Source organism: Callospermophilus lateralis, chromosome 4 (assembly GCF_048772815.1).
Source record: "Callospermophilus lateralis isolate mCalLat2 chromosome 4, mCalLat2.hap1, whole genome shotgun sequence".
Taxonomy (NCBI): Eukaryota; Metazoa; Chordata; class Mammalia; order Rodentia; family Sciuridae; genus Callospermophilus; species Callospermophilus lateralis.
Window position 1 is genome coordinate 27,025,012 of NC_135308.1, and position 72,089 is coordinate 27,097,100.

The window sequence follows — 72,089 nt, forward strand, 5'->3', positions numbered from 1 at the left end:
AACATTGATTTGAAAACTTCCCTACCTAATGACAAGCTTATTTAGAAAGATATACGGATTATTTTTAAGAGTTTTATTAGAACAACAAATATTAAATGATTTGATCTTGTATTGAACATTAAATTTTTGAAGCCTATAATCACATGTATAGTTCTAAGGTATTGAGAAATTAGTAGTAATTAGAAAAGCAAGCAGAGACAGAAGATACTAAAGCTTTTACTTAATTACAATTATATGGGTTCTATCTCTCAAGTTGCATTGTAATTTTGACTTGTTAGAGGTTCTTTTGATTTTATCTGTTATACTAAGTTGTATAGCATGGGGGAAATCAGTTTAAAAAGTCGTGATGTTGAGTCCTGATTTTCCTTATGAGCTAAGTTCTCTTCTTAAGTTTTACCAATTGATTTTTGATACCCCAAACTATTTTGTTTGTGTAATCCTTGTTTAGGAGCATGCTTTGAATATGTGGATCTTCTGTACATAAGTGAGGGACTTTGTATTTCCATCCAACAGAATACCTAAGGGTAGTGTAAACAAATATTTATGCTTTTTATCACCTATAACAAGGAATAATGTGAGAGTGCTTCTGGTATCATTCTGTAGGAAGATAGATGCCTCTATCGTTTAGCAGGAAAATAATATTTTTCCTTATACCTGGATGGGTAACATGTTTATAACTTTTTTCAAGAGTTTGGGAAACCTTATCTTCCAACATTTAAAGGAAATAGTAAGAAGAGTGTTAGAATTGCTTTTTAGCATCTTTCTTACTTTCCCACTTTGATGTTGCAATGTTAATAAAATCCTAGAAACAAATTCCATGATATGATCACATTGCTCTCATTTCAAAGCAAACATTACCTTTCAGTTACATTCAGAATTTAGCCAGGGAACAAAATATATACTTGGTTTCACATCTCTGAAGGCCTTAGTGTAAAGAAAAAAAATCACTATTTTGTTTCTCTCCTTCAGTGTGTTTGTTGTTCATTTGAAATGCTGTTAGATTATTTTATTTCTATATTCTTCAGATATTCCCAGAGGCTACTCTGTGTGTATGTGCGTGTGTGTAATCTCTGTCCCAAATTACAATTCTTGTATGTTTTAATTCCCAAGTAAATCTTTTGATTTCAAACTCATCTCTCTGTATACAATAGTCATGTTGATGCCACCCTCTATTTATAAATAAAATAATCTCATTGGTTTCTGATTTATGCTCATGTGTTTGTTATACCAATGCTAAATACATGTACCTTTGTTTTTTTGTTTGGTTGTTTCTCATTTTCTGCATGGCTTTTGATCTTATTCTCACCACATTAGAGTCTTTTGTTTGGAATCTTAGCTCTTTATCCCTGATAGATATTTCAAATATTGTCTCCCATATATCATCCCAATATTATCTCTTATCAGTAATCTGTTGGTGCTGCTTAAAACTTTTTGTTCACATATGAATTATTTTTTCTTGTTTAAACAGAATATGAAGGGAAATTTTTATTAGACTTTTTTTGTTACATATGGTTTTTAAATCATAGCTAGAAAACATTTGTTTATACACAGGTAATAAAGAAATGCATACTGACTTGAATTATTTCCTTTTTACATTTAAGTCCATGATATTGAAATTATTTTTTAAGTCAAAGATTGAGTGTCAGAAATTTGAAATTTATGCTCTGAATATCTAATTCTTGTTATTTAATTATCCATTAATTGATATACATTTAAATAACATTCATTAATAGACATACATATAAATATATTTTCTAATATTGGCATCCTGGTCCAGTTTGCAAATAGATAGGCTACATATAAGTTAAAACATAGGTGTTAGCTTTTTTTCTTTTGTATCTAAAATTTTCAAGTATAAAGACATATCCACAAAATGGTCATACTACCCAAAGTGCTATACTGATTCAATGCAATTTCAATTAAAATCCCATCATCAGTTTTTATAGAAATAGAAAAAACAATCATGAAATTTATTTGGAAAAATAAGATACCCAGAATATCCAAAGCAATCTTTAGTAAAAAGCATGAAGCAGGAGGCATCACAATACCAGACCTTAAACTATACTACAAAGCTATAGTGACAAAAATGGCATGGTATTGCCACCAAAATAGACTTGTAGACCAATGGTACAGAAAAGAAGACACAGACAAAACAAACAAACAAACAAACAAAAAAAACCACATAAATATAGCTATCTCATACTAGACAAAGGCACCAAAAACATACACTGGATAAAAGCTAGTCTCTTACATAAATGGAGCTGGGAGAACTGGAAATCCATATGCAGCAAAATGAAACTAAACCCCTATCTCTCACCATGCACAAAACTCAATTCAATGTGGATCAAGGACCTAGGAATTAGACCAGAGACCCTGTGCCTAATAGGAGAAAAAGTATACCCAAATCTTCATCATGTCTGATTAGGCCCTGACTTCCTTAACAAGACTCCTAAAGCACAAGAAATAAAATCATGATAATAAGTGGGATGGACTCAAACTAAGAAGCTTCTTTTCAGCAAAAGACACTATCAATAAGGTGAGTAGAGAGACTACATTTTGGGAACTAATTTTTGCTACACACAAATCAGAGCACCAATCTCCAGGATATATAAAGAATTAAAAAAAATAAAACCAAAAAAAAAAACAAATAATTAATACATAGCCTAAGAAACCGAACAGACACTTCTCAGAAGAAAATATACATTTGATCAACAAATATATAAAAATAATGTTCGACATCTCTAGTAATTAGAGAAATGCAAGTCAAAACTACTCTAAGATTTCATCTCTCACCAGTCAGAATAGCAGTTATCAAAAATAAAGACAACAATAAATATTGGCAAGGATGTGGGAGAAAAGGCACACTCATACATTGCTGGTGCAACCAATCTGGAAAGCAGTATGGAGATTCCTTAGAAAACTCAGAATAGAACCATCATTTGATGCAGCTATCCCACTCCTTGGTCTATACCCGAAGGACTTAAAATTATCATACTATAGTAATGCAACCATTTCAATGTTTATTGCAGCTCAGTTCGCAATAGCTAACTGTGGAAGCAACCTAGATGTCCTTCAATAGATGAGTAGATAAAGAACTGGGGTATATATACACAATGGATTATTACCCAGTATTAAAAGAGAATAAAATTATGGCATTTACTAGTAAATAGATAGAGTTAGAAAATATCATGCTAAGCAAAGTAAGTCAATTCTGAAAAATTAAAAGTAGAATGTTCTCTCTGATAAGTGGATGCTGATCCATAATTGGGAGGACGTGGGAAAAATGGAGGAACTTTGATAGGGCAAAGGGGAGGGAGGGGTGAAGAGGGAGTAAAGGGGCAGACAAGATGGTGGATGAGATGGACATCATTACCCTGCATGACTGCACATATGGTCCAGTGCTATGCTGTGTACAACCACAGAAATGAAAAGTTGGGCTATAATTGTGTACAGTGACTCAAAATGCATTCTGCTATCATATAGGCCTAATTAAAATAAATTAATTTTAAAAAGACATATAAAAAATTATTTTAAAATATTTTCCAGTTTATGATTTTTCAATCCTTATGTCTCAAGATATTTTGAAATAATACTTTGCATAGTAAAAAATTACTTCAAGAATAAGATTGCAGCTCTTCCTGTGACATTGTAGTCTGATTTCATTAAGTTAATTATCTATTTCAGTGAACTTTAAAACATAATCATTGAATATAGCACATCATGCTAATTCAAAGTAATTCAGGCTAAGAATTTTTCATCTTGAAGTTAACTTTGATTTTAAAATGCAATGAGAATGCACAATACACAAATTTTTTAAAACTGTATATATAAAAGCAAAGGAAAAATGTGGTCTTGTTTTTATTGGATATTCCTATAAGAAATGAAGAGAACAATAGTGACACAAATGATCACTTTGACACATAAAAAAAACATATAAGTCTGTAGAAATTTGCATTTCATAATAGGAAAGTGTCATAAACAAGTTATTTTAAAATGTGATAGTTGTATCTGTTTATGGTTTAGGAATTGGAGTTAAAAAATTAAAATAATCACATTAAACAGAAAATCATTTCAGATAATGACTACTCTTTTTTCAGATGAAATAATGAGATGAACTCTAAAACATCTCAATTTTGTTCATCTGTAAACTGTTTCTCTTCACACGCTATTTATTCCACTACTTTCTGAACACCTTATCTCAACCTGAGGAATAAAACTTAAAAAAAATGGAAATGCCTTGAGGAAAAGCATTTCATAAATTGTTTAGAAAATTAAGAAGAAAATGTTTGTATAGCTTCTTTTTTTATTTTAACAGATATACAATATTTGAATACTATCCCTAAGCTATTTCTCTTTTAACATAGCTCAAGAATATCACTTTTAAGATGAGCTGTGATGAATAAGTTTTGGTGTTGGAAAAGCAGCAAAGATTATGGTGCACTTTTTATATTTTAGTTCTGTAAATTCCCCAACTCAATTTTCCTGTGAAGGCACTCAGTATAATAAATAGTCAGCCTTTCTATCACTTTAAAATGTGTTAATGATAGCCTTTGACAATTTTTACTCTGGAATTACATTTTTTTATTTATTCCTACTTGCCCAATAACTGTGGGGAGGGAGTTGAAACATAAAATACATTTATAAGAATTTGAGCAACTTGGCAGGGATATTCTGGAATAGATAAGTAGTGTCATTAATATTATTGTGTGTGTGTGTGTGTGTGTGTGTGGTTTAGAACCATAAGTGATTTTCCACTTGGGAAAATCTGATATCAATGACCTTACTGTTAGGGCTTTACTTTCTCACAAAAATACTATGATTAAATCAAATTTGCATTGAAATTTTGATTCAATAAATTGTCCCCTCCTTACCCTAAAGCTCTTTTTAAAAAATTAAATGACAAAGGAAATTGGGTGAGAAATGCTTTTTTTTTTTTTTTCATTTCAGTAATCTCCTTTTGAGAAGTTTTATTTACATGTTCATTTACTCATTTAGGAAATGTTTATTGAATGCCTATTAAGTGCCAATCACTGGGCTCGAACATTGGAGATATGATACTGACATAAGTCCCTGTTTTGTGGAAGTTGATATGTTAATAGAAAAGGATTATTAAACCAAAAATTTGATATACTATTTTAAATGATGACTGCATTCTAAGAAGAGAAATAAATTACCAAAAAATTAAGATGCAAAATTTAGATTAATTATTCAGGGAAAGCATCACATACACACACACACATACATACATTTATATATGAAGCACTAAAAACAGAATTTATGTATATGAATATATAGTTTATAGACAATATTTATAATAATATTCCATTTAATATAGGCATTATGGTTACTAGGTTTCATTACTATAAAGTTTTAATGAATGCATATTATATATGTATATATATATGTATATATTTATTTATATTCATTCATTTATATATATTTATATATATCTATATATATTTACTTTTTATAACTCATAACTAAGTAATATTAAAATTTTAAAGTAATGAAACCTAGTAACCATAATGCCTATATTTACTTGACAGCCATCTAGGTTGGTTCCATAGCTTGGATATTGTGAATTGTGTTGTTTTAAACATTGATGTGGGTAATAGAAACAACAATAAATTCAAAACCAAAAGAGAGAATGGATAAAAAATATGGTATATGCATGTAATATTGTTCAGCCTTAAAAAGGAAGAAAATTCTGACATATACTGCCACATGGATGACATTTTAGCACATTATGCTAAATAAAATAAGCCAATCAAAAACAGGCAAACTCACTGTGACATGATTCTGTTAATTAAAATCATAGAAACAGTAAAATGGAAATTTCAGGGACTAATGATGGGGTCACTGGGGAGTTATATTTTAGCAGGTACAAAATTTTAGTTTTATAAGATAGAAATAGTGTGGATATGGATGGTAATAATAGTTACAAAACATTACAAGTGTGTATACCATCTCTTAAAATGATTAAAATGATAAGTTCAAGATTATGTGCTATGCATCATAATAAAAATAAATTAAAAATAAAACAACATTAAAAGCTATTAAAACTAAATGTGCTAAGTGAAAAAAAGATGTGGACTCTCTCTTAGGAATTGATACAGATTTAATTTTATACATTCTAGAAACCAACATTCAGATTGTATCCTACTATTAGAGAAAGTTAATATAAAGTTACATGATGGAAAATGGATTAAGAAAATGAAGACTAACTTGAAAATTCGGATAATGTTAAAATTTTGTCTACTACAAAAGGAAGAAACACATTTTATTGAAATAAATACATTTCATTTGTATTACATTTAATAAATGACAGGCATTATGAAAATTTTCTAACAAAGTTCTCCTCTTTATGAAAAGAAAAGGCGAAAAAGACTTTTTTTTTTTTTACATTCGATTAGGAAAAAAAGGTTAATCTTTTAGAGCACACACACACACACACACATAGACATGTAAGCACTATTTTAAATGTTTTCCCTTTTTGGTTAAAAAGGTAATGAGTAAATAAGTATATTGATCAAGACACCAAGGCAATAATCAATTGGGATCTTAGAATTTTTCATTCTCAATTAAGTATTTGTAGTCTATGCAGAATAAGGAAGAAATGCACAAATCAAAACAATGTTATTTCTCATAAGAATTTTGAGGAAAAATGATGGTGGAAAAATGAAAATAATAACAAAATGAAAGAGAAGTTGGAAGGAAAAAAGGAAAAGTAATTAGCATAAAGGAAGTACTGGAGGAAGGGTTGGAAATGGAGGGAAAGAGGGAAACAGGAAGAAGGAAGGAATAAGGAAGAGGGAATGGGGGAGTGAGGGGAGATAAAAGACAGGGAGGAAGTAGAGGAGGAAGGAAGGAAGGAAAAGAGAAAGGAATGGTAGAGACAGGAAGGGAGGGAAGAAGGAAAGGAAGGAAATCTTTCTTCAAATTTTTTTAAGGTACAATGATTTCAAAATATTTTTTAAGATACAGGTTTACAATCTTGCTTTTTTCTAGTAGTAGTAATTTTCATCTGTATCATAGGAAATGTGTTCCTTTTTAGATGGAAACAGGTTCTGGGGGGAAAGAGAAATACCAGGCAGTCCAGAGAACTCTTGACCCTTGGCAATGACTGTCTCCTATCTTCTGAAGTCTTGTGTACTTTGGAGTCTTGTGTACACTCAGAAGTCGCCTGGAGCTCACTACTTTATCATTACACCTACCACTTCTCCCTTGTCTAGAGAAGGGAGAGCCTCTGAGACTACAAGGAATGCTAGAGTGAGCCGTGCCATCCCAGATGATTTCAGAATAACCTGGGTCCTTAGAGGTTTGTTCCCTGTAGTGAAACACTATGGAAAGTGGCATGAGTCAATCTGTAGAATTAAACTTCAAGTACTTTGTATCTTAATCCATCCTTTTCTTAAAACAGCATCCACCCAACCCTTTGAATATTCATAATCTTTTTATATTCCTCATTGCAGAATCTATCAGTTAATTATGTGCATATTGACATATTATAGATATTGTGGCATACAATCACTTCTCCTGGTGTATCCAGTCCCTCCTGCCAAGTAATTTGTACCCTAAGTCACATGTAGCACTAAAACCAGAATTTATGTATATGAACATATAGCTTATAGACTATATTTATAATAATATTCCATTTAATATAGGCATTATGGTTTCTAGGATTCATTACTATAAAATTTTAATAAGTACAATAACTGAGTCATGAATTATAAAAGATAAAAATGGAGCCGAATATTATTTTCCTGGATACTTAAATATGTTGTCTTCATATTGAAGCTCCAGTTTTTCATATGTCAAATGTCATATTTTAAACATTTTGTCCCAATTCTTGATTTTTTGGAGAATTGTAGTTCTGCCACTCCACTACTTCTACTGTTCCCTCAGTGTCTCATCCCCTATAGTGAAGTTTGCACCTATTGTGTATGACAGGGCCCCATAAGCTCCAGCTAAAGATGAAACCTTCTAATTTTTCTTTGGCTGGCTTCTTCTTTATGATTTATTATCTCAAACTTCTTTCTCCCATTTCAATGTTCAAGAGTAAAATGAGGATGTTCATGAGAGACAAGGAACATAGACTATAAAGAAAACTATTGTTATATCTGAGTCCCTTATGGCTGGTAAAAGAGCCAGAACATAGTAACCATTGGAAAGCTAACTTTTGTGAAGAAAAACTGGGTAGGAAAAATCCAGCCCAATGATGTAGATGAAATGTTCCTTTTTATGTTTCTTCTACATTCATTATCTTCTGGAACTTTACAGTAGTATCCAATGACTTAGGTTAGTTGAAAAGGGCTGTGGACACCAACAGGAATGGGGGGGTCTTAACAGTCTTCTAAGATTCCTGAAGATAAAACTGGCTTTAGAATTAATTTCCCTCATGAATAACAGCCAAAAGTTTATAGTCAGAGCCTGTTTGTACCTGTGGCAAAATCTATAATGTGTGGAAAGAGCAACTTATGTTGACTGAAAATTGACAATGACCAAATTCACGGAGAGAGCCAGAAAAGAATCTAAGGATATCTGTCTCCACATTCTGTTTTAAAATTGAAAGTTCTAATGAGATTAAATGAAAAGCCCAAAGACACAAACCAAGTTGATTACAAGTTGAGACTAATCCAATTAAAGAGCCTCTTACTGTATCACCATTCTAAACCTAATGATCTTTTCAATGCATCATCATTAATTAAAGCATTTCAGAACAGACTACTATAATTTATCATTATTGGTGTGTTAAGAATTGAGAAAAGTATTAAAGAAAATATTTGTTAATTGCCTAATTGTTGACAGGTGCTGGTCAGGATTTTGGAGGTAGGATGAATGGGAAGAACATTTAAAATTATTAAATAGCAGTTTCTACCATTAGGAGAGGAGAACTTGACAGTGAGAGGGTTTACAAAAAGTCAAGGAAATTGAGGGACATCCTAAGCAAATATTTTCTGTAATTTCTGCCACTGAAATTCAGACAGGACTAAACTTATTTGGTTGAAATTCTCTCAAAAGACTTCACGCACCCCTTAAGATGTCTCTGAAGTCTGGATTAGCAATGACATTTAGTTAAAGATGGCTTTATGATGAAGGAATAGTACAGGCACTTTATTAAGCCTTTAAAATACTAACAGGTGGGTCTGTTCAGGAATGCAAAATGACAGCACATAAGCACAACTCCTTTAATGTCATAGTTCTTTTTTTTTTTAAAGAGAGAGAGAGAGAGAGAGAGAGAATTTTTTAATATTTATTTTTCAGTTCTCGGCGGACACAACATCTTTGTTTGTATGTGGTGCTGAGGATCGAACCCGGGCCGCACGCATGCCAGGCGAGCGCGCTACCACTTGAGCCACATCCCCAGCCCCAATGTCAGTTCTTATCTAGGCAAAATGTTTTACAAAACAACAGGAGAGTACAAAAGGCATTTCTGAACACTTCTTTCTCTTTTTCATACCCCTTATATTGTTTGCTTTTCCCCTTTTTTTGTTCTATGTCTTTCACTTTTCTTGCTCATTCAATAATTATAGAATGTCCATTAACCTTCAGGCAGATTTCAGGAAAGAAGTCTGTGCACCTTGCCTTATGAACATTCTCTGCTGCTGAAGACCTCTTCTGCACTGTTTTTCATAGGAAGCTATGATCCTCAGAAGGAAATGAGACTAATAACCTGAGTTTTATCCAAATCTTTTCCCCTAACTTCACTTGTTTATAAGATATACCAATAAAGGGCAGGAATTTGTCAACTTAGAAGACACTGAAGGTCATCTGGATTATGTTCTGGACACACATCTACCTAAATGATTTATGAAAATAGAAATCCACATGTGTTGTTCAAATGACTGAAATTGTGAACAGAATCATTACAGTTCAATGAGAGTATTTTATTCATTTGATAATCAATATTTTTCTCAAAGTAGAGGAATGTACACTAGCAGTAATTATTTATGTGTTAAGTACTAGCTTTCATTTTTACTTTAGTATCTTCAGATTTACCAGGAACTGACTGACCTAAGCAGGTGGCCACAGGAACTTACCCTCTTCTCTTGGTTCTTGCTGCCCTCTGCATCTTTACTCCTCAGTGAGCTGATCATATACTGTTCCTTATTCCTCGAGGGTTCAGGATCAGTCCAGAGTGGGGTAGAGTGGGGAAGGGGGAGGTAGACTAGTAAATGGCAGAGCTGCTGCTTTTCCAGTTTCCTATACCTGGTTTATTTCTCCAGGCATCTCAAAATATCCAACCCATAGACCATTATCTGATATTAACCTCAAAATCATCACCTCAAGCTCATAAAATGAATGAGTCTGACCATGAAGACTGTGAGTCACAATTCCTTCTAAATATGCTAAAACCTTATTTGAACAATTTTTCCTACTCCTTGAGAGCATTTATCAATGTATTTACCAACATCTTAGGCCCTAAACTAAAAGTGATTAAGAATTGTTATGAGGGTTTTATTTTATTTTGTTTTTATTACTATTATGTTTTAATTAAAAATTATTTTTAATTAAATATTGCAGATTCTGTTTTTCACAGATCCTCCTTTAAAAGTTCTTTTGATTATAAGGCTATTTATTAAAATAAAATTAAATCTGATGCACACCTGAGAGATCTGGAAAATAACAATGCAGTTATAATAATTCCTAGAGATCAGAAGCAATGGAAGCTGAGAAGACAGTGAGTCAAAGGTGGCCAACTGGGCTAATAGAGAAGATTGTAAATAGCTATACTCTGCTTGCCTAATGCCGCATTCCCAGCAGATGACTGGCTTCTTCTCTAAGATAAGAATCAGGAGATTCATCTTAAATGGGGTTTCAGTAGTAAGAAATGTCTGAGCCAGACTTGGTGGAGAGAAATGATTCAAAAGCTCAAAAAACCTATGAAGACAATAAACAATGCAAAGATATATGCAGCCCAAAGCAAAGGCTTACTCTTCTCCCTGGCAACTCTCCAATCAATCAAAAAAAGGACTTATGCTCAATTATAGCAGAGGGGTGAAGGATATAAAGAAGAGCTTTAACAAAAAAAGTAGTCTATAAGAATAATACAGCTTAGTCCAACAGTGAAATAGTGATATAAAACTATTACTACTAATATTTAGTTTAGATTGACACATCATTGTGCCTCATAAAATATTAAGCATGTTCTAGCATGAATTCATTTGATTATCATTACATCTTAGGAATTATTATGCCCTTTTTACAGATAAAATAAATGAGATTTTAAAAATTATAGTACCAGCACTAACTTCTTACAGCAAATTAGTGAAAGAACCTTAGACAGAACCAAGAATTAGCTTAATTCCAGCATACTTATTTTAACGACTAAGGTCTAGCTTTAAATTTCCTAATTGAACATTAATATTATTATGAAATGATTGGTAATAGTTAAATGATAATATTAATGTTGGTTGGTGGGATTATAATTTTATTAAAGATTTTTAGTTGATATTGTCAATAATTTGATACAAATAATTGTGCATCAAAAAAGGAAAAATTAAGTAAATTATTGGTTAATATACATAGTGGAATTATATATGATCTTTAAAACTTTGAGGCCCATTTCTAATTATTAACCTGAGATATATGCATATCATAATGTGACCTGTAAAAGTATATTGTTATATGTAGTAAGATCATATTTTATTATTTGTATATGTGACAATATTCTCTGGAATTTCCATAATCATATGTAAAATAGTCTAAAATTTGGTCATGGTGATATAATCACTTCTTAGATAACCTATTGTTTTCTGTTTTCTTAGGAGGTAACATATTATGAGTGATTTTAATAGCAGTTAACCTAGGCCATAATAAATAGTACTTTATAGCCATTTATTTTGCTGATCTACTAAAATATCTTACCATTACACTGTTTAGATGAGATTATAAATTTGAAATGTGGCTAATACTTGATCTAGCTGCAATAAAATAAGCTCTGTCATGTGCAAGAAAGAATGTGCAACCTATACCCAAATTTTCATTAGTGTTTCAGCCCAAGGTGTTGAATTAGTCTGCTCTGGCTGCCATAACACAAAATGCCACAAACTGGGTGGTTCGACCAGCAGAGACTTATTTCCCATAGTTATGGAGGCTGTAAGTCTGAGATCAAGGTGTCAGGGGGTTGGTTTCTCCTGAAATTCCTCTTCCAAACTTGCAAAAAGCTGACTTTGTACTAGGGTCTCACACATCCTTTACTCTGTGCATATAAAAAGAGATTTCTTAACTGTCTCTTCCTCTTCTTGAAAGGACACCAGCCCTATGGGATCAAGGCTCCACCTGCTGATTGCATGTAATCTTATTAAATCCTTACAAACCTTATCTTCAAATACAAACACATTTGGGGTTAGGAATTCAACATACAAATTTTGAGGGACATAAGCACTTATCCTGCAACATAGGCTCCACACAAATTAGAAGATACAATCAGAATATCTCAATGATAGAGTCACAGTGTCTAAGCTCTAACCTAGGTTTAGAAGAAGAGAGTTTGAAGAAGCATAACCATAAAGGGCACTATCTTTACCATGGCTCTGCTTCACATTTGACTCTTCCTCGTGGGACCTAATCAGAAGAAGTAGGTCCCTGGGAACGTGCCCGGGAAAGATGACCCAGCTCTTCTATTTCTTGAAAGCCACAAGATGAACAATCTTCCTTTACCACACCCTTCCACCATGATGTTTCTAGCTTGCTACAAGCCTAAAAGCAATGGAACCAGCAAGACATGGAAATATTTGAAACTGTTATCCAGAATAAATCATTCCTCCTTTGTGGTATTTTTCTCAGGCATTTTGTCAGTGATGAAAGGCTAACACATACTCCAATTGAAAATAGGATAAAGATTAAAAATACTTCAAGATACACTAAAAAGTTTCATTTATTTTGGAGACAGTGGAATTCCTTTGTTTTTCTTCTTTCTGAAACATTTTAATTAAATTTAAATTGTTGGATCCAAAAATCATTGATTTTGGATAATTTTTGAGTGATCTGGAATCTTTTTAATTTTTAAATGGTGATCTAATGAACAAAATCATTTTTCATTCAAAGAAATGAGCCTAAAAATTTGCCCAAAGATTAAATTTAAAGGATCAATGTGTACTTTTTTTTTATCCTTGAACTTACTTGCTTTCAAAATAATGAGCCATTTATCTAAATTCCACTAGTTCTGTTTTCTTCATTTTGTAATTCAATGTGCTTGCTTGTATGGTCAGCCACTATGCATATGCAGACATGAAAGACAGAAAAAAAATTGAAAAGGAAAGAAAAAAAAAAAAACATTTACGCATGCTGGACTCTTTCCAGACACTCTAAAAGATTTGAGTATAGGAAAGGGAAATTGTATTTGTATTCATATGGCTTGGAAGTTGAAAATCAAAGCAAAATAAGCCATTCTCTGTCTCTTATGTGAACATGAAAGAAATGAATATTACAAAAAGATATCTCAAGGAGAAGAGTCTGTTCTCTTCTTCTCATTATTTTGGCAAGAGATACCATTTTCTGGATGGTGACTATGGGAACATGACCATGGATTTAGCTTCCACTGCTCATTATATTTTAACCTAATAGGAGCATGGATAATTTTAGCCTTGCTACTACGTGATTGTAAATATGATTATTATTTGTGTCTCCTTTGAATTTATAAGAGTACAGTATGCTTCATTCCTTATTTTGTCAGCAGGAAAAAGAGATATTTGTGGGTTACACACACACACACACACACACACACACACACACATATGGGGGAGGGGGGATGCAGTGTATGCAATATTTTAATGGAATAAGGATACCAGATTTTATTAACAAAAAACTGATTATACCAAAACTTAGACAATGTATCCTCCAAATTAATATTCATGAAACATCCATGAACTTAGCCCATGTTAAGCACATCAACATTTTTCTTCAACATCCAAATTATGAAGGTATGTGGATAGCAAATATGCTTTTACTTTTCATGCATTTGCCTAGCAAGCAACTTCTCTACAGAATGATGAATTTAACATTTCTTAGGTTTTTGAAGACTAATAACCTTTTAGAATTAGCATCATTTGATATTTTTCAAAGCAAAAGGTGTATTTAGTACTAAGGTGTTTTGGAACTGTGACATATGTGACTCCCTTTAGACATTTCCTTACTTAGACTGTAGAGAAGGCAGTATCTTTACTGATCATTATTTGTTTTAAACTAAGAATATAAATCCAAAGTCTTAACCACATCCACACCTTTTGAGGCTTTCTAGTGAATTTCACACTCAACAATAACAGTGCTGCTGTTGGTTACAATCACTGATTTGTTTTTAAATTTTGATTTTATTTTATTTACTTTTTTATTAAATTATTTATTTTAAAAAGGTATATATGACAAAATAATTTGATTCATTGTGCACAATTGCAGCACAACTTTGAATTTCTCTGGTTGTACACAATGTAGCATCGCACCATATGTGCAGTCATACATGTACCTAGGGTAATGATGCACATCTCATTCCACCATCTTTCCTGCCCCTATGCACCCTCCCTACCTTCCCTACCCTTTACCCAATAAAAGTTCTTCCATTTTCCCCATGCCTTCACACTACCCATTATGGATCAGCATCCAATTATCTGAAAGAACATTTGGCCTTTGGTTTTTTGGGATTGGCTTACTCGGCTTAGCATGATATTCTTCAACTCTATCCATTTAACTGCAAATGCCATATTTTATTCTCTTTTAATGCTGAGTAATATTCCATTGTGTGTATATATACCAAAGTTTCTTTATCCATTCATCTATTGAAGGGCATCTAGGTTGCTTCCACAGTTTATCTACTATGAATTGAGCTGCTATGAAAATTGTTGTGGCTGTGTCACTATAGTATGATGGGAATGTCCTATGTCCTTTCTCCTCCTCATTTATTCTATGTCAACCAATACTAATATAAAACACTAGAGATATTTTAAGTGGAATATAATAATCCAGTGGTCACCAAAGGCTAAAGAATAAAATAGAGTAAGGTAGGGTCAAGAAAAACCCCAAAGAAAATAAATACAAAGGGATTTATCTCCAGGAAACTCAGCCACACAGATATTAAAAGCATGCAAACTTTAAAAAGAAATTATATACTTCAATCATTGTGCTTTTAAATAACTATGCACTTGCATAAGTAAAAAGTCACAATTTTTGCTTCAGGATGAAACAGTATTTCTAAATTTTTAAAGAAAGTATTTTTCTTACTCTCTACCTCTCTTTCATCCAAAGATATATATTTTTTCCCTCTTTGAAACCTCTTGGCACACACAGTGTTCATTCAGGAAAAGTGTCAGCTCTTCTCGTGTGTTAGTCTCTGAATTGCATTGTCAAGTTCTCTTTAATCTACCTGGATGATCCACACACAGTGGTAGAGGAATGGGGAGGAGGGAGGCTGTACAGAATAAAACCCTGTCACATGGGACCACACTTCAGCTTTCTCCACAAACAACAGTCATTTCAGTGCCTTGGACCTAGACTCATTCATTTGTTTTCTACACTCATTTTTGGTTTGCTGCTTTGTTCGTTAGTTCATTCATCACCCAGTCACTTGTTTTATGTCTCAAAGCCTCAATTTATATGAGTGATTTGAAGTCTCACAAATCCAAAGAGTTTTGAACCTAATTACCTCCTCCAGCTCCTGGTTGGGTAAATTGAAATATTATAGTCCTTCAAGGCATACACCTTACATTTAAAATGGAAAGCAGTTATGTGCTCTAGTAGCTGAGAAAGTGAAAAGTAGATTGTCAAAATTTATCCCAACATTTGTTTTTATCGTGTCTTTTGTAAGATTTCTGGAATTCAGCATTCCAAGTTTCCTAATAGCAAAGTAATTTGAGTTGCTTTCCTTTATATGCATCTTTTTTTTTTTTTTTCATTAAGGAAACTGGAGAAATGCAGCATCTCAAAACACCTATTCTTCCATGATGGGGAAGGAGAGCTTGGAGGAGGGAGGGGACACAGCACCCTTCAAGCCCACAGACATTGCAAGGAGTGTCAGAACAGAACAACACTGGCTACTCAAGCTCTCTCCCCATCTTCAGAGGCACACAGCGTACTGGCTTAAATTCTGTGAGGACGACTCCCAGCTCACTCAAAGCTTCCTCTGAAGCTGTGTGATGACAATATATGAGTTGCTGGGGTTCTGGTTGGTGGTAAGAAGAAAGACAGCCTTAGCTTAATGTAGGGACTAGCTACCACCTGACTGTCTCAGGCCTCTGGCCAGCAAGGGCCACCCACAGGGTCTCAATGCCAGAGGCTATGGTAGTCCCCTCATTAGCTGCTATAAGAGAGTGTCCTCATTGTCATTGATACTGAGAGTAGTGAGCTGGTGACAGGCAGGCAGAGGTTATTGCTGGGATAAATTTGAAGCAATGAGACAATTTCAACAAACCAAATGGCATTTGGTTTATAGCATGAGAACCATGCTGTAAACTCCTCTGACAAAATGTCATTTTACTGCAAATTGGAGGCAGTGACATAAAGTCAATTATTAACTTTCTTCCAATGAAGAGATGGGTTTAGAAAAGTTAACTCATTACTCTTGCTATCCCTGAGCTTACAGGAGTCTCCAGAAACCTGCTTCTCCTAGAACTAACGGAGATGAAATTTCTTTACATAATTGAGCTTATGTGCCTTCCCAGTAAACCACTGTGTGTGTTGCCAATGTGTCCATCAGTTCTCATATTTTGTATAGGAAAAAAAATGTTTTATAAATCAGTGAGGTCCCCCCCCCATTTTTATATTATGGAATAACTAAAATGAAAATAAATAGTATTTAGTCCTTCACAAGTCCTCCAAAGCCAAAAGAATAAAGTAGTTATAGCACAGTGTTTAGATGTACTATTTCAATTTACTCACAATGTTTAAAAGATAAAGACTTCTATAATTTAGTAAGGGTTCAAAAAGAGAAACAGATCCAGGAGATAAGTATATGTTAAGGGATTTGTTACAAATAATTAACTTACATGATTGTGTTCAAAATCACTAAGGTAGTTACTCAGAAGTCAGGAGCAGCTGAGGTCTCAAATAGAAGGGCAGCCAGAAGGTCAAGAACACAGCAGGCTGAAACTCAGTGAGTTGACTGGGTGAAGCCTAGTCCACTTGTAAAGTCCCCTCTCATTGGAGTAGGTCCACCCATGATAATCACACTTTTGATTTATTTAAACTAATTCGGGACTTTAACCAAATCTGCAAAATCCATTTGCAGCAGCACCTAGATTCCTGTTTGATTGATTTGAAACTGCAGTTCAGTCTAGCTATATTGATCATTGAAGTTTATTACTGCAGGGGTTGTTCCCACTTCCTCTGAAAAGATATTATTAACACACAGGGGCCCAGAGCAGTGGTGGGTGCCTGTATTCGTAGAGATTCCTGAGGTGGGAGTGGGAAAATCACAAGTTTGAGGCCAGCCTCAGCAACTTAGTGAGACTCTGTCTCAAAATAAAAAAATAAAATGCTCAATGGTAAAGTCCCCTCCCTAGAGTTCAATACTCAACACCAAAAAAAGACATTAACACACAAATTCTTGGGATTCCATCTTATGGTACCATCTAGGACCGTTTTTTTATTACTTGTAATCAAGGCAGTTAAACCATTCCCCATCAATTCCTGTGTGAAGGCCATTTTAGGCCTGATAACACTGGGCCTGGAACAGGCTCTAGGACACACTCACACGTATTGAGGACAAATAAACCAGAATTTAAAAAGGATATTCTGATAAGACAGTCCCAAGAAAACAAAGGCCAAATGTTCACTCTGATTTGTGGATGCTAACCCCAAATAAGGGAGGTTGGGGAGGGGAATAATAGAAATCCATTGGAATAGACAAAGGGAATGAAGCGGGAGAGGAATAGGAAAGACATTAGAATCAATCAGTCATAACGTTCCTTGTCTTGTATTTGTATAAAGGACCAGGGTAACTCCACATCATATATAACCATAAGGGTGGGATCCTAAATAGAATAAGTTATACTCTATGTTTGTATATTATGCCAAAATACTTTCTACTATCGTGTATAACTACAAAGAACAAATTTAAAAAAACGAGTGTCCTGGGACTTGACTGAAGGAAGTGTCAGGTCTTGTTAAAGGGAACACCAGCTGCTGGAGGCCTTTTTTTTGAACCTCCAGCATTAAATTTTTATTATTAAAGGGAAGATTTTTTTCCTCACAGATTACATTCCCTGCCTCCTTTTGCTTTCTCTAACAGCATTGTTTGTACCATACTGACTACATGTTCTCTCAGACCTCAAGGATCTCAGTCATGATAAAAATGTTTTTTCACACACACACACACACACACACACACGCACACACACACGCACACACACACTCACACAGGATATTCTGGTTTAGCTTGGTCTATAAGGACCAAAATTGGTCTGTGGTCTATAAGGACCACAAAAATGGCTGTGGGTAGGACTGCCAAGCTTTGTCCTACAGATCTCTGCCTGGCAAGTGTCACCTTAGGCTAACCACAGATGGACACTGGAGGGAAACTCCAGGCAGTTTAAGGGCAGACTGGAATTCAGCCATACACAGAAAACAATCAACCTCGTGGGATAACCTAAGCAGGATAGGAGTCTAAACTTTCTTCTCACATTGAATTTGCTTTCTGGGTTGTATTTATTTGTTTGGGGTTTTTTTCCATTTTATGAGAGGGGAGGGATTTTGACCTTTTCTGACTTCCCTTTCACTTATACATCCTTCTACTTGTTTTAATATTTTCAAAATTGTAGTCAAGAGTATTTTCAATTAAATCTCCCACAGGAGAAGAAAAATTTAGACAATTGCTAGAGTCTTTGTTTTTTTCAAGCAGAAGAGAGGCATTCTAAGACTAGTGGTTTAAAAATGAATAAGTACAAATTAAGCTCAGTGCAAGAAAATGAGAGGATACCTCAAAAATAGAGAGAAGAAATTCACACTTTTTTCTTCTTCTTTCTTAACCTTATGAACTGCATAAAAATAAAAGTTTTTGGATATATTTGGTCATGAAAAGAAATAGCATTCACTGAAACGAGAGTAAAGGAAAGATTATTTAAATACAATAAAAGGAATTGATCAGATCAGATTTTTATCTTTTGTTTACATTTTATCTAGACACATTTTATACTAGGGAAATTGTAACAGGTTGATACCCATCACAGTGATTGTCAAGCAGTGGCACATGACTGTTTTCCACAGAGTCATCTATGTGGGGTGCCAAAATGCACTGCTCTGAGGCTCAGTAGCCAGAACAGTTCATGCAGAATATAAGCCATACTTTCCTTCATTTTTTTTTAATAGATGAGTGTTCTTACACTGATTTTTATGATCTGTGGAGACTTGTTCAGGAAAATGGGGTAGGGGTACATTTGTGGAAGGTTATTAAGCAATCTCTGAGAGACTGGGTTAGTTGATTGGTCTAAGTTGCTGGCGTTCAGTTCTGTGCATGAACTAGTGACACAGTTGCCCTGGTTACCAGTGGTAGCCTGATCAGTCTTCATGTTAAAGTGACCCTTGGTAGTTCAAAGGATTACTGGGCTGGAGAGTATAATCTAATCCCAGTGCCCTCTGTATCATATGGAGTGATGTTACCAACAGGAGGGTAGGGATCTCCAAGGGGTCCCAGGTCCAAATTCTTGGCTCAAAGAATTGAGCAAGACAGAAGAGACTGGCAGTAAAGGCAGAGGTTTGTTAAAAGCAAAAGTCACCTTCTGGGACAACAGAGTGGGCAGAGCTGCAAAGTAGTTCAAGGTTCCATCTATAAGATGGAGCTCACTTCCTTTGGGCTGTGCTAGTTTTCTCCTTCTCTCCTGGGTGGGATCTGGGGTAGATTGGCCCCTTGCTTGACAGCTGAATGCTGTAAAAATATTTCATTATGATTTATATTTCAAAATAGAGTTTGGTGGCCTTGATTCTGGAGTTCAGCTTGAATTAAGATGTCTGAAAGAGTTCTACCACCAAATAATGTACTGTTAATAATATTAAATTCCAAAGCTTGTTTCTTGATTTCAACCTGTAACCTTGGTCACACTGTAAGATCTTAATCACAAAGATTAGACACATTAAGCCGATCAAGTCCACCTATTTAAAAGCTACTCGATTTTCTGCTTCTAACGAAAGGGAGTCACTACATTTCTCCCAATTAATCTTGCTAAATAAACCCAAAACCCTGAGCATTGTGTATAGCCCAACTATAGAAAAGTGGAAAGAAAAATAGACCAGCTAAGGAGGAGCAGCCCATGAAGATGGAAAATTTTAAATCATAATTGTTGTACTCCACCTGAAAAATTGCAGGCCCACTAGGAGGATAATAAGACCCACCTGAGTGTAAGTGGAGACCATGTGAAGAGCCTGAATTTCTACTTCACCCAGCAGTAAGCAAATGCTCCACCCTTTGTATCCCTGGTGATGCTGGAGCAGGCCCAGTGGAGGGTCAGGACTTTCACTACTTCCCAGCAGTCAGGACATTCCAAGTCCATGGTGACCATGGGAGGTGTAGGTAGGGGGCACATGTACCTCTCCCAGTGAGGGAGGCGTCTGTGGAGGCCCAGTAGGAAGCCAGAACTCCTCTCCCATATAGAATGAGCACCCACTTCCCTGACTCCTTGTGGCCACATGGGAAACCAGTACTGCTACCCACATCTGCTGTGAAGAGGTAGCACCCATCCTTCCCCGACCACAGTACCATCAAAAAGAAAAATAAGATTCAAATAAGGCCGAGTTGACAACACAGAATCCATAGAAGGCTCACAATGAAAACAAAATCATAAATTATACCAAGAATCAGGAGTAACTAAAACTGGATAAAAAAAAAAAAAGATGCTGAATAGATGTCAACCCTAAGATATCAGAATATTAAAAATATGCTACAAAAAATTTAAAGTGGCTCCATTAAAATGATTAAACAAGCAATTGCCATTATACTTGAAACACATTAAGAAATAAAGAGTCTAAGCAAAGAAACAGATTCAGAAAAAATAAAAGAATCAAAAAAGAACAAGATGAAATTTTTAGAGTTGAAAAATATACCACTGAAAGAGAACCAAACAATTTCTTCAGTTATCTCAACAATAGAATAGAAGAGACATAGGTTAAAAAAATTAAAAAAATAAAATAAATGAAATAAACACCCTGAATGAAAGGTAACTGGCTCCTGAGAGATCTATACAGGGAATGTTAAAGTCCGTGAAAACTAGTAGTCACATCAAGGACCCTGTTGTGGCATTGATGAACCTGGTATTCCAAAAATATATGTTATAAATATGGATCTCTGTGCACCTGGATAGTCTTTGTGATAACAGAAGGACCACTCATTAAAGACTATTCAAAGACTGAAATTTCAAGAGTGAGAGTCAAAAGTACCACAAAGGTATTGCTCCTTGAGTTATGGACCTATGTGATCTGAACTTACTTCCAGTCAACCATCTGGATACTCAGCAGATGCTCAAATAATGAGCATCTATCCATGTACCTCTTGACTGAGTTTTAGCATACATAACAGGGAGCAGCTTGAAATATACACAAAACACTCCATAGCAGGGAGAGTCCCTGCTAAAATCTTCAAGAGCATCATGTATTCTGATTCTACAGCACCTGAGAGTAAGTTCAACAAGCTCAATGTCTTCCCAGAGTGATTTAAAAGTGTTTAGTAAAAATAGAACCTAAAATATTTTAACTAATTTATTTGTACAAGATATTTTTTTGTACTTTTCAATATCCTGTTGGAAAGATTCTAGGCTGGCCAGACTGGAAGAATGTGCACCATACTTTGGAATAGTGTCCACCATCACTAGATTCCCTTTCTTAACATCAGGCTTCCTCAATCCTTGCTCATTTTTCAAGAATGTGAGTTATACATTCTTTTTTTTCCCCTCTTTGATATAAAAACCTCAATCCTGACTCACCTTGTTGGAATGTTCTTTCAGTTTCTAAAATTAACTTCGTATTTCAGTTTGCAAATCTATTCTGCACCTGAACAGAACCGTTTGCTTTTATTTTAGCATCATTTGCTTAACCAACTTATTTAATGCTGTTATTCTATATCAGCACTTTTAGGCTGCTAGCTCAACAATTGACCTATGAAATTCTTTTATACATTATTACTTTATTCATCTTCCTCTTCTTGTAACTTCTGATTTTTGCCTTTTCTTATTATGCATATTTATGCACAGATATGAAATGTTCCCAGGTTATTCAGTGACTTTAAAAAGGAAGCTATAGATGTTTGTTTTCCATGGAAAATGTTGTAAATGGCTTTGAAAATTTAAGGAATTTGATATATTTCAAATTTTCTATAATATGGTTCAATGTGGAGGGCATAACCTTGGCCCATGGTAAAAGTATGAGCAAAAATACAGAAATACAATGACTCTATTATATGGAAGGACAATATTAATTAGGGTAAGAAAAATCAAATTTATTAATATGGATGAATTGCTGGTGCACATTGAATGGGGTAAGGAAATCAGATTCATTCATATAAAAAACCTTGGCAGAGATTATAGAATAAGAGTGGGAAAGAAATGCAGCCCTTTGAAGTGTTATGCAGAACTGAGACACTTGTTTTTTAGATAGCCAAATTCTAGAAATTAAATGTGAAACATTTGAAAGAGGAATTTTTATTTCTCCTTGTAATGTAAGGTCTCAAATAAAAATATTTGTCCATAAGACAGGTATTACAAATGATCCATGAAGAAGGTTGTAACAATAATAAGATCATAGGATCTAACAACTCATCAGGAGATAGGTACCACTATTAATGCATGAAGTAACACACATACCCATGCATGCATGCATTCACATGTGTACACACACACACACACACACACACGCACACACACACACACAACCCTTGTGATTATTTTAAAATATTCAGATCTTTAGGAAGATCTCTGTCCTTTATAGTATTTTATTATATTCCTTTGATAATACAGTGCCTCTAAATCTCCATATTTTTATGTTGTTACCCACAGTTTTAAAAAAAACTTGAAATTAGGCTGAAAATTAAAGCAAGAAGGGATGTTATAATTAGGGTACAGAGTTTAATGGATGGGATAAAGCAATGGAGAAAAGAAAACAACATTTATCAAAGATGATGCATGACCATTTACTTTGAAGTCTCTGAACTCTTCATGTACTCTTACACAAAATTATTGAAAATATTTTATTCTTTCAAGAGGAGTGATCTCTGGGTCCAAAGTATAAAATAATGTTATGAGTGCAAAGACGTTCTGGCTCAAATAGTTTACAAGTTGGCTGACTCCCTCTTACTTGCTTCTGTTATATTACCTAAGTTCATTTTCAGCCGTGTGGTATCATTAATAGAGAAGTCTTTTTCATCACAACAAAAATTCTCTCTCCTTCATAATTCCCAAATATATGAGCAAGAGAAAACTGTAGAGCAAATTAGAATATTAGAATTTTATTCACAAGCTAGAGGTGTTGTTACCCAGGGATTCCTTCTGGGGATTGTGCTTTATTTATTTTGTAGAGGTTTGGAACTTTGTGCAGTAAACCTTCCTTTATGTTACTTGATTATTTTACCCTAGCTACCCAGGCATTCTGTGGCTTTAATGATGATGAAATGAGTCCCTTGCGACATATATGCAAACACAAAGCAAAGACTAATTAAAATATCTGATTTTTAATTAACCATGCATTAAATGAAGAATTCTTGGCTTGCCAACTCAAGCTAGCATTAAAATTCTATTGTAATAAAAACTTATAAAAACAAAGACAATGTTCACTTTTGTTTAGGCTCCTAGGTATTGGTGAAGAAATTTTTAAAAGCAGAAAGTTAAAAAACAGTGTGGACAATAAGTAAAACCCAGATTATTACAAACATTGGAGTTTTTGAAATAAACATATGTTTATCATTTCATCCTTGAGACTAAAATATGTGGGTATCTCATCCTAAATTTTTAAGTTTTCACCTTTTAAACATTCCCCTAGATAGACTGTGGTCTATTTTTCCAGTTGTGTTCGTAGCATGTTGTAGGAGGGGCAAAATCAGGCAAAAACATTAATCTAGATTGGGTTGAGGACTTTGGCCACATGTGGTTGAACTGATGCAGTCTAGAGCAAGGGTATAGGGATGACAGTTACAATGATGGGAACTTGAGCAGGGGTAAAACGTGGATAGAAAAGATGAGTCTTCCATGTATTTATTGAGTACATTTTCAATAGGAATAAAAGTTGTTAAATTTTTAATATGTAAGCTTAGGAATGCTCAAGGGTACTGATGCATCTCATCATAAGCTGATGGCAAAATGTGGTGGGAGATTACTGTAAAGGTAAAAGGAGCCACATAGTGGGTGGTGTGTGGGTTGCCCACGTACTTACCAAACAAGAGGAGGATATGGGTAAGGTTCTTAGCAGAGAGGAAAGTGGTAAATCAGCTGTCGGATTCTTTGTAGTTTGTGTAGAAGTATTTTGGAGATTGGTTTATGAACGAGTAAAAAAGATATTTAATGTTATATGATGGCTACTAGTTTAGTGGTTTGGAAGTAGCTTTAGTGATCAAAGTAAATTACAATGTAACATCTAGTGTGTATGGCGCAGGGTAATTCTGGGACTGGAAAGCTTCCCCTCTGGTAGGTTTCATACTGATGATATAAAATTTTTGTAACATTAAATAGGGATAAGGCTCTCTTCATAAAGAAAGGTGAGTAGAGAAGAGGTTGTTGCTGTATTTCATGAAATGAAGTTTCCATAAGTGACATCAAAATGATTCTCAGTGAATAAGTCAAAGAACTTAGAATTCAGATAAAAGAAAACCTAAAGAGAAATGGGTCCTGGGTCTAGGAGATGGTAGGTACTGAATTTGGCAACTTTCATTTTTCTGTTACATACTCTGAAGTGTGATATTTCATTCACGTATTTTAAATTTCTTGGAGCAGATCTTCCTGTCCTTGAAGAACATTTTTTTTTTCCTCTAGCAATTCTTTTTTTTTTTTTTTTTTTTGGTGTAGGGGGGTGGGGACTGGAGATTTAACCCAGGGGCAATTTACCACTGAGCTACATCACTATCCCTTTTCATTTTTTTATTTTAAGACAGGATCTCACTAAATTGCTTAGGGCCTCACTAAGTTCAAGACTGGCCTTGAACTTGCAATCCTCCTGGCTCAGCCTCCTGAGTTTCTGGGATCACAGACTTGTGCCACTCAGTCTTTCCTAAGCTAGCTTAATCTCATTACTTAAATAATCTCATTACTTTAATGATCTTATAGATACTGGACACTCCTAAATAGATATTTTATGCAAAATATTAAAAGCAATTTTACAAATTCATAAGGTGCAGTTTTGCCTCAAACACTGTACCTAAATGTATGATTCAGACCATTAACTTACTTAGGTCTCTATCATTCACTTATGTTTTCCCCAGGGGGTAGTCCAGTGCCTGCATACTATGTTCTGTTAATATCTTATCCAAGTACAAAGTAAGGAGTCAGAATTGCCCACCAACTCTGTGCTAGAAGCAGATTTCTCATTTTTACTTTATTACTAAGCTATCTAGTATTTGTATTTATATCTATATCTATCTATGTAGTTATTTAATTGATGAAATAAATATGTTTGAAAATGTTTATTTAGGGAGTTAGTTGGCTTATAACCCTAAAAATGCCAGGAGGTTGATCCTTTTGTTCTAGAAAAACACTGTTAACATTCATCACATAACATTCATCACCTCCTCTTGAGGTTCATTGATCTCCTTCTGTTTCTGAGGGCACTTCCTTTAGCCTTCAGCATCCTTCCACTTCCAGCTGTTGCTTTTACAGCGAGTTTGATTTCCTTCCCATTTAACCTGTGCAGAGATTTTTAAAAATGTTTTATTTCCTAAGAGCAGAATCAAATACAAACATCTGTGAATGTCATCAACCCAAAGTAATCCCTCCTGTATGTTTATTGAATTATTTCGTTTATTGAACTATAGTGTCCTTTACAGGGGATACCAGTATTTGTACAGTAGAGGTGATGTTTAGATACTTTGTGATTTAACAGGCTTGAATAAAGATAGGAAAAGTACTGATTTGTGGCATGGACGCAATCCTTTACATATTAAGGACCATGAGAAAAAATAACATGTGAGCACTTTTGTAGATTATATTTCTCTTGATTAATATGACTAATTAATCATACGAAATACAAATGAAGGAGGAGTGATATATTTTCAAGTCATTATGTCTAAATCAAGATTCCCTCATCAAAAGAAAATATGCTTCCCTTTCAAGGGAATAACACACTCCTGATTTAAAAATCTATGGCGGAAAGGTTCACATATAAACATACATGCATAATGAATCCATGTGGCCTTCACTGAGGTTCAGTGAACATCCCCCTGTGGCCAATTGCCCTTCTTTTGTACATCAGAGTCTAACTCTGCCTAAGATACTCAAAAGCAAATTCAATGCACTTCCTGTAACTAAAAACTCTTCCATTTTCATCCATATGCATTCTTTCTCCTTCACCCTGACCTGCTCAGACAACAACCCCCATCTCTACGCTTCTTTTTGTTCTTATTTTTAGTTGGTTCTCTTATGGATTGACTCTACTGGAAGAAAGACCATTAAATGGCAGTGATACATGCAACCAACTCAAAGGGTGGAGACTGACAAGCAAAGACTCCTGCCTTCCCCTCCTTTGCTCTCACCCTCATTTCATAATGGCTGTGGGTGAGGCCTTGGTGCATATGAAGAACACTCTCCATCTATTCCGGCCATTAGTGCCTCTATTCCTTTCTGGTTGGCTCTTGATTGGGCATTCTCAATATCACAACCCCCCAGAACTGATGATACCCTGAGGGTAAATGGTCCTGGCAGACACATAAGGACTCCAGGGTGGCTCTCCTACAGCCTGCACTTTGGGGGCAAGACCCACACTGTCCACATGAAGGCCAAGAAGGTTTTGGTGTCCAGAGACTTCTCTTTGTTCACCTACACTGACCAGGGTGCTCTGGTTGAGGACCAGCCTTTTTTCCAAAATGACTGCTACTATCATGGCTATGTGGAAGGAGACTCAGAATCCCTGGTTGCCCTTAATACTTGTTTTGGAAGACTACAAGGAATGCTACAGATAAATGGCATTGCTTATATCATCAAGCCCAAATGCTTTCTGCCACCTTTGAACATTTGGTATATCAGATTGACGGCAAAGAGACACAGACTCTACCCAGATGTGGATTAACAGAAAAAGAAATAGATCCACAATTAAAGTTTCAAGAAAATGTTAGTGCCACTCTGATGCAAAGTTCCCTTGAGGGTGGGTGGGCCCACCAATGGTTGCTTGAACTGGCAATTGTGATAGAACACGAACAATTCATTTTTCAGGGAGAAAATATTTCAAAAGTGGAATTAGAAGTAATTATGGCTATAGATTTAGTAGATCCCTTTTATAAAATAATGGGTCTTGATGTGATTCTCACTGGATTTGAGATCTGGAATGAAAGAAACCCCTATACAGCAAGTACCCCACGGAGAATGATGTATGAGTTTTGCACTTGGAAGAAAAAAACAGCTTTAATTCTCGTGTGAGTCATGATGCTGCACATATTATCATAAAACAAGATTTTTGTGATGAAAAGCCTTTCACATCACATTATAAAGGAATATGTGACATAAATAGAAATTGTGGATTAGAGTGTATTTTAATGACCAACCACTTCCACTTGCATCTGCTGTGGCACATGAGCTTGGCCATAATTTGTGGATGTGAGACGATGATAGCAATTGTGTGTGTGGGGAAAGATTATGCATCATGAATCCAGAAGTTAAGCCTGCAGAAGTGTTCGGCAACTGACGTTATGCTGCATTATTTAACATCATTAACAATAGTACTTGTCTGCACAGTGCACCAAATCCAGAGAACATCTTCACAAAAAAGCGTTGTGGGAACAGTGTGGTTGAAGGAGAGGAGCAGTGTGATTGTGGAGCCATAAAATCATGTACAAATGATTTATGTTGTTTGCAAGACTGCACTCTGAAACCTGGGGCTGATTGTACTTCGGGGCTTTGTTGCAAAGACTGCAAGTTCAGGCCATCAGGCACAGTGTGCAGAGCACAGGAAAATGACTGTGATCTGCCAGAGTGGTGCGATGGCACTTCACCTAGTGTCCAGATGATGTGTATGTGGAAGACAGGATCCCTTGCCTGAACAATAGCTTCTGCTATGGAAAGAGATGCAGCAGCCATGATGAGCAGTGTAAGAAAAATTTTGGCAAAGAAGCCCAGACTGCAAGTCAGATCTGTTACAAGTAAGTTAACACCAGAGGTGACCGTTTTGGTCACTGTGGTATGGAAGACACTAGCTATGTACCATGCGATATCTCAGATGTCTTGTGTGGGCGAGTTCAGTGTGAGAATGTGATAGAAATTCCTTTATTAGAAGAACACGCTACTGTGTTTTCAGCTCAAGTCAATGGGGTCACCTGCTGGGGAACAGACTATCATCTTGGCATGAGCATAACTGATGTTGGTAATGTGAAAGATGGTACAGTGTGTGGCACAGAATATATGTGTCTCCACAGGAAGTGTGTCCCTATGCCTCTTTGGGAAGATGTTTGTTCGCCTGATGCCTGCAATATGAGAGGGATCTGTAATAATAAATATCACTGCCATTGTGACTATGACTGAGCCCCACACAACTGCCTGAAGGAAGCAGGGTAGATGGTGTCGACAGTGGCCCACCCCCTCAGAGAAGGAGGATACCATCATGGTGGAGTTACCTGTTAATGCTGCTATATATTCTTCTTGCAGGTTTGCTTTGCCTTTGCTTTCTTTTCTTTTTGTTAACCCAGAAAAAAATCTGATAAATGAAAGAAGGCAGAAGAGCCAACTGTTAAAACTTCACCCAGGCAAGAGGAAAATGTTGAAATTTCACCCGGGAAACCAAGGCAAAGTGTTCAATTTTTGACTGATGAAGAAAAGTTTTCCAACTTCAAGTACGAAAGAAGAATTTTCAAACTTCAACTAAGAAAGAAAAGCAAAGTTTTCCAACTTCAAGTAAGAAAGAAAAAAGTTTTCGAACTTCCACTAAGAAAGAAAAGCAAAGTTTTCAAACTTCTACTGTGAAAACAAAGCAGGCTCCAAGTATGAAAAAAAATAATAAAGAACAACTCACAACTGAGAAAGAAAAGCAAAATATTAAAAGTCCAAGTATGAAAGAAATTATAAAAGAACAAACTGCAAGTGTGAAAGAGAAGCAAAACATTGATATTATACCTCAGAATTAAAAACAAAAACTTACAATTTCAGAAAATACAGTGAATACTAATGGAAGTTCTCATGTATTAATCTTTAGTATTTCTGGAAATGGAAATATATTTATTAGAGATCACAGACAGAAAATACCAGAGAGCCATTATATTTCAAGATCATAAATATTATCCCACAAATAAAGGTAGTTCCTAGCATATTACTACTTTTCATTATTTTAAGAAATTTTGGTACTTTGCTTTTCATTGAATTAATCTCTTTGGGTTTACTTAGCAAAAGCACAGTTCATAGATATATTTGTGTGTGTTTGTATATTTGTGCACATGTGCATATTTTTAATTTACTGTTCCACAACCCAAACTTCTTGCCCTTTATACATTGCTTAGTTACAAGGAGACAGGAACTCTACAAATAACATTTTTTCTTTGAGTCTTCCTCCTATTCATTTCCACCAATAGGGGAGCAAGAGGGTGACTGGAAACCTGGGGGAATTTTTTGAGAGCTGTTTATGCTCAGAAACAACTTTCACCTTGATAGTAGCCATTGTATTAAGTCTCCACATTATTACTACTGTTAATAGAAAATGTTTAGACAAATATAATGAAGCTTATTCAAGCAATGAACAATTCATATATGGGGCATCACTCAGAATCAGGACAGGCGCAGGCTCACCCAGCAACTGTGAACACAGTGTGATAGGGATGAAGGCAGGGAGGTAGTGTGGACAGTGGCCCATGCCTTCCTTATATGGACATATTTTGATCATTGGCAACTTGAGGTTGGTTGGATCTTGGCTGCTGTGATTGGCTACTATTCTGATATTTGTTACAAGAACATACTCTTGAATTAGGTTGCATACTGTTTGTGTATTAACTTAGATTGTTGTTTGCTACATAGAGATTCAAATTATAGAGATAGTTTTAGGTCAAATTTAATGCAACACTATATATATTTAGTACAGTTGTTCTCTCTATGAGGCATTCTAAATTTTTGAGTTTAGTTACCTGTGGTCAACCAGTCTGAAAACATTTAAGGGAAAAATCCAGATAATATCATGAGTTTTAAATTACTTTTTGTTCTAAACAGCAGGGGGAGATCTCTCATTACCCTGCTCTGTCCTCCTGAGATGAGAATTATCCTTTCGTCCAGAATATCCATGCTGTATAAACAACCTGCATATTACTTTCTCAGCCGCCATTTAGTTATTAGAATGACTGACACGAAATTACAGAATTTGTTTTCAATTAACCCTATCAAAATAATAATAATTTAATAAAATATTTTGAGAAAGAAAGAGAGGGAGGGAAGAAGAGAAAGAGACCATATTCATATAACTTTTAGTATAGTATATTGTTGTAAGTGTTCCAATTTATCATTAGTTATTGTTAATGTATTACATAAACTAATTTATTAATTAAACATTAACTTAGGCACATATTGTGTTGTGCTTTGTTACTTTTTCTACCTCTTTTCTACTTTGTCTAGTTTATTTGAGAATATTTTATAAATCCATTGTATTTGGTTTATCAGTTACACTTAATTTTTTTCAATTTTAGTGGTCATATAACTTTTCAATACATATCATAAAATAATGTAAGTATACCTTCAAATACTATTGTATTTTCGTGTTGGGTAGGTGCCTTTTAACAGTGTTCAATATCCTCTCTTCTATCTATTCTAATATTACTTTCACTGCCTTATGTTTCCATATTTCTTATCATCTAACATATTGTTATTGTTTTACACAAACAACTAACTTCTAAATCAATTAAGAAAAAGGAAAAAAAACAAGAATTTATTTTACTTTCAATTATTCTTTGATACTCTTTTTTTAAGGTATATTTAAGATTCTTCTATCATTTTTTTATTCCTGAGGACCTTATTTAATACTCTTTGCATGGCAAGTCTGTTATCAGAAAATGTCCTCAGGTTTGTTTAAAGAGTGATATCATTTCTTTTTTATCTTTTAAAGAAAAAATTTTGAGCATATAATTCTAGGTTAGCAAGATTTGGTCATGCCGTAAATATTATTTCAGGAGATAAGTTGGCTGTAATTCTTATCCTTTTTATAGTGCAATTTGGTGCATTTCATCTAGCATCTTCCTTCCAGATTTTCTATTCATCTTTTTATCTTTAATTTGAATATAATATTTCTATGTGGTGTGTGCATGGGTGTGTGCATGGGTGTGTGTGTGTGTGTCTGTGTGTGTGTGTGCGCGCGCGCCCATGAGTGCTAGTATACTCCAGTTTTCTGCACTTTATGGTCTGTGGATGTATTCTGTCATTAATTTTGGCTTATTCTTGGTCATTGTTATTTCTCTTGTTCTTTTTCTCTGATGTTTCCATTAGACATATGCTCCTGTTTGGGTATTATCCTACAATCCCGGAGTGTTCTCTTACTTTTAGTTCTTTATGTATTTTTTATTTTTGTTTCATCTTCAAAATCTCTATGGACCTATCTTCAAATTCACTTATTCTGTCCACAATGACTTGAAAAGTTTTAACTTCTGTTAATATATGTTGGGATTTTTGAAGAAATTTTCTCCTTTCTAAAACTTTTTTTCTAAAATGTAGAGTTTTCACCTCTACATTCTGAACTAGTTGACATAGACGCAGGTTTTTTTTTCCAGAGTTGGGAGAGTTTTACAGAACTCACCTTTGAAATGATAAATTGCATATATTTTTAAAAGTTGAATGGAAAAATGGTTATTATTCCAAATTTCTGGAAAATTAGTAAATCAATTTTTAAAATGTATGTGAAGGCAGGGCTGAGTATGTTTTGGTAGAAAAGTTGTTGACAACTATTGAGGACTATTTTTATTTCTTGTTTCATTTTGGGTCACTTTTTCATAGTATTTTGAAAGACATTTACTTTTTACACCTAAGTTATCATCAGTCTGTCATATAATTGTTTACAATATTTTCTTGATGACCTTAAGTATGTATAAAATCTATAGTGATAATCCCTTTTCTATTCATGATATTGAAAACTTATATTCACATACCATTTTAAAATTTATTTATTAATTTTCCATCAATTTAAAAAAAATGCCATTTTTCTGTTCAGTTTTTTTCATTTGCCTTTCGTGTTAAATATTTATTAATTTCTGGTGTGTTTAGTTTTTACCTTTGGATCATTTGAAATTTTTTAATTAAAGATTTTAGGGTCTCAAAATATAATATTATTATTTTAAATTTAATTTCATTAGTATTAATGCATTTAATCAGGTTTTAGCCTTTTAAAAAGGATTTAGACATTTTCTAAAATTATATATGGCCTCTTTGTGGGCATGAACTCTTTGCATTTTTTTATCTCTATTTTTCTATAAATATCAATTTGATTATACTGATTAACAATGGTCTTACAATTAAAACAAAATAATTTAAAATATATACTTTAAGTAATATGTGTTATTCTATTCTATAGATGTGCCATATTTTGGTTACCCATTCATCACTTAATAAACAATGCATTTTTCCAAGATTGTGACTATTATATATAATATCTGCATGATTTTCAAGTAGCTGTCCTTGTGTGGACCTATGTTTTTATTTCTCCTAAGCTATATGGCCATATACTTATAGTTTACAAAAACTATCACACTACAATATATTCCATTTTCCTAAACAATCGATAATAGTTTGTTGTCACATCCTCACCAAGAGTCAGTTTTGTCTTTATTTGTTATAACTTGATAATTAGTGGTATGGAGACATTTAAACCATAGAGATATGGTTTAAATTTGCATTGCTTAATGATGAGAACCTTTCTATGCACTTATAGGTCATTCATATATCTCCTTTACATGTGAGTACAAATGTTTTCTCTAAAATTTATTAGATTTTGGTGTTAAGTTATATAAGAATTTGTTACTTTTCTGAAAATACTTTTACAGATATATTACTTGCAAGTATTTTCTATCATTCTGTATTTTAAAGCACAAAGTTATTAATTTTGATGAACCTCAGTTTATTATTTTGACTTTTATGAATCACATCTAAGATTATTTCCCCACGAAAGCTCACACATTCCATTGAAGCCTCCAAAGGAGAGAGAAAGGACTATGAGAAGACATGAAAATTAATAATAATGAATAAATATATTTCAAAATGAGAGAAGATTGGAATGAGTAGATTAATGTTTTAAAAAGTAAGTGGTGAAGAACAACTGCTCAAAAGAAAAACTCAAAACTATCACTCTTTGCAACTGACATGATTCTGTATTTAGAAGATCAAAAAATTTCCACCAGAAATGTTCTAGAACTAATAAATGAATCCAGCAAAGTAGCAGGAGAGAAAATTAACACCCAGAAGTCAAATGCATTTTTATAGATCAGTGATGAACCCATTGAAAGAGAAATTAAGAAAATTACTCTATTCATAAAAGCCTCAAAAAAATTAAAATATTTGGAAATCAATGTAACAAGAGACGTGAAAGACCTCTACGGTGAAAATTACAGAACACTAAAGAAAAACATTGAAAAAGTCCTTAGAAAATGGAGAGATCTACTATGCTCTTGGATTGGCAGAATTAAAATTGTCAAAATGGCCATGCTAGCCAATTTGGTGGTGCATGCCTATAATCCCAGTGGCTAGGGAGGCTGAGTTAGGAGGATTATGAATTCAAAGACAACTTCAGTAGCAGCAAAGCACTAAGCAACTCTGTCTCTAAGTAAAATACAAAATAGGGCTGGGGATTTGGCTCAGTGGTGACGTATCCCTGAGTTCAATCCCTGGTACCCCACCACAAAAAATAGACATACTACCAAAAGCATTATACAGATAATGCTTAATGTAATTCCTATTAAAATCCTAATGGTATTCTTAATATAAATACAAAAGGCAATCATGAAATTTATTTGGAAAAATAAAAGATCCAGAAAGCCAAAGCAATCCTTAGCAAGAAAAATGAAGCAGGAGGCATCACGACAATGGACCTTAAATTATACTACAGAGCCATAAAAACAAAAATGGCATGGTATTGGCACCAAAACAGATACATAGACAAATGGAAAAGAATAGAAGACATGGAGGCAAACCTACAAAAGTACAGTTATCTCATACTAGACAAAGGCATCAAAAACACTTCAAAAATGGTGCTGGAAAAACTGGAAATCCATATGCAGCAAAATGAAATTAAATCCCTCTCACCTTGCACAAAAATCAATCCAAAGTGGATCAAAGACTTAGCACTAGAACAGATATCCTGCATCTAATAGAAGAAAAAGTAAGCCTAAATCTCTGCCATGTCAGTTTAGGAACTAACTACCTTAACAAGACTCCTAAAGCACAGAAGTAAAATCAAGAATCAATAAATGGGATGGAATCAAACAAAAAACTTCTCCACAGCAAAATAAATAATAATATGAAGAGAGATCCTACAGAATGGGACAAAAATCTTTACCACACACACCTCAGAGACAGCATTAATCTCCAGGGTATATAGAGAACTCAAAAAACTTAACACTGAAAACAAAGAAACCTACATACAAATAACCCAATCAATAAAGGGGCAAAGGAATTAAATAGTCACATCACAGAAGAAATACAATCAACAAATATATGAAAAAAATATTCAACATCACTAGCAATTAGAGAAATGCAAATCAAAACTATAATGAGATTTCATCTTACTCCAGTCAGAATGGCAATTATCAAGAATACAAGAGGGGCTGGGTTTGTGGCTCAGTGGTAGAGTGCTTGGCTAGCATGTGCAAGGCCCTGGGTTCGATCCTCAGCACCACATATAAATAAAAGTATTGTGTGCAACTTCAACTAAAAAGTAAATAAATATTTTAAAAAAGAAAATACAAGCAATAATAAATGTTGGCAAGGATATAGGGAGAAGGGAATGCTCATACACTGCTGGTGGGACGGCACATTGGTGCAACCACTATGGAAAGCAGTATGGAGATTCCTCAGAAAACTTGGGAACAGAACCACCATTTGATTCAGTCATCCCACTCCTAGGTTTATATCCAAAGGACTTAAAATCAGAATACTACAGTGACACAGCCACATCAATGTTTATAGCAGCTCAATTCACAATAACTAAACTATGGAACCAACTTAAGTGCCTTTCAGCAGATGAATGAATAAAGAAACTGTGTATATACACAATGGAATATTACTCAACTTTAAAGATGAATGAATTTTTTGCATTTTCCGGTAGGTGGGTAGAACTGAAGAATATTTTTCTAAGCAAAATAAGCCAATCTCAAAGAACCAAAAGCCAAATGTTTTCTCAGATATGTGAATGCTAATTCACAATAGGGAAGGGGGCAGAGAATAGAGGTGTTTTAGACAAGACAGAGGGGAGCGAAGGGAGGGGAGGGGGCATGAGGGTAAGAATGATAGTAGAATGAATCAGACATTATTACCTTATGTGCAGATATGATTACATGACCTGTGTAACATGGTGTATTACATCATATATAACCAGACAAAATGAAAAATTTAACTCTATTTATGTAAGATGTGTCAAAATGAATTCTACTGTCATGTATAACTAATTAAAACAAATAAAAATATATTTTAAAAAAAGAACCACTGCTCTTAATAGGTAGAAGAAAGTCACTGAAAAATTAAGGCAATTCTTCCTACAACAATAACAAAAAACAAACAAATGTATAAATACTCAAATCACCTCTAAACTAACAGCAATATGTAGGTTAAATTTGAGCCCAGGGATATAATCAGGGTTTAATAATTAATACTACATTGTGTATGGCTAGAAAATTTGTATTAATCATCTGTCTTGAACAGATCACACATTTACATATATGAATTAGGAGACTTTGAAAGAATGCTATTCTTAGACATGTCTATTACAGAATGCTATATAGCTGACTGTGTTAGCTTTTTGTCACTGTTACAAAAATACCCAATAGTAACAATTTACAGAGGTTTATTTGGTCTCTCCTGGTTTTAGTCTGTGGTTGGCCCACTCTATTGCTCTAGGCCCAAGGTGAGGCAGAACATCATGGTAGAAATGTACCATTCACCTCATGCAGGCAGGAGACAGAGAGAGAGGAGAAGGGGCCAAAGGCAAGATGAACCCTTGAAGGGCACACCCCTCGTGGCCCACCTCCTCCGGCCACACTTCACCTCCCTACAGTTACCACACAGTCAGTCCATTTAAACTAGGATGGACTGATTAGGTTATAGTTCTCATAATCTAATTATTTAATCTCTGAATATTCCTGTACTCTCAGAAAATTTGGGGACCACCTCATATCTGAACCACAACTCTAATATTTTCTAGTTATTCTCTTTTTAATTTAATCTTTTGTGATTTCATAATCATTTTATACATCACTAATTACTTTGTATACTCTATTTCATTTGTACATATATGTATCTTATATTTCTTTTATGAAGCATTAAACTTTATTAATACAAATACTTATTGGAAAAAAAAGATAAGAAAGAGTGAAAGAAAATAAAGTTAATAAAATGTATGTGAAGGACAGACTCTTCCAAAATGTGACATTGGAAATGTCTTCAATAATGTAACCAAATTGCCTTGCTTATCAGGGAATTCTCTGCTATATGGTACAAACATGAACCTAGAAACAAAGCATAAAGTGGTGTGACATGGTATTTCCTTTGAACTAGATGTGTCAAATCTCTGGCTCTTCAAACCATGACCTGTCTAATCAAGAAAGAAGGAAAAAGCATCCTTCCTTCTGGCCTAGAATAACTTATATTTTGTGTTTTGTGTGAGATAAGGGATGAAAAAAACATAAACAAAGAACAAGACTGAACTCCTCTTTGAATACAGAAGATGCTATGATACATAGCATAACTAAATTAATAAAAAATTCTCAATTCCTTTATGCAAAGTAAAATATCATTTTTACCTCTGATATTTCCTACTTAGAAACACTGAGTTCTTACATATTTCTTTAGAGAGATTTATTTCTGTTTTCAGTGGAAACTAGCATTGCAGTTACCATCAACTTATTGAACATGTCCACTTTTTCTAAAAACTTTATGCATTTTTAAAATACTAGGAGAAATATGTAAGCATAAGTTACTTGTCAATTACAGCTAAAGAAATTAACAAATATGAAAAAAACTCAAAATTTGACATGAACTGAAAATTGGCCTATTTTACAATCACATTCATTTAAAAATTCACCTTAATTTATTCCCCCAGCTCCACATTATGAACCCAATAATTGGTTGTCAATATCAAGTGTACAGTTTCAAATCAGAATGGTCACAGGTATCCCAGTTCTTCCCTTTTGGCCAGTCCAGCCTCAGTTTCCTTTAACAACAACCAGAGAAGGAAACAAGCTTGTACCTCACCTACTGATTATTCTGTTATCATCTTTATTGGTCAACTTCTCTCCATTTTCAACTCCCTGAAACAGAAATTCAATGCTTCAGCCAACCCATCTTCTTATGAGGACAATTTCCCTCTGATGTTTCCTACTTAGAAATACTAAGTTCTTACCTATGTGATCTGGATGGAGTAAAGGAGCAGGAGGCAGGACGTGTGGGAATCCAGGCCCAGGCTGCACATGGCTGATCTCTGAAGGGTCAACAGCCTCCCCTCACCCTGTCCCCCCAACCCCTCGAGGTCCATGGTCAATGAGGACTCCTTCTGCAAAGGATGTTCTCTCAAAGTCAAGCATAGCTCCTCCCCGTCCATGAACTTTTCTGCATTCACCTTAACATCTGTACAAATCTTTTAGTCAAAACACTGATATTGTTAATGTATATTTACTTGTGTATTTGATTTATTTAAATATTTGCTCCAAATCTCCAAAGAAATATTTTATGTTTTTTTGGCATATAAGTTCCAATTAGGAAAAATATTATATATATATGATTATATAATATATTATATAATTATATATAATTCAAACCCCTATTTTTAAAAGGGGGTGATGGAAACATGTTGTGGTGTAGACTCCTTCACTTGTATGAGCATGGTCTGCACTTGACACACTTGGTGCTCTTCACATGGTGGTTATGGGAATGGGTCAGTATTAAAGACCACAGACAATATTTGTGCTATCCACTATGTAGAGCATGATTTGTGTGTCAACTGGTGATTTTCACAAAATGAGAATTACGCATATGAAAATTGGGTAATTAGCCCAAGAAATCAGATTCTAGATTACATTCTTATTGCACTTTCAGATCTCTATAAAGTACACTTTTAATTTAATTATTTAGTTAAATCTTTTTATGTAAACTTTTTTGAAAGTTTGTGTATTGAATTGTGCATTTTCTGAACTCCTTTGTTTCATATATGTAACATAATACCTTAAAATTTCAGCAGAGTCAAGTATGTGTGATTCATAACTTCATGTTAATAAAGATATTTCCCTTTGTCATTCATATATACATACAAATAATTTTTCAACTGTTTTCTCTTTTTTAGATCAATAACAAAGGATAAAATATAACATAAAGTCTTCATGTATGATAAATGAATTATGCATTCTTATGACATGGAGGACAACCTTCCAGAATTTTCTAAACAATCAGTTTATCAGAAAGAAACAACAGCTCAAACTGACTGTACAGGAAACAGCAGGATTTAGCTTGAGGATCTTTGCCAAGAATCTCAGAGAGGTATGAATAGGACCCTTGGGCTGGCAAACTCTCCTGGTATACTTTCTAGAGGTGGCTGGATTCCAGGCAGGCTGTGGCCAGACTGGAATAACACAATGATCGACATATGTAACAATATAAGCAGAATTTTTGTATAAGATTTGGGCTCCCTTCTCTCCATTTGTTGTGTTTTCTGTTCTGTTTTGTGAAAGAGGAGAATTTTTTTGTTCCTTCCTTTCCTTTAGTTTCATTGTACTTTAAAGATTTTACAAACTGAAGTCAAAATAATAATTTCAAGTCCCCTACATGAGAAGGAAACACCCCAATGGAAGCACCAGACACCTTCTCTTTCCTCTTTTCAGGTAGGATGAAAAAATTCTGAGGAATGGGGCAGGAAAAATGAAGCAAAAATTAATAAATAAATGAAGAGGGAGGGTACTTCAAGAGCAAAGAAGTTAGTTACATCTTTTTATTCTACTTTTTTAAACTTATAAGGGTTATGGGTATACTTTTTTATCATGAAACATTTAAAGTAGACTAAAGTAATGCTTTTTAAAATATAGAAAAAGGAATGAGAACATCTCAGATTTTTAAGATATTTTTTAAACATTTTTAAAACATTTAGTGCATTATACTTACAGAAAGCTAGTATAAATCAACAATGCAGATTTTTAGTCTTTTGTTCACATTTTATCTAGACATCTTTGTACAAGGGAAATTGGAAAAGTCCAATACCTCTTCAGAGATTGTCAAGTAGTGGCACATAATGACTTTCTACAGGGTCTTCTGAATGGGGTGTCAAAAAGCACTGCTCTAAGGCTCTGTACACACATGCCAGAACCATGCATGCAGATGACAAGCTGTAGTTTCCTTTTCTTCATATTTTTTAACAGATGGGGATTTTTACATTAATTGTTATGGTTTGTGGAGACTTCTTCAGGAAAATCAGCAATAAAAGGGGTATGGGGGGTGCAGTTGTGAAAGGTCATTAGTTAGTCTCTGAGAGACTGAATTAGTTGGTTAGTCTGAGTTGCTGGCATTCAGTTCTGTGCATGAACTAGTAACAGAGTTGCCCTGGTTACCAGTGGTAGCCTGATCAGTCTTCGTGTTAAAGGTAACTGTGATTCTAAGGGTTACTGTGCTGGAAGTATCATCTGATCCCAATGCCCTCTGTGCCATATAGAGTGACGTCACAAACTGTCAAACGCAGGCCAGTCAAAAAGTAAATACCACTGAATGAACAAGGAAGTTTTTCATTCCACATTTGCAGGTTTCCTCAAGCTCCTTCCACATTCTCCTGCTGGTCCCTAACTTGGATCTAGAGCTCTATCCACCATTCTTTTGCTGCTTACATTCATTTTTCATTTTGAACAAATATAAATCTAACTATAATTTGTTTTAATGAATTCTAAGCTACTTTGCTCAAACATCAGTGGTAAAACATGAGGATGGTAATGGGACAGAATTCTACTCCAACTAAAAAGCAGAAAGAAGAAAACAAAACAAAACATGGTCAGTGGGTAGCTATGAATTTCACTATGATCAGGATGTAGTAAGCAGCCCCCGGTTCCTTCCTCCCATCTCTGCCAGCACCAAAGAGTCCTCACCCAGGCTCAAGTGAGTAGCTGCTATTTTCAGGCCTACTGGGAGGATAATAAGACTATCCCCTTCCATAAATTATGAGGACTCACTGTGTTCACATGGGAAACCTGCACTGTTACCCACATCTGCTGTGAAGAAGCAAAACCCACCCTTCTCCGATCAGAGCATCAACCACGTGAAAAGGAATATTTAAATAAGGCCCAGGGACAACACAACATCCACAAAATGCCCTCATTGAAAATGAAAATCACAAGTTATGCCAAGAACCAATAGGAAGTAAAGCTGGATGAAAAACACACAATATCAGAATTTTATTCTGATAGTCAGACACAGATATCAGAATGTTAGAAATACATTATAAAAATTGTAAAGCAGTGTCATTAAAATTATTTTGTAAGAATTACCATCATGCTTGAAACAGACTCAGGGCAAGTTTAGAAGAATCAGAGAAGAACAAAATGTAGTTTTCAGATTTGAAAAATAACATCACTGAAAAGAAAACATAAATAATAATCCCTTCAGTTATTAGCTCAATAAAAGAGTAACAGAAACAGGCACACACACACACACACACGCACACACACACACACAAAATCTCAGGATGAAAGGCAGATGACTCCTGAGATATCTATACAGGGAATCATTAAGTCCAGGAAAACTAATAGTTACATCAAGGACCCTATTTTGCTATTAATGATCCTGATCTTCCAAAAATATAATTAAAGATGGCTCTACATCTGAACAGCCTTTGTGATCACTGAAGGGGCACTCCTTAAAAAACATCCACTGTTCAAAGACTTAAACTCAAAAGAGAGAATTAACAGAATTTAAAAGTATGGCTACTTAGCCAATGCAGTATAAACTTGGCTTCCAGTCCATCCTTTGGAGATTCATCAGGCATCATATCTGAATTCTAGTCTTAATGAACACATACCCATGTACCTCTTTACTGAATCCTGTTAGCATTTATAACAAGGAGCAGCTTCAAACATTCCGAAAACACAGCAAGCAAAAAGAATTTGATGCTAAAATCATCACAAGCATAATGCATTCTGGTTAGGTAATACATGAGAATAAACTCAGCAAGACCAAACTGTCTTCCCAAAGTGACTTGAAGATGTTTGGTAATCATAATTGCTAATATTTTAAAATATTTACCATGAGACTGGCATTGTTATAAGTACCTCTTAAGAGCTATGTGGTATGTACTGTCTTCATCCCTGTTTCACAGTTGGGGAAACTGAGGGACAGAGCATTAATAAACTGCCCCAAGCACTTTGGAGCTTATATTCAAACCCAGGTATTCTCACCATAGTGTGTGATTGCAAGCACAAAGGGAAAGAAAATGCCTTTCAAAATTCATTATATTTCATTAGAATGAAGTTCAAAACTGTCACAAGAATTAAAAATCACACGTTATTTATGTATACTTATTTACAGAGAAGCTAATGAAGCACAGAAATGGTACAGTTGTCAGATGATACAGGACACATGTTGTAAGTTCTGGAATAATGCATTCAGGATCAGTGGATGCAAGATGAAAGGAGATTTTTCTCCTTTCTGAAAGAGAAAAAACTCCAACACTAATGTAATAAAACTATGGAATCTGTGATGCTTCAAATGACTTCCATGCCCTCTGGCCATTAAATACTGAGAAAAAAAGACATTTCTGTGAGACTCTCTTACACCTGGTTAAATAGACAGGAGATTGAAACCCAGACCATGGGCAGAAAATCTACAGGGTAACAGATTTCTTTTTTCTTTTTCTTTTTTTCTTTTTATTTGTTCTTTTTAGTTTTAGTTTAGGATTCATTTTGACAAAATCATAAAAGCATAGATTTTAATTTGTTCTAATTTATCCTCAGGACTTCTCTTCCCTCCTCTCTCTGTTTCCTTCCCTCTAATATACTGATCTTTCTGATCTCTATTTATTATTTTTTTATTGATTTGTGTCATGTCAAATGCCCACTGTGGAATATTTATATATGGACATAGGAATGTTAGGTCAGATTCATTCCATTGTCTTTCCTTATCCCATCCCTCCTCTCTTCATGTCAATACCCTTGTTTTCTCCACTGATCTTTCTTCTATTTTTTTTAACTTCCTCCTTATTTTGGATTAGTTTCCATACATGAGAGAAAACATTTGACCTTTGATTTTTTGAGATTGACTAATTCACTTAGCATGATAGTCTTCAGATCCATTCATTTACTGGCAAATGCCAGAGTTTTATTTATCTTTATGGATATATGTATATATATATATATATATATATATATATATATATATATATACACACACACACACACACACACAGATACATACACACATATATATATGTTCAATATATATACATTATATTTACATCATATTTTCTTTATCTGTTCATCTTTTGAAGGGCTTGTAGGTTGGTTCCATTGCTTAGTTATTGTAAATTGTGCTGCTATAAATGTTGATGTGGCTGTGTCACTGTAGAATGCTGATTTTAAATCTCTTAAATGTGTACAAGGTGTGGGATATATGGATCATGTGGTGGTTCTGTTTCTAGTTTTCTGAGAAATCTCCATACTGCTTTCCAAAGTGATTGCACGAATTTGCAGTTCCACCAACAATGTATGAATGTCCCTTTTCCTCCATCTTCTCATCAATATTTATTGTTACTTATATTCTTGATAGATGCTTCTGAATGGAGTGAGATGAAATCTCAATGTAATTTAAATTTGTTTTAATTAGTTATGCATGACAGTAGAATGCATTTATGCACTTTAATATATCATAAACAGATGGGATATAATTTCTCATTTTTCTGAGTGTACATGTCGTATACTCACATTTGTCATGCAGTCACATATATATATAAAGTAATAATGTCTGTTTCATTCTACTATCTTTCCTATCCCCCACATCTCCTCCCCTTCCCTCCCTTCACTACCCTCTACCTAATCTAAGAACTCTATTCTTCTCTAGTGCCCCACCCCCATTATTGTGACTTAGCATCTGCATATTAGAGAAAACATTTGGCCTTTGGGGATTGGTTTATTTTACTTAGCATGATATCCTCCAGCTCCATCCATTTACTGCAAATGCCATAATTTCATTCTTTTTTAAAGGTGAGTAATATTCCATTGAATATATGTATACCACATTTTCTTTATCCATTCATCTATTGAAGGACCCTAGCTTAGTTTTATAGTTTAGCTATTATGAGTTGAGCTGCTATAAACATTGACGTGGCTATATTACTGTAGTATGCTGATTTTAAGTCCTTTGGATATAAACCTAGATGTGGGATAGCTGGATCAAATGGGGTTTTCATTCCAAGTTCTCTGCTTTCCATAGTGGTTGTACCAATTTGTAGTCCCACCAGCAATGTATGAGTGTATCTTCTTCCCCACATCTCACCAATATTTATCATTGCTTGTATTCTTGACAATTACCATTCTGACTGGTGTGAGATAAAATCTTAGAGTATTTTTGATTTGCATTTCTCTAATTGATAGAGATGTTGAACTTTTTTTATATATTTGTTGATCAATTGTATTTCTTCCTCTGTGAAGTGTCTGTTCAGTTCCTTAGCCCATTTATTGATTGGGTGATTTGAGTTTGTGTGTGTGTGTGTGTGTGTGTGTGTGTGTGTTAAGTTTTTTGAGTAATTTATATATCCTAGAGATTAATGCTTTACCAGAGGTGCATGTGGTAAATATTTTCTCCCAATCTGTAGGCTCTCTCCTCATATTACTGATTGTTTCCTTTGCTGAGAAGAAGTTTTTAAATTTGAATCTATCCCACTTATTGATCCTTGACTTTACTTCTTGCTCTTTAGGAGAATTGTTAAGGAAGTCAGATCCTAGACCTACATGGTGAAGATTTAGGCCTGCTTTTTCTTCTCTGAGGCTCAGGGTCTCTGTTCCAGTGCCTAATTCTTCAATCCACTTTGAGATGACTTTTGTACAGGGTGAGAGAGAAAGGTTTAATTTTCATTCACACTGAATTTCCAGTTTTGCCAGCAACATTTGTTGAATAGGCTATCTTTTTATCAGTGAATGTTTTTGGCACCTTTGTCTAGTATAAAATAACCAGATTTATGTGGGTTTAATTCTGTGTCCTATATTGTGTACATTGGTTTACAAGTCTATTTTGTTGTCAATATCATGGCATTTTTGTTACTATACCTCTGTATTATAGTTTAAGATCTGGTATTGTGATACCTCCTGCTTCACTTTTCTTGCTAAGGACTGCATTGGCTATTCTGGTCTCTTATTTTTCCAAATAAATTTCATGATTGCTTTTTCTATTTCTATGAAGAATGTCATTGGGACTTTAATAGGAATTGCATTAAATCTGTATAATTATTTTGGTAGTATGGCCATTTTGACAATCTTAATTCTGCCTATCCACAAGCATGGGAGATCTTTCCATCTTCTAAGGTTTTCTTCAACTTCTTTCTTTAGTGTTCTGTAGTGTTCATTGTAGAGGTCTTTCCTCTATATTGTTAGATTGATTCCCAGGGTTGATTATTTTTTGAGGCTATTGTGAATGGGGTAGTTTTCCCAATTTCTCTCTCAAAGGATTCATCACTAATGTATATGAATGCACTTGATTTAGGGGTGTTGATCTTATATCCTGCTACTTTGCTGAATTCATTTATTACTTTTAGAAGTTTTCTGGTGGAATTTTTTTGATCTTCTAGATATAGAATTATGTCATCAGCAAATTGAGATAGTTTGAGTTCTTCTTTACCTGTTCATATCCCTTTAATTTCTTTCTTCTCTCTAATTGCTTCAGTTAGAGTTTCAAGGATGATGTTGCAGGGAAACGGTGAATGAGGACATTCTTGTTCCAGTTTTTAAGGGAATGCTTTCAATTTTTCTCCATTTAGAATGATGCTGGCCTTGGGTTTGGCATACATAGCTTTTATAGTGTTCAGGTATATTCCAACTACCCCTAATTTTTCTAGTGTTTTGAACATGAAGGTGTGTGGTATTTTGTCAAGTGCTTTTTCTGAATCTATTGAGATGATCATACGATTCTTGTGTTAAAGTTTATTGATATGAATTATGTTTATTGATTTCTGTATGTCAAACAAACCCCACATCCCTGGGATGAACCCCACTCAATCATGGTGTACTGTCTTTTTTAAAATATGGTTTTGTATGCAGTTTGCTGGAATTTTATTAAGAATTTTTACATCTATGTTCATCAGGGATATTGGTCTGAATTTTTCTTTTCTTGATGTGTCTTTTTCTGGTTTTTGTATCAGAGTAAGATTAGCCTCATAGAATGAGTTTGGAAGGGTTCCCTCCTTTTCTATTTCATGGAATACTTTGAAGAATATTGGTGTTAATTCTTCTTTGAAAGTCTTGTAGAATTCAACTGAGAATCTGTCTGGTCCTGAGCTTTTCTTGGTTGGTAGGCTTTTCATGGTGTTTTCTATTTCACTATTTGAAATTGATCTGTTTAAATCGTGTATGACCTCCTCATTGAATTTGGGTAGGTCATATGTCTCTAGAAATTTGTCAATGTCTTAGATAATTTCTAAATGTTAAAATATAAATTTTCAAAATAGTTTCTGTTTTTCTTCTGTATTTCAGACATGTGCATTGCGACATTTCTTTCTTCGTCTTTTATTTTAGTAATTTAAGTTTTCCCTGTTTTTCTCTTTGTCAGCATGGCTAGGGGTTTATCTATTTTATTTATTTTTTCAAAGAACCAACTTTTTGTTTTGTCAATTTTTTCAGTTGTTTCTTATGTTTTGATTTCACTAATTTTAACTCTGATTTTAATTATTTCCTGTGTTCTACTGCTTTTAGTGTTGACTTGTTCTTTTCCCAGGGCTTTGAAATGTAGTGTTAGGTAATTCACTTGTAGACTTTTTATTCTTTTAATGAATGTGATTAATGCAGTAAACTTTCCTCTTAGTACTGCCTTCATAGTGTGTCAGAGATTTTGATATGTTGTATCAGTGTTCTCATTTACCTCGAAGAATATTTTCATTTCGTCCCTGATTTCTTCTACTATCCATTCATCATTCAATAGTGTATTATTTAGTCTCCATGTGTTAGAGTAGTTTCCATTTTTTTAATTTTCTTGTTGATTTTTAGTTTCATTCTGTTATAAACTGATAGAATGCAATGTATTATCTCTGTTTGTATGTATTTACTAAAAGTTGCTTTGTGGCATAAGATATGGTATATTTTAGAGAAGGAGCCATGTGGTGCTGAGAAGAAAGTATATATTCACTGATTGATGAAATATTCTATATATGTCTGTTAAGTCCAAATTATGAATTGTATTATTTAGTTCTATAGTTTATTTATTTAGTTTTTGTTTGAATGATCTGTCCAGTAGTGAGAGCAATGTATGAGTGTACGTTTTTTTTCCACATTCTCACAAACAATTTGTATTCTTGATAACTGCCATTTGAGTGGCATGAGATAAAATCTTACAATAATTTTGATTTTCATTTCTCTAATTACTAACGATGTTAAACATTTTTTCCTTTAGTATAGTTCCTCCCTTTGCTGATTTTCATTGATGTTTTTCATTTCCTCCTTCTAGAATATTTTGCTGAGGATGCTCTCTAGTGCAGGCTTTCTCCCTGTAAATTCTTTTAAATTTCTTTTATCATAAAAGTTTTACATTTCATCATCAAATCTGAAGCTTAATTTTGCTGGATATAAGATTCTTGGTTGGCATCCATTTTCTTTCAGAGCTAGGTATATGTTGTTCCATGATCTCCTGGCTTTGAGGTTCTGGTTGAAAAATCTTCTGAGATATGAATTGGTGTCTCCCTATATGTGATCTGATTCCTTTCTCTTGTGACCTTTTAAGATTCTATACTTATTTTATATGCTAGGCATTTTCATTATAATGTGCCTTGGTGTATCTTTGTTGTAATTTTGTATATTTCTTATCCTGTAGGCCTCTTTTATTTGATTTTCCAATTCATTCTACATGTTTGGAAAAATTCCTGATATTATTTCATTAAAAAGATTCTGCATTCCATTGGTTGGAAACTCTGTGCCTTCCTCTATCCCAATAAATCTTAGATTTGGTCTTTTGATGCTATTTCATAAGATGCTTTCTTTTGATTTTATAATTTCGCTTATTAATTCCTTTGAGGATTTCTGCTCAGGTTTTTTTTACAAATCTCTGTTTTTCACTTTTTTTTTCACTTTTTGTATTTTTTCTTTGATTTTTCTCCTTATACTATTCTTCACTTCAGAGGTCAATTTAAATATGTACATTCTGAACTCCTTCTTTGACATTCCTTACACTGTGTTATCAGTGGCTTCTCTCATTAGAGCATTTTGGTTTGTTTGAGGCACTTTAGTCCTTTGTTTTTTCCCAAGATGGGTATGGTCATATGCAAACAAATCTGGAGTGTTCCCTTCGGCAGACCTCTAGGCAGTAGTAGCAGTGATAGTGGCAGTGATTGGTGGCAGCAGGCTGTAGGTCAGCAGCAGTGGTAGTGAAACAGTGTCAGCAGGGGCTGCAACTGCACTTGTGGGGGCAGCATCACCCAGACAATATTGGGAGGGGGGAACAATGGTGTCAGTGACAGCTACTTTGGGGGCAGCGGTGTCTGCAATAGCAGCAGCCAGAAAGAAGACCTCCAGGCGACCTCGAGGTGGTGGTCGGGTGGCAGCAGTATGAGAGGTAGCAGCATTGGCTGTAGTGGTGTAGGTGGCCGGAAATTGGAGAAGAGACCTCCAGACATCAGGCCACACCAACCTCAGAGGTAGTGGCAGAGGTAGTGGCAGCCATGCTCAGAGAACAGACCTCCAGGTGGCAGCGGCTTCTGTAGCAGCCTAGATAGGTTTTGAAATAAGTGCATACTTGTGAATTTTCACCACCAATAAGTTCACAGGCATTTCCATCTCCCCCTCTAAGTATTCTCCTACCATTTTTAGTATTATTATTTTTGTTTATACACACACACACACACATAGACACATGTGTGTGTGTGTGTGTGTGTGTGTGTGTGTGTTAAGAATATTAACATAAGATCTATCCTTAAAAAATTTTAAGTATATTGCCAGGTGCGGTGGTTCACGTCTGTAATCCCAGCAGTTTGGGAGGCTGAGGCAGGAGGATCGTGAGATCAAAGCCATCCTCAGCAAAAGCAAGGTGCTAAGCAACTCAGTGAGACCCTGTCTCTAAATAAAATACAAAATAGGGCTGAGAATGTCTCTCAGAGGTTGAATGCCCCTGAGTTCAATCCCCGCCACCAAAAAAAAAAAAGTAAGTATACAATTTTGTTAGCTATAGGCACTTTGCTATATAGACAACCAGGATTCATGCTTCTTTCTTAAGTAAAAGTTTGCATGCACTGGTTGTAGGTCTTTATGTACTCCTTTCCCCAGTGCCTGCAGTAATGATTTTATTCTCTGCATCTATGAATTTGATTATTTGAACTTGCTCAGATAAGTGAGATCAGGCAGTATTTGAACTTCTGTGGTAAGCATATTGGCAACATCCTCCTGGTTCATCCATATTTTCTTTCTTTTTTTTATTTTTTTTATTGGTTGTTCAAAACATTACAAAGCTCTTGACATATCATATTTCATACATTAGATTCAAGTGGGTTATGAACTCCAATTTTTACCCCAAATACAGATTGCAGAATCACATCGGTTACACATGCACATTTTTACATAATGCCATATAAGTAACTGTTGTATTCTGCTACCTTTCCTATCCTCTACTATCCCCCCTCCCCTCCCCTCCCATCTTCTCTCTCTACCCCATCTACTGTAATTCATTTCTCTCCTTGTTTTTTTTTCCCATTCCCCTCACAACCTCTTATATGTAATTTTGTATAACAATGAGGGTCTCCTTCCATTTCCATGCAACTTCCCTTCTCTCTCCCTTTCCCTCCCACCTCATGTCTCTGTTTAATGTTAATCTTTTCCTCCTGCTCTTCCTCCCTGCTCTGTTCTTAGTTGCTCTCATTATATCAAAGAAGACATTTGGCATTTCATCCATATTTTCTTAAATGCCAGAGTTCCCTTCTATTTTAAGATTGACTAATATTCCATTGCATGTATATACCACATTTTCTATATCCTTTCTTACATCAATGGACATTTAGATAAGTTTTCTATCTTAGTTATTGCAACTAATGCTGCAATGAACATGTGAGTGCAGGTATTCTTTAAATTCTTGATTTCAATTCTAGTATTGCTGGGTTGTATTATAGTTGTATTTTTAAGTTTTGAGTTGCCTCATATTGTTTTCCACTGGACCAATTTGCATTCCTGCCAGCATTATACCAAAATTCCCTTTCCTCAGATCCTAAGACTTGATGTCTTTTTTTTCCCTAATAATAGCCATCTCACTATGGGTAATTCAATAATTTCTTGTATATTTTGTTTGCATTTCCCTGATGATTTATGATGTTGAGTATATTTTCATATTTTGTGATTTTTCGTATATTTACCCGTTGGATATTTGAGGAACATCTACACAGGCCCTTTGCACATTTTTCCATTAGGTTATTTGGAATTTTGTTATTTGTTTTGCCCTTGAGTATAGGAGTTCCTTTTGTATTTTGGATGTTAATTCCTTATGAGTAATATTGTTTAAAAATATTTTCTTCCATTCTATCTATTGCCATTTCATTTTTATGGTTGCTTCCTTTGTGGTGCAGAAGCTTTTTAATTTGATATAATATTCCTTGCTTATTTTTTTTATTTTGTTTCTTTGCTTTTGTTGGTGTAATCTCCAAAAATAATTACCAACATCAAGGTCAATGATTTTTCCTTATGTTTTTTTCAGGAGGCTTATGGTTTGCAAACCTATGCTTAAGTCTTTAATCCACTTTGAATTGATTTCATGTATGGTGTAAGATATTTTTTTCATCATAGGAGAATACTGTGAATAATTAATGCCAAAAATCTGGATAACCTAGAAGAAATGGATAAATTCCCAGAAATACACAACTTACGAAGACTGAATTATGAAGAAATAGAAAATGTGAATATATTCATAACAATTAAGGAGTAACCAATAATTAAAAACATGCAAAGCCCAAGGCCATGTAGCTTTACTGGTGTATTCCATCAAATATTTTAATAATTCAATCTAATCCTACTCATGTTTCAAAAAAAAAAATAAAAAAAGAGGAAATATTTCCAGAATGATTAAGGTCTTTAATCAAATCTGTAAAATCTTGGCATGTATAGTCTCTGACTCTAATGGGATAAAACTAAATATTAACAAAAAGAGCTTTAGAAATTATACAAAAACATGAAATTAATCAACATTCTCATGAAAGACCAATGATTAAATGAAGAAATCAAAAGTAAAATTAACCAATTTCTGAAAATAAGTGAACATGAAAATGTAACCTACTGAAAATCATGTGATACAACAAAAGTACTGAGGGAAGTTTGTAGCAACAAGAATCCTACATTCATAAAGAGAAAGATTTCAAATGTAAAAACCTAACAATTCATCCTCAAAGAACAAGAAAAGTAACAACACAGCAAGCCCAAAATTGGCAGAAGACATAAGAACAGAGCAGAAATAAACAGAGCCTAAAGTATAAAAGTATCAACAAAATGAAGATTGATGTCTTTAAAATATTTTTTAAAAAAATTAATAAGCATTTAGTTAGGCTAGCCAAGAAAAAATAGAGATGATGCAAGGAAATAAAAACAGAGGAAAAAATGAAACATTACAACTGTTGCTAAAGGATAGAGAGGATCATTAGAGATTATTATATTAAAAAAACTATATGCTAAGAAATTGGAAAACCTTGAAGAAATGAATAAATTTTTGAATCTATATAGCCTATCAAAATTGAACCATGAAAGCAAAGAAAAGTATTGAAATTGCATCAATAGTAAAAAGTCTCCCAACAATGAAAATGCCGGGAATAGATGGTTTCACTACTGAATTTGATTTTTCAAAGAGGAAATAATGTCAGTTATTCTCAAACTGTTTCACTATATCGAGGGAAGGGCAGCAAATGTGTTTACATTCATTCTACAAAGCTACAAAGCCCTAACTAGCATTACCAAAACGAAACAAGAAAACAATAAAAAAAGAAAACTACAGACCAATATTCCTTAACATAGATGTAAAGTTTATCAACAAAATTCTGGCAAACAGAACCCAAGAGCATATCAAAAATAGTATGTAACATGAATAAGTGGGATTTATCCCAGCAGTGTAAAAACAGTTCTGACTTATGCATATCCATTAATGTTATAAATCACATCAACAGAATGAAAGGGAAAATACATATGATCATGTCAATGAATGCAGGAACATATTTAATGAAGTTCAACATTACTTCATTATTAAAAACACACTACAATGAGATGTAGAAAGAATGTCTATACCTTAACACAATAAAGGTCACCTATTAGAAACTCACAGCTAAAGTCACACTGAATGGAGAAAAGCTGAAATCTTTTTTTTTAGGATTGGGTAAAACACAAGGATGTCCACTTTTACCACTCCTGATCAGTAGAGAATTTGAAATCTAAGACAGAACAATAAGAGAAAGAAATAAAGGATATCTGAACAGGAAAAGAAAAAGGTCAAATTGCCTTATCTGCAGATGACATGATTTTTTATATAGAAAAATCTAAAAACTGTACCAAAATTTGGTGATTGCAGAATAGAAAATCAACATACAAGTCCCATAGATTTGTATGTATCAATAATGAAAGTACTGAGAAATAAGTCAAGAAAGCAATACAATTCACAACAGCTATTAACAAAAAACCCACAAAACCTAAAAAACAAACAACAACAACAGCAAAAAATCCACACTGGGAATAAATTAATGAAGGAAATGAGTGACTACTAAAATAAAAATTACAAAACGTTGTCAAAAGAAATTGTAGAAGACACAAATATATTGAAAGTTATCTCATATTCATGTATGAGAATAAATAAACTTGTTAAATTTTCCATACTACCCCAAGTAATCTACAGATTCAGTACAGTTTCTATCAAAATAGCAATTACATTCTTCACAAAAATATCAATTACATTCTTCACTCCTAAAATTTATATGGGATTTTAAAACATTCTAGGTAGCCAAAGCAATCCTGAGCAGGATCATAGCTGGAGGCATTACAATACCTGATTTCAAAACATATGACACAGCTTCAGTGGCAAAAAAACTATGGTACTGACATGAACACAAACAAGTAGAAAAATAGAACAGAATTGAAAATCCAGAAAGAAATCCAAGTATTTACCAGCAATTTATTTTCAACAAAGGCTGCAAGAACATAATTGGAGAAAATTTTCTCACTAAATGGTTCTGGGGAAACTGTATATTCATAAGAAAGAAACTAGACCCCTTTCTCTTGCCATATTAAAAAAAAACCTCAAAATGGATCAAAGATTTAAATCTACAACCCAAAACAATAAAGCTACAACAAAGAACATAGGGAAATGCCTTAAGACGTTGGGCCCCCCGAAACACAGAAAACAAAAGAAAAAATTAGCAAATGGATAACATCAAACTAAAACAAATCTCTGCACAGCAAAGAAAACAGTCAATAGTGTGAAGAGACAATGTGCAGAAAGGGACAGAAAATTTGCAAACTATCTATTCAACCAGGGATTAATATTCAGTAGAAGACACTGGAACAATCCAATAGCAAAGCATACAACCTGGTTAAAATACAGGCTTATCTAAATAGCCATTTCTCAATAGAAATTTTAAGTCAACAAGTATATTAAAAAGTGCTCAACATCACTAGTCATCAGAGAAATTCACATAAAAACCACAAGATAACTTTTCACCCCAGTTAGAACGGCTCTTATCAAAAAGAAGATAATCAAATACTGGCAAGAACACAAACAATGAGGAACTCTAAAGTAAATTAGTACTGCTATTATGGGAAACAGTATGGAAGTTCCAGAAAAATAAATGAAATATAATAACATAACATAGAAATGCCATATGATCCAACAATCCCACTACTGGGACTATATGCAAAGGCCAAGAAGTCAGTATGTTGCTGCCCTCACATGTCCATTGTGGTCCAATTCATGACAGCAACAATGTTGAACTGAGAAGTCAATCCATGGAAAAATGGATAAGGAAGATGCTTCTCTCTCTCTCTCCTCTCTCTCTCATCAGTGTTTTTTTTTTAAAAAAATGAAATTCTGTCACTTGCAATAAGATAGATGGAACTAGAAGACATTATGTTTCGTGAAATCAGTTAGGTATAGAAAGACGAGTTTCACAGTTTCTCACTTAAATGTAAAAACTAAAGTTAATCTCATAGCAGCAGAGAATGGAAAATAGTGATTACCAGAGCCTGGGAAGGATATGGGGGAAGGCAGATGGAGAAAGGCTGGTTAATGGTAGAGGGGGTGGCTGAATAGGAGGAATAGCTTAACTCTGCAGCATAATAGGATAATTATGGTTGACAAAAATTAATTTAATATTTTGAAATAGCTAGTAGAGAGGATTTTAAATGTGCTTAATACAAAAAATTACACACACACACACACATATATATATATATATATATATATATACATATTCATATTGTTAAAATTTCCATACTACTCCAAGTAATATACATATGTGTGTATAGTGTGTGTGTGTGTGTGTGTATATATATATATATATATATATATATATAATTTATATATATTTTATAATATATATATATTATAAAACAAATGCCAATTGCCCTAATCTGAACATTATGCAAAGTATATATGTATTAAAATGTCACACAGTTCTCCATAAATAAGTAAAATTATTATGTATCAGTTTATTAAAAAGAGATATTGGTATCATGAAAATGATTTTTTCTTAATATACAGCTAAAAACAACAGTTGTTCTCTGCAAAAAGTTTCTAGGTTAGCATTTTGGTACTTTTCAAAAACCTGAGAACATCATGTTTCTTTTATATTACTGGGGCCACATGCAGTGTGTTTATTTTTTAGACCATCTCACAGTAGGCTTTGCCTCAATAAAGAATAGTTGTCATTGCTGTTCTTTGCCAGTTTAATATTTCCCTAGAATATTTCTCATGCACACCTTTTATAGAGAAAAATAATGGTTATAATTAAAGTAAAATTATATGATCACAATTAAATAATGATTACAATTAAAATGGAGCATAGCAAGTAATTTGTATTGGATGCTTATTAATGATAAAATCAAATTAAATATATTAGTCAATTTAATCTTTTCTGGGAGGGCGGTTACTAAGGATTGAAGCCAGTGGCACTAAACCACTGAGTCACAGCCCCAGCCCTTTTAATTTTTTAAATTTGAGACAGGATCTTGCTAAAGTTGCTGAAGCTGGCTTTGAACTTGTGATTGTGATCCTCCTGCCTGAACCTCCTGAGCTGCTGGGATTCCAGGCATATGCCTGGAATAGCTAATTTAATCTTAATAAGAATTTCAAAAAGTATATTCTGTTATTTTCTACTTAATTTTGTAGGTGAACTTTTCCAAAACTTTCACAGAATAAATAAGTTTTCCAAGGTGGTAAATCTAGTAAGTAGCAGAATAAAAACCCTGGCATTCAAAATCATGGTATATCTGATAGTTCTTAACTAACATCTCCTATTGTTCCCCTACTCTGTTAAAGAAGCATTGCACTATGATTAGTTCAACATTTTTTTTTTCAAAACCAGTTTTATGTGAGGCATTGATCTAGGCCATACTGTGTTTCATTGAAAAGGCAAACAGTTAATCAGTATAAAATTGTTCTTTAAATGTACATTTAATCTACTGAAGGATGTAAATAACCATAGAAGACTAATGAGTCTTCACCAGTTTCACTTTTGTACCATTTATTTATAGTACCAACAGGTCATGATATGTAATCATTTTTTAGCTCTACTCTGACATGTTTAAATTGGGATCTCTCTGATGTTAATTTGTGTGTATGAATCACTCATGAGTAAATCGTAACAAGACTTCTAGCACACAAATCTCAATAAAGGGACTCTTGAAAAATAGTCTGCAAAAGAAATGCACTAGAAGCCCATTTCCAGTGCTGTGAACTCAGTGAAAAAAAAAGTAGAGATATCCAAAGAGATTTCTCCACCCTCAATTTTTATCAGAAAATAGATATTTGAAATAAAATGTTTAATGGCAAGTTGATTAAGAATGTGTTTGAACATTTTGTTATATTCTGTGAAAGCAAAAAGAAAAATCATAATTTTTAAAATCATTATAGCTGGGAAAGAAAAAACATACACTTGATTGTCAAATTTGATGATTTTATGGCCTTGGGAGACACTTTTCCTAGAATGTCAAAAGTTATTAAAGAAAAAAAAATTAAGGTGTTGGCAATGCTCTAAAAGGTCATACAAGGTAGAAAAGGTATTTCTGACTCAGGAGACTAGGAAAAAACCCAGAAGGAAAGGAAAGCACAATTGAACTGACCTTTAAGGACAGGAGAATTTTGACAGAATTAGGTGGGTTAGTCATTTGTTTGGGGGAAGTCCAGTTCTAGAGTGAACTGTGTCAATGAAGATACTGTTCTTCAGAGGTAAAACTAATGAAAAAAACGAGACTGCAAATAAATGACAACCAAATCAACCTATGGCAGAAAGAGCAGTAAAACTGGAATAAATGAATATACTCTGCCATAGAGACGTCATTCATCAGGTTACAAAATAAAGGTGACCCTTAATGTCTCCAAAAAATAAAAATAAAATAAATTTAGTGAACTAGAGAATGTCACTGAAGATTATAAACACTTTCTCTTTATTGAAAACAATTTCTCAAAATATTCACACAAACATACACAGAGAGAGAGAGAGAGAGAGAGAGTTCATAAAAGAAATGTCTGTTCAATTAGTTTAAAGATGGATGAAATTGAAAAGAAAATACTAAATGTATATGTTTTCTCCACTCAAACTGGAACGAAATTAATTATGGAAACTTTTTTATTTTATCTCCTTCTGTGACTATGTTAGAGATATAAATGAAAGGGAAATTATCTCTAAACAAGGTTAATACACAGTGGTTATTTAGTTATCCAAATGTGGATGGGGCTAGGAGAAAGAAGATCTTTTATAAACAGGTAGCTTTGAAATGAGTGTCAAAATAAGCTCACATGAGTCTTTAAAAATAGAATTTCTTGGGCTGGGGATGTGGCTCAAATGGTAGTGCGTTCGCTTGGCATGCGTGCGGCCCGGGTTCGATCCTCAGCACCACATACAAACAAAGATGTTCGCCGAAAACTAAAAAAATAAATAAATAAATATTTAAAAATTCTCTCTCACTCTTTCTTTAAAAAAAAAAAAAATACAATTTCTACATGTAGGCTACCTCTCCTCACCATCAGTCCACAAAATACTGCAGCTTGTATGAAAAATTTCTAAGAACAACTGTAAAGGAACTGGACAAGTCAGAACAGGAGAGAAGAGGCTATCATGCAGAAGCCACCTGGTTCTGACATAAGGGGATTGTTGCTGGAGAGGACTCTTCCTCTCTGGTATGCTCTGTGCTCCAACAGCCCTAAATCATTCCCAGGAAAAAGTGTCATCTATTTTTTCTTGACAAATACTCCTACAGGTATGAAAAACACTAGCCCCAGTCTCCTTGTTAGTGTAAAATGTGCAGATTCAGTTAAAAAAAAAAGAAAAAGAAAAACCCACAACACATGTTTCCATGACAACGGTGTTATTTCTTATAGTTGATCTTGTTGGGATTTCTGTTGCTCTTGCTAGAAAGATCATATCCTTTGTTGACATTTACCTTTGCACACATTAAAAATGAATTAGTAAACAATTCTCTTTATTTCCTTTAATTTGTGTTCTTGTTTTTATAATTATTCAAAGGATCTGAAAAATAAAGCTAATCTTAGCCATTGTGATTTATGCATTCCCTCTCTGTATAATATTAAATAAAATATTCAAAAAACCATAATTTTGTATTTATTAAGAAAACCAGTTATCTTTGAATAAATTACTTGTTTCAAAATAAGTTTTGGGGAAAATTTAAAGGAGCAGCGACATTGTGTTTAAACCTTCTCAAATCCATGCATGAAAAACAGACAAAAAAAAAAGAAAGAAAGAAAGAAAAAATACCCCACACCCTACATATAACATTTACAATAAAAGTAGATGTTATTTCCCCAAAAGTTGAGTGTTGAATCTAAAAAAAAAAAAAAAGGATATGAGAGAGACCATACAATTTGCTACCGTTGCACTGAGCAGAGAAGCTGGATTAATGAGTTAGCTCAGAAGGCCAGGAGTTGCTCTGTTAGCGTGTTTGGATGATGGAAATTTGGTATTAAACATAGGTGATCTATACTAAATAAAACTGAGGTGGCTAATTTCCTTTTAGCTTCACATAAAACATTATCCAGATACAACTAAAAATTATTAAACTGAGGTGGATTTATTATTTTACGGCTAGCCCCTTACTCACAACTATGTGTCCACTGTGAAAGTCCAGAGAGCATTCTTAGAGAAATACATTTTAAGGGGAACACAGAAGTCCTTTATAAGCACTGTAGTGTCTAATATCGGCAGCCCAGCAATGACACTGAGAAATGTTTCTTCCTAACTTCAAAGAGAATGGTGTAACCCAGGGCATAAGAGGCCAAGTAGCATCATTTTATTGCAAGAAAGGAAGTGTTTGCTATCATTACAGTGCACAGCAGAGATGACGCAATGATGGAAGTGATTTGACCATCTGAGATCTCTGACTCTGACTAATTCTAACTCAAATAATTGAAAAGTCTACTAAAGCCTTAATGATAAGTACAAAGTTCTAAATTTGGTTAACAAAAAAAGTCTGACTTGAAAGACCAAATTCTAAAGTTTGTGTCTGTTCATGACATAGAGTCATTGGACAGGCTGGGTCTCCTTGAGGAAGAGCCATGGTGTACTATAAATATTTGCATAATAAATCTTTCTTCCAGCCTTCTATAATAGCCACTTAAGAGGATGACTGTGTATTAGTGGAAACAACCAGGATTGGGGGATTATTCATTGTCCTGAACTCATATTATTTTCTAGAGACTCAACACCAATGTTATCAACCTGTCAGGTTAATAGTTAGGCTGTAGTCTATCTCAGAGAAGTGCACTGTGAGCTCAGGAATAGCCCCCAGTTATTTTTCAAGTTCAGAAATACATGCTTGAAATAGATCCACAAAGCAATTGGCATAAACCCACATTAATTTTCTGGCCAATGGACTACTATATTAGGAAAGATAAAATTGGAGAAAGAAAAAAAAAGCTATCTAAAAAAATATCATAAATAAAAAGCAACACTACATTTTCCTGGAGAAACTGTAAAGGTTAGTGTCAACATCAAGGTGACTTTTATTCTTTCCTCCATGCAATTTGCCTTTTGGGATGGAACAAAACACAAATGGATCTCAGGAAAAGAGACAAGTTTGTTGTAAATTTTATGAGGTAGTGATTCTACATGCAGTATTGTTTTTGTGATTTGGCTTAGTTACTGGAAAAAAATCAACATCTTTCTTGGTACATGGAATGCAGCTACCAATTTGTCTAACACTTTTCTCTATGACGGTTAGTATAGACAACACACTTTCCCACAACAGCATTATATTACTCCCACCTCTCAATTGTAACCTGTCTAGGGACTTGACCACATGTTTATGTTACAGAACATCAAAATGATCCACCTCCTTGATGATGTCATGATTAGAGGAAGTCTTTTTTTTTTTGACAAGGAAAAATAATTTGAATTTCAAGTTCCACATAATTTTCCAGTCCTGTTACTCCCAAATTTCTGGGAAATCTATAAATCTTAAAGTTACCATAATTTCTCCCACTTATGAAAATTACCTTGTACACTGTTAATTAGCTTAAGCAATAAATAATTGAGCAAAGAGATATGCAATATTTTAAGAAACCATAATTTAGGGGATTTTTCCAATATTATCTACTGATCAAATAATGGAGACCACATCACTCTAACAATCCTGAGAATAGCCAGATCACCATGAACCATTTTGTGATCACCAGACTGATGTCATTCCCACATACTTTCTCATGCCTACACCTCACCAAGTTTCCTGTAAAGGAAGAACTTGAGAATCTCCACAGTGCCTCTCACTCTTGAGATGGCCTCATTCTCTCTTCAATGCGTACTCCTTACTTTTCTCTAAAAGGTGTTTCTCCCTCAAGACAGCCCTCATTCTCCCTTGAGTATGTATCTACTTTCTTTTTCTTTTTTAAAGAGAGAGAGATAGAATTTTTAAATATTTATTTTTTAGTTTTCGGTGGACACATCTTTATTTTTTTTTTATTTTTATATGGTGCTGCGGATCGAACCCAGCGCCTGGCACATGCCAGGCAAGAGCGCTACCACTTGAGCCATATCCCCAGCCCCTGTATCTACTTTCTTTAAACAAAACAACAACAAAAAAAACAACTCTCTGTGTCGCTGATTGGCATGCGATGAAATTCCTTTTCCATCATATATGCCAAGAACCCCACTTGCCCTGAGTCAAGTTCCCTCATCTCCAAGAACTTCTCTGGACTCTTCCAGTAACAGCCCCAGATGTGGTGAAACCTTGTGACCAGATGGCCTGACTCTGCTTCCTTTCCTTTTGACCTCTTTTTAAATTTTTTTTGCTTCAGTATCATTATTTTTATTATTGGTTATTACAAATGAAACTTTTTTGAGAATCCATGTACAAGTGTTTATGTGGACACATGCTTTCATTTCTCTTGTGTAATTTGGGATTGGTAAATTGTTTAATAAATGTATTATTAACTTTACCATAAATTGCAAAACTGTTTCCCAATGTGTCTGTAAAATTTTGCATCCCCGGGAGAAATTATTATTATTTTTTTTGCTTTACAATTCTTAATACACATATATACCACAATTTTTCATATCTCTGTTTGTATATAAGGTATGTTGACACCAAATTCAAGTCTTCATACATGTACTTTGTGTAATGATGTCCATCACATTCCACCATCCTTGCTAATCCCTTTCCCTTTCCCTTTCCTTCCACCCCTCTTCCCTATCTAGAATTAATCTAATCCTTCCATGTTCTCCCTCCCTACCCCACTATGAGTGATCCCCCTTATATCAGAGAAAACATTTGACATTTGTTTTTTGGGGATTGGCTGACTTCACTTAGCATTATCTTCTCCAACACCATCCATTTTCCTGCAACTGCCATGATTTTGTTCTTTTATGGTGATGAGTAACATTCCATTGTGTATAAATGCCACATTTTTTAATCCATTCATCCACTGAATGACATCTAGGTTGGCTCCACAGTTTAGCTATTGTGAATTGTGCTGATATAAACATTGATGTGGCTGTGTCCCTGTAGTATGCTGTTTTTAAATCCTTTGGGTATAGTCTGAGAAGAGAAATAGCTGGTCAAATGGTGGTTCCATTCCTAGATTTCCAAGGAATCTCCATACTGCTTTCCAAATTGGCTGTACCAATTTGCAATAACACCAGCAATGTATGAGTGTACTTTTCCCCCCACAACAACACTTGTTGTTTGTCTTCATAATAGCTGCCATTCTGACTGGAGTGAGATGATATCTTAGAGTAGCTTTGATTTGTATTTCTCTGATTGCTAGAGATGATGAGCATTTTTTCATATATTTGTCGATTGATTGTATATCCTCTTCTGAGAAGTGTCTGTTCAGGTCCTTGGCCCATTTATTGATTGGGTTATTTGGATTTTTTGGGTTTTTTTTTTTTTTTTTTTTTTTTTGGTGCTTAGCTTCTTGAGTTCTTTATATACCCTACAGATTAGTGCTCTATCTGATGTGTGAGGGGTAAAAATTTGCACCCTGTTCACCTCACAGATTGTTTCTAACTCTAATGTCATTGCTATGATACATGCATGAGAGAAGATGGCCAAAAAGTCCTAAAAAGTTTCAAAGATCTTCAGAGATTTTTTTCAGTGAATACCCTAGAAGTTGATTGATCAGGGGCATATTGACATGTCTTTCCAAGCTGAAGGATAAGGACTAAAGTGCACAAAGAAAAGCTTTGAAGCCTATTGAGCCACTGCAATTTTAGAAACAGCATATACCTCATTTTGGGGTGCTACTTTGAACCATTTACTGAGAGGTTAGAATTGCTGCTAACCTCTTAAATGAAGACAAGGTTCCATATCAGGTTCAGGATGCTATGAAAACTTCTCTACCACTTGAGTTTTACAAATATTACCACCCTAATATACTGTAGCAATTAAATGTGCTCAATGGAGAGTTTTTTTAGACATCTCATAATTCAATCACACAACTGACCATTGAAATTTTGGAGTAAAGATACATAATTCCTTCTCAGATTAATATTTTACTATTGAGAACAGTTTTTAGCATGCTGCTGGAATCCAATCAAGACTAAATCTTTATATGGGCCACAGCCCTGGGCTGAGCTCTGACTCACCCTAGCATAAAGCTGGACATACACAGCAACATTCCACCATTATTTGGAAGTGGTATAGATAAAGTTGGGCTTGAGTAGGTTTTGAAAGCACAAACAAGTTAAATGTGTAAGAAATTATGATTCCCACGGTTTCTTCTGATATTTTATCTCCTCTCTTCCAACCCATAGCTGTGGCTTCATGGGCAGTATCATATGACAATTTGAGTGGGGAAGACACAATATAGGTCTAGTTTAGGGATGGTTCTACATGCTAAGGGTAGTATAATCTGAAAGGGACGTAGAATACTCTTCCCTCCCTTAAGGATAGCCCAGAAGGATTATGGTGACAGCAGAATTTTGAGCACTGCAATCATTTCCTCATTTTTTCTGGAATAAGACATGGCCAGAAAAACAGTTGAGCACTAGCATTTGAGAACCGGCTCACAATTTGGTTAGACATTTAAAGACTTGGAAGAAGCATAATTGGAAATGATGAGTAAGGTGACTGCAGAAAAGATATATGGAGAGGCCTCTCTGATTTTGGTAGAGACCGTGAATATATCTTAACAGCATCTATGGCAGAGAGGGCTTTATTAACAAGCTGAACAAGATGAACCATTCTGCTTCTTCCCCCAGTCAATTCTGTTCTTGCTCAATTGGCTCATGAAGCACATGACCACAGCATCAAGGCCAGAGCTGAGGCATGGATCCAGAAGCATAGACCAGGCTGATCTAGCTATACTTCTAAGTGGTTACCAATAGTAAGCCCAACACTGTTTTCAAATATGGCACCATGTCTCATGGAAACACTCCAGCTACATGGTGATTTCACTGAATGCTTCCATCATAAAAGGAGCAGTACTTACTTTGGATAAGAATTTGCTTTTCCTACACATAATTCTTCCACCAAAACATCATCGGAGTTCACAGAATGCCTTATTCACAAAAATGGTATGACACATGCACTGCTTTCACTACAAATTTCTTTTTCATAGGAATATGATCATAGAATTAGTTGACTTTTGTGTGTCCCTCTTTACCTTGAAGCAGCAGGCCTGGTAGATAAGTGTTTTGTAGCTGAAGAAAAAAAAAAAACTGTTTCTGTGCGGCTGAGGAACAATGTTTTGAAGAGCTGGGTCCTTGCTCTTCAGGTTAGATTATGTATTCATTGACTGTTTCTTCTATTATAAGAAACTGCTGTTTTTCCCATACCAAAATTTCACAGATCTGGGACTCAAGAGAAAGAAGTGGGAATAACTCTTCTTACCATTATCTCCAATAATCTTAAGTATTTTTTACCAATATTTATTCCTTTAGGGAACACATAACATCAATTGAAAATTCAGACTCTCACTTGGTCACATAGTACTCCTCAAGCAGTCAATCAATAAGTAATTAAGACAGAATTGACTGATGTGATTGACTTTAATATCAAAGATAACTTGGTTTCCTACTACATGAAAGGAATAAGGAGTATATCTATAAATTTGGGAAGTCTCCTAAGGCTCCTAGCAGTACCTTCACAACCTGTTATAAAAATTAATAAAAATAAAACTAAGTAAACCAGAACTGCTAATGGCCCAGAGATTTCAAAAATGAAATTTTGAATTGCCTCAGTTGGCAAATAATCATGACCAATTTAAGTGATTGTTGTGTTGAGAGCATTGGAAATACACAAAGAGAAATGGGTAAGAGGACTGGGAATATAGCTCAGTTGGCAGAGTGCATGCCTCACATGCCCAAGGCCCTGGGCTTAATCCCTAGCACCACAAAGAGAGAGAGAGAGAGAGAGAGAGAGAGAGAGAGAGAGAGAGAGAGAAATGAGGAAGAATGTTTTAAATATGAGTGCCCTAACTATTGTAGTCTCAAAATCAAAATTATGAAAACTACAAAGGATAAATGATTTACAAGTGAATTGCAGGAAAGAAAATGGGTGTAAAAATACCTGTATCAATCAGACAGGCTGTATAAATTTATTGTGAAGAATTGACTTCTGCAATTGTACAGGCCAAGCTAAGCAATCTCAAACACTATAGGGCAACCCATTAGGAAGTGGGTGTTAGGAACAGGTAGGAATCCATTGGCATGGGCCAAATTTCTCCCCTCCCCCGCCAGGATTTTAAAGCCTTCCAAATGGTTATCAGAACAACCCAGATTCTTCAGGATAATCTTATTTACTTAAAGTCAATTAATTTGGATCATGATTTAAACCTAGAAAATGAAAAGAATATCAGCAGGAATTATATATATATATATATATATAGTGTCATTAAAGATGTATTACTATTTTGCCATGTTGTTAAATGTTTAAAACAGAGCCCTCATTTTGTCTTAAACTCACTATAAAATAGTTCAAGAAAAGAAAAAAAAATTGGTGGAGGTATAGAGGAAATATGAGTGGGTATAATTTGATGATTCTTGAAGCTGGATATAGATATAGGTTTATGGTAATTCAATTTATTATATTCAATTTAATTTTTAAAATTATTGAATTTTTTTAGAAGAACTAGAAATATGTCATGAACTGAGTCAGACATTGATGCTACGAGAAAAGAGGCTAGCCAAGAGCCCAAAGATGCAGCATTCAGTCCCCTAAGAATCTGTGCTAGTCCACAGGCAAACTCTTCCAGGCCCTTCCCAAGATTTATTCTTGATTCTTCTTGAGCTCTAGAAGTAAACAACTTTTCTCAGAGTATTTTCTCACAGAGATGCTTTTGAGAACCTCCTTGTCTATTCCATAGCCTACACCCTCTCATGAACATAAACATTTGGGAAGAAAGGGAGGGTCTGAATAGGAAGATAGCAATGCAGAGATTGACCTCATTTCCCCCCCAAAACCCAGACAATGCTGATAATTCTGGTTTACTCTCTTTGTCTCCTTCCTATGTCATTACTCATAATGACCTTTTACAGTTGCTATCTTAAGGGTTGGTTTTCTTTTACCACAATATGGTCTCCTTTAGGACCTCACCTATTCAAATGTGTATTCTAATTATGGGTCTGGTTAAAGAATTCCTAAGATGCTTTATAAACTGTTCTAAACTCTTGTCATGATATGGGTGTGGAGCTCTGTATTTTTATTTTTGAAATTTGTGTAACAACTAACCCTGTTTTCAAAATACACTCAGACAGATTCAAAGTTCATCTGCCCATGAAAATCTGCTGTTGTCTGGAGTTGGGGGGGATGTTGATTAAAATTTTAGGTTGCCTTAGACATACAAATATACCTGGTCAAACTTGTAAAGTCTGGAGCATTCCAAGTGAATATTTGTGAGTTTGAGATTAGATAGTTGAGGTTAGAGAAGTCACAGTAGCAAGATGGTGGAATACAAAGCCTCAGGCCTCCTCCCATCACATATGGAAAGATCAACTATCCACGGATAAAAATCCCTCAGTACAAACCCCAGAATGTGGGGATAAGCCTGAGTCACCTGCATGTTCCATGGAATTGAATTAAAATCCTCATTGAAAAGGTCAGAGAAATAGTCTATTTTATACTGTATCATTCTACCCCATTCTCCAAGTAGCACACCACCACATGTATAAGATTCCCAAGAGCTCTCTATTTCTAGAATGGGAAAAGAAAACCAGGGAGCTGATCACACTACTTCTTTAATATTCAAAATTATTTTTTCTTATTTCATGGGCAGTGGAGGACATAATGAAAAAATTATAAGGACAGATACTTTGGGGTCAGATAGGCACAAAGAAAGGAGGCAGATCCCACAGAATCTAGCATGCAGGTTTTGGTGAATATTCATTGTATCTACAGCAGTGATGTTTCATCAGAGGTACGGGCTAACAGCATAACTCACTGGCAATGCTGAGCTAGTCATTCCCAGAAAGGTGGGAGGTGCTATCTTGAATCCCTAAACAGCCAGCTTCCAGGTCCAGCCATAGACCTTACTCTGAGACTCCACTCAGAGAGGGTGAATACACCCCAGCAAATGTCTGCAACAATCCATAACAGGTATACCACATCCAAGAGTTTAATAAACTATCCTCATGGTTTAAAAGAATAACCTCAGAACCTATCAAGGAATGGGGGCAAACCTTAAGTGTACATTTCTCCTGAACACAGCAGTTGGTATGTCCATTCTGATCTGCATATCCATGGGGTCTTACCTGAAACACTGTCTAATTGCTAAACTCAAAGAGCCATACCTGTTGGCGTGGTAGCGCATGCTTATAATCCCAGCAGTTGGGGAGTGTGAGGCAGGAGGATGGCAGGTTCAAAGCCAGCCTCAGCAAAAGGGAGGCTTTAAGTAGCTCAGTGAGATCCTGTCTCTAAATGAAATACAAAGCAGGGCTGGTGATATGGCTTGTGGCTCGGTGGTTGAATACCCCTAATTTCAATCCCTGGTACCAAAAAAAAAAAAACAAACAAAAAAAGCCATACCTCAGGGGATATGCCCAGTGGCCCAGGCAGATCATACTGCAGTATGTACTGATCACAGAACTCAGCCAGTGAATATACCATCCATCAGAATCTGGTCAACTGCCACATTGTGCATCACCTATGGGAAAATGAGTGCTGATTATCACAGGGGGCAAAACATGGTCCTTCAAAAGCCATGGAATATATTAATGGGTAAAACAACAAGACCCAATTATTCACTGCCTACAGAAACTCACTTCACTTTTAAGGACATACATAGACAAACAGAAAAGGGATAGAAAAAGTTATCTGACACAAATGGAAATCAAAAGAGAACAAAGATAGCAATGTTTGTATCAGACTAAATAAATAAATGGATTTTAGGTCAAAATGTAAGACAAAGATGGGCATTATGTAATGATAAAGGAGCAATTCATCGAGAGGATACAACAATTATAAATATATTCTTGTACCCAAGAGAGGAGCACCTAAATATCTAAAGCAAACATTGAAAGATGTAAAGGCAGAAATAGACTGTTGTACAATAATAACAGTTGACTTCAATATACCACTTTAATATTGCATAGATCATCCATACAAAAATTCATAAAGAAACACTGGACTTGAGCAACACCAACAGCTTAGAACAAATGGACCTCAAAGAAATAAACAGACCATCCCATCCACCAAAAGCAGAATACACATACTTCTCAAGTGCACAGAGATTGCATGTTAGATCACAAGGCAAGTCTTGGTAAGGTTAAGAGGAACACATCATATCAAGTATCTTTTCCTACCACAACAGCATAAAACCAGAAATGTTCGATAATAGGAAGAATACACAAATACATAGAAGGGAACAACAGGTCAATGGTGGAATTAAGAGGGGAAATTGAAAAATTATCTTCAAGTAAATAAAAATGAAAACAAAAAACACCCGAATTTTTAGGGCAGAAGAAAAACAGTTATCCAGGGAAAGTTTGTAGCAATAAATATCTGCATCAAAAAAGCAGAAAGACCTCAAATTTTAAAAATTAACCTCCCACATCAAGGAAATAGGAAAAAAAGAGAGAAAAATTAAGTTTAATGTTAGTAGAAGAAAGGAAATGATAAGTATCCGAGTAGCCATAAGTGAAATGGGCTATAAAAACATTAAAACAGCATACTACAGGGACACAGCCACATCAATGTTTATAGCAGCACAATTCACAATAGCTAAATTCTGGAACCAACCCAGATGCCCTTCAGTAGATGAATGGATAGGGAAACTTTGGTCTATATACACAATGGAACATTACTCAGCATTAAAAGAGAATAAAATCATGGCATTTGCAGGTAAATGGATGGAGTTGGAGAATATAATGCTAAGTGAAGTAAGCCAATCCCCCAAACCAAAGGCTGCATGTTTTCTTTGATATGAGGATGCTGATTCATAATGGAGATGGGGGTAGGGGAGCATGGGAGAAATGGAGGGATTTTGGATAGGGCAAAGGAGAGGGAGGGGAAGGAAAGGGGCAAGGAGGTAGGAATAACAGTGGAATGAATTAGCCATCATTACCCTAAGTGTATGTATGAAGACATGAATGGTGTGAAAATACTTTGTGTACAATTAGTGACTTGAAAAATTATGCTCTATATGTGTAATATAAAATGAATTGCATTCTGCCATCGAGTATAACAAATTAAAATAAATAAATAATTTAATTTAAAAAAGAAATTGAAATTAAAAAAAAAAGTAAAAACAATCAGTAAAACTGAGTGATTGAATTGAAAGGATAAAATTGATAAACATTAACTCATCTAACCAAGAAAAAAAAAAAAGAGAAAAGGCACAATAAGTAAATCAGAAATGAAAGTGGAAACCTTACAACTGACACCACAGAAATACAAAGAATCACAAGAAAACAATTACGTGCCAAAATATCAGAAGACCTGAAAGATGTGTATAAATTCTTAGACACACACAACCTACCAAGATGGAATCATAAATACAAATACTGAACAAACCTAGGACAAAGGATGAGATTGAATCAATAACAAAAGCAACAACAAATCTCTCATATTAAAAATAATTAAAAAAAGAAAAAGATCTAATGGCTTCACTGCCTAATTCAAATCCCATGTAACATTTAGAACAAATACCAATGAAAAGGTAATGTCTATAAAGCCAGAATTATCTTCAGTTAGATAGGAGGAGGAAGTTTTCTTTTCTTATTTTTAAATCCATTGCACAGTATGGTAAATATAGCTAATAATTGAATGCTGCACATTTTAATCTTGCTAAGAGTAAATTGCAAGTGTTCTCATTACAAAATGTCACATATTTAAAGTGATTGATAGGATAATTATCTTGATTTAATCATTCCACATTGTACTGAAAAATCATCATATCACTTTGTACCCCAAAATAAACTATAATTTGCCAATACATAATTTAAAACACCAGTAAATAAATATAAAGGAATTTGAGGTTAGAATCTAACCATCATTTCTACTTCAATAGCTCTAAGTTTTGCACTTGCCAATTCTTCTGACCCAAGCCTGACCTGTCAGTACTCTACATCATAAAAATAACCACTCAGTAGGAGGTACACCTCAGTCCAAAAATGATACCGCAATCAAGACAAAACTTGGAGACCAAAAGGCCAAGAAGAGTTGATGAAAATTAATTAGGTTTGTTAGTTGTAAGAACAGATCAAAGATTTCTAAAAGTATTCTGTAAGATTAAGCTTATAAAGAACATTTTAAGTTTTATATTCCCTTCCCTGTGTTTCCCAAAATTCATACCTCTATTATAATGAAGTCCTATTCTTTGGTATTAGCCAATCTGTAGCTGAGGGTACTTTATTTTTCCAATTAGATTTTTTATTGTTATTATTAATTCTTTTTAGTAATACATAACATTAGTATTCATTTTTTTTATTTTTTTATTGGTTGTTCAAAACATTACAAAGCTCTTGACATATCATATTTCATACATTAGATTCAAGTGAATTATGAACTCCCATTTTTACCCCAAATACAGATTGCAGAATCACATCGGTTACACATCCACATTTTTACATAATGCCCTATTAGTAAGTGTTGTAGTATTCATTTTGATGGAATCAAAAAAAGCATGGACTATAATTTGCTTTAGCTCAGCCCCCAGCACTCACCCCCTCCTCTCTTATTCCTCCTGTTCTTTCCTTCTCTCTACTGATCTTTCTGAGATTTATATAACCAGTTATTTACATATTATTACAAATCAGGCACTGGGTATCTCATCATGAAAATATAGACCTTGACTGCCTCTACTCTTGCTCCTACCACCCAGGAAGGCCACAGGTAAGTAATAGGCAATCGTCCTAACTGGTGTGATCAAGAACATAGAGACATACAGAATGGCATATATAGTGCCCAACTTGAGCTATGGCATCAGCAAATTCTTACGGAAGGGAGTGATGCTCAAGCCTCGTATGTCCTGGGATTGAACCATGATCTAGGTCTCTCACAAGTAGTTTAAATTGGTGGAGCAGGAATCACTGTGGGATGTATAGTTATTACTGTGATGCTGAGAAACATGAATACCTTTGTTGTGGAATGCCTTCATGATACAATGGTTAATTTTATTTGTCAACTTGACTGGACCACTGGATGCCTACACCTGGGTCTGTCTTTATAGACAGAACCTTGACAGGTGGCTATGGAGAAATTAAATGTAACAATCTGTTCTCTTCTGTGTCCAAAGCAGTCCTAAAGAAGGTAGAACATTTTTATGATCGTATTTTCAATCTTTGCCCCATCTCTATTGATTGGGATTTTTTTTTTTTTTTTGGTTTTTCTGAATACTTCTACTAAGCAGGATATACCCATTATTATTTGCTCTTTTTTTTTTTTTTTTTTTTTGCTTTGAGGAAAGGGAATTCTGGAACCAAAACTCATACTATTAATTAGTCATTTTTTTCTGAGTTACCATCACTCACATTTGTTTTTCAATCACATATAATTAACCAAAATATTCTAACTTTTGTTTTAGAATTCCAAGATTAAGGGATACTCAATAGAAATTTCAGAAATACCAAACACTGTTGTAAAATGATGACAACTATATGAGACAGAATTATACCTCATTTGTAAGTATTTATTAACTGTATTTGATTAATTACTGCTGAAACTCATTGATCTAGAAAAAAATGTGATTATTCTTAGAAAATGAAGAAGTTGTTATTTTTTAATTTATTTAACTTCAAAAATTCTCACCTATTTTGTGCATATATAAATATGTAACAATGTATTCTATTATGCATAATTATTATGCATCAAAAAATTATTGCTTTTTAAATCTCTCATCTGCCTATCATTTGATTTCAAATATACAATAATGTCAGCCTTTTTACCCATAGAATTTTACAAAACATAAAATAACATTCTTTGAAGGAATGCTAGCAATTAATAGATATTATTTTCAATCTTCATGTCACAATTACTAGGAGTCAAATGGATCCTGGAAAGAACAACAACAAAAAAAACTTTCAGCTGTATGACTTATTTTTACATGATATTCACCCTTTTAGGAGAGTTTTTTTTCAAACACAAATTATGTATGAATGATAAACTATCATTATGGCCATGTTTAAGTCCACTGATAAAAAAATTTAAATATATTTTGATCATTTAACATCCCCCCAAAAAAACCTTCTTTACTGTTTTGCCACCTCTGCTAAATGGAAAATATCCAGAACTCCAGCAATTCACAAAGATAAAGAGATTATAAACTATAAACGTGTGTATACATTAATTATTTATGCCTACATAATTCATTATTCCTTGATTTATTGGGGGCTTTAGTACAAAAAATAAAGATACATCTTGTGAATGAAAATACATATTTCAGGCTTATTTTATTTTTTAATCTTTACTTTCAAGTGCAAATCTCTTGAATTTTAGTTTAAGGTATTCACAGGACTGAAGGAAATACCCTCATACTTAATGGAGGTGGCAAAACAAAAAAATAATTAAGTAATTTTGCCGCAGTCTGGCTGGGCACAAAATCACGAGCCACTCACAGCTTTGTAGATTCAAACAGCAATTCTTTATTCCCGAAATCACACCGGCCCTCTCAAACACGTACTTGGGAAATCCACGTTCTCTCCAAATCCACCTCCTCTGCCTCCCAAATACCCTCTGAATCCTGGGAGAACTCAACTGGAACTACAGGAGCAGGCACGCCTGAGGCAGCAGGATACGCCCTATTCCCAGCAGGGTACACCTTAAACCTGGAACCGCCCTAAACCCAAGGAGAGCCCTAAACCCTGATCTGCCCTAAACCCGGATTCGCCCTGGTCCTTGAGCAAGGTCACCTTACATGCAATGTCACTGCAAATGTCCAAGGCCCATTTCCAGGAGTCCTTCCTCTAAGCAACATGGGGTACGCTGGCAAGGAAATTGTCATACCTACTTGGCTAATGGCTCTCAGCATAATTTTTCTCTTACTTTCCAAGAACTTTTATGATTTTGTATGCCAAAATTCACTTTTTTATATTTACATGCAAATGCAATGAACATTGCCAAGTTATATCAATTCTTAATCTTGTTCAACACCTAATAAAACTGAAAATCAAACATGAAGTTTTAAATTGGTGAAAGAGAAAACAGGTTTTACTTCAATAATATTTTTTATATCTTCTCTCTGGAACCAACACATCAAATTTAGAAAGGATTCTCACCTTGAAAAAGAATAAATGAACAGAAATGACATGAATGAAATTCACAAAATAAAAGTGAAAATGTACTTTTAGCTTTAGAAGTCAGATGTTTGTTTATTGGATGATGTTCAGTGATTCAGAAAACCCTGGCTATCAGCTAATCCCCTATTCTACACTTACCTCACCTAACCTTTGGAGAGACAGCTCTACAGGACAAAAGTATATGCCTGTAGGAGATGCAGAAAAATAATGTATAAAGTAGCAATGCAAGTCCTGCCTACAAGAGTAACAAATCAGAGTAA

General features: G+C 34.5%; 1 pseudogene; it reads left to right on the forward strand.

Annotated features, from left to right (window-relative positions):
• Positions 1-26,656: 26,656 nt before the first annotated feature.
• Positions 26,657-28,622, forward strand: LOC143398185 (disintegrin and metalloproteinase domain-containing protein 21-like; annotated as a pseudogene).
• The last annotated feature ends 43,467 nt before the right edge of the window (positions 28,623-72,089 follow it).